The sequence below is a fragment of the Silurus aristotelis genome, assembly GCF_946808225.1.
Source record: "Silurus aristotelis genome assembly, chromosome: 1".
NCBI classification, from domain to species: domain Eukaryota; kingdom Metazoa; phylum Chordata; class Actinopteri; order Siluriformes; family Siluridae; genus Silurus; species Silurus aristotelis.
Genome location: NC_139574.1, coordinates 40,940,467 through 41,012,555, shown reverse-complemented (window position 1 = coordinate 41,012,555; position 72,089 = coordinate 40,940,467). Strand labels below are relative to the sequence as shown.

Genomic DNA, 72,089 nt, shown 5'->3' with positions numbered 1-72,089 from the left:
ACAAGTAGAATCAGACTCAAGTGCATGGTTCTACTGGGGATCAAACCCAGGACCTTCTGTGTGTAAAGCAGATGTGTTGACCACTACCCTATGAATCCACACAAGCACCTGCACAGCATAAATAAGCCGAAATAACGATTCAGGTAATATGTTTCCAGATTGCAACTCTTCAGCTTTGGGAAACTTGTTTCCAATGTACCCTCAGCTTTTTGTTCTGTTTGTTTCTTTAAGGAGAGGAATGTGGAAGGGCAGATGGTGGTAGATTTTTGCTAAAAGTATGGAAATGGCTGTGGTGAACACATTTTAAAAAGGAGGAGGATCATAGGGTGACGTATAAGAGTGGACTGTCAGGTGTTGGCAGGGGACAGTGTGGCTAGACAGCATTGGATGGTGGCCTGTAGGATGGTTTTGGAGGTGAAGAATAAGAGGAGGAGAGTGAGGAATGAAAGAAGAATAAGATGGTGGAAAGTAAAGGTAGAAGACTGTAGTATGAGATTCAGTGGTGAAGAGGTGCTGGATGATTGGGCCACTACTACAGAGGTGATAAGGGAGACTTGGTACTTGGTGTAACATCTGGAAAGAGAAACAAAGAAAAGAAATGTGGTGGTGGAATGAGGAAGTGCAGAAAAGCATACGGAGAAAGAGGTTGAAGAAACAGGATTTGGATGGACAAAAAGATGAGCAAAGTAGGCAGGAGTACAAGAAGATAAAGCAGCAGGTGAAGAGGGATGTGGCAAAAGCCAAGGAAAAGGCATATGAGGAGCTGTAGGAGAAGTTGGACACTAAGGAAGGAGAAAAGGATTTGTAGCGATTTGCCAGGCAGAGGGACCGAGCTGGGAAGGATGTGCTGCAAGTTAGAGCAGTAAAGGATGGAGATGGAAATGTGTTGACTAGTGAGGAAAGTGTGTTGAGAAGATGGGGGGAGTGTTTTGAGCAGCTGATGAACGAGGAAAATGAGAGAGAGAGAGAAGGTTGGATGGTGTGGAGATGGTGAAGCAGAAGGTGGATAGGATTAGTAAGGAGGAAGTGAGAGCAGCGATTAAGAGGATGAAGAGTGGAAAGTCGGTAGGACCAGATGACATGGAGATGTTTAGAAGAGATTTCAGTGGAGTTTTTAACAAGATTGTTTAACAGGATTTTGGAAGGTGAGAAGATGCCTGAGGAATGGAGAAGGAGTGTGCTGGTACTGATCTTTAAGAATAAGGGAGATGTGCAGACCTGCAGTAACTACAGGGGAATTAAGTTGATCAGTCACATCATGAGGTTATTGGAAAGAGTGGAAGCCAGGCTGAGAGAAGAGGTGACCATCTGTGAGCAAAAGAATAGTTTCATGCTGAGGAAGAGCACCACAGATGCAATATTTGCTTTGAGAATGTTGATGGAGAAGTATAGAGAAGGTCAGAAGCAGTTGCATTGTGAGTTTGTGGATTGTAGAGGACAGAGTAGTATGGAGACGAATGATCCCCTAATGGGAGCAGCCAAAAAAAGAAGAAGAAGTAGTAGTCATGTGTAGAAATATTAGTTGTATTGTTATTACTGACACATTCAGGGGTGTAGCCATCATTTCAAAATTGAGAGGAACAGAAGAGTCAAATGTAATAATAATAATATTCATTCATTCATTCATTTTCTCCCGCTTATCCGTAATTCGGGTTGCGAGGGCAGCAGTCTAAGCAGGCCCCCGCCTTCGACTGCTGCCCAATCCTCACAGCACCGTCCCTTACGGTCCCTCCTGCAGGTGGTGAGCCCACGGGAAGGCGGCCCCACGTCACTCCGACGTCACAGACCTTGATATTTCCCTCGTAAGGGACCCCCGGAGCATAGAGGGTTAAGGGCCTTGCTCAAGGGCCCAGGAGTGGCAGCTTGGCGATACTGGGGCTTAAACCCCAGACCTTCTGATAATAATAATAATAATAATAATAATAATAATAATAATTATAATAATAATAATAATAATAATAATAATAAAATGGTATAATTGACAGGGTTTATTTTCTCTTACTCCTTTTAGACTGGGCCTTAAAAACGTGAACACAGGAATTTACACTGTTAAATGTAAATGTCCCCCAAATCCCCCAGGTGTTCTACACCAGATCAAATGACCCCTGACCCACACAATAATGCAGTGCTGCACACTAAGTTACCCTTCATCTGATAAAACTTAAATTAGACATGGATTATAATGAAGTTAGCTCACCCTGTTTAGCAAGTCTAATTTCACAATCTCTTTTTTCCAGTTTATACACACACACATATATACTTAGTAAACGATAACACAAGTGAACACGACATGCAGTTTTTAAATGAAGGTTTTTATTATTGAGGGGAAACAAAATCCAAAACTACATGGCTTTGTGTGAAAAAGTGATTGCCCCCTAAACCTTATAATTGGTTGGGCCGCCCTTAGCAGCAACAACTGCAATCAGGCGTTTGTGATAACTTGCGATGAGTCTGTTACAGCGCTGAGGAGGAATTTTGCTCCACTCATCTATGCAGAATTGTTGTAATTCAGACACATCGGAGGGTTTTTGAGCACGAACCGCCTTTTTAAGGTCATGTCACAGCATCTCAATAGAATTCAGGTCAGGACTTTGACTAGGCCACTCCAAAGTCTTCATTTTGTTCATTTGTGTTTTTCTTTAGCTATTCAGAGGTGGACTTGCTGGTGTGTTTTGGATCGTTGTCCTGCTGCAGAACCCAAGTTCACTTCAGCTTGAGATCACAAACAGATTTTCCTTCAGGATTTTTAAGTAAACAGCAGAATTCATGGTTCCATTTATCACAGCAAGTCTTCCAGGTCCTGAAGCAGCAAAACAGCTCCAGACCATCACACTACCACAACCATATTTCACTGTTGGTATGATGTTCTTTTTCTCCACTGTTCCATGTTTTTGCCATGTGTGAATAATTTCTCTTTCTGTGGTTCACTGGAGTCCCAAAGCTTTAGAAATGGCTTTATAACCTTTTCCAGACTGATAGATCTCAATAACTTACTTTCTCATTTGTTTCTGAACTTTGGATCTCAGCATGATGTCTAGCTTTTGAGGATCTTTTGGTCGACTTCACTTTGTCAGGCAGGTCCTATTTAAGAGATTTTTTGATTGTGAACAGGTGTGGCAGTAATCAGGCCTGTGTGTGGTGAGAGAAATTGAACTCAGGTGTGATAAAGTTTGCACAGTTTTAACAGAGGGGCAAAGACTTTGTCACACAGAGCCATGTAGATTTAGATTTTGTTTCCATTCAATAATAAAAACCTTCATTTAAAATCTGCATGTCGTGTTCACTTGTGTTATCTTTTACTAATATTTAAATTAATTTGACGATCTAAAACATTAAAGTGTGACAAACATGCAAATAAATATACACAGTGGTGTGAAAAAGTGTTTGCCCCCTTCCTGATTTCATACTACTACAAAAGTATTTACTTTCTTTGTCTTCCCCATTTAGTTGAATCTTCTGAGGAGAAGTGGGTTCCACACACCAGCCATCAACCAGAAAAGAGGTACAAGCAGTCTCCAAACTCAGCACCTGTTTCAGCTCTACCAGTAAGAGTGAGAGACAGAAAATCCCAGTCCTCACTGGTTGTATCCCCCAACACACCTGAAGAGAGGTGGAATCAGGATTTTACACCCCAGCCAGTCTGTAGACCATCTGTCATGGCACTTGTTGATGAGAAGATGTTGGAAATGGGCTACAAACTGTACGTTGACGACTTCTACACAAGTCCAGCACTGTTTAGAGATCTCCTAAAAAATAACATCTGAGCATGTGGGAAAATCCAGTCCACAAACCATCACCAACAAGCTTCTGAAAAAAGCTCCTCGAGGCCTCATCACTGGCTGAGAGAAGAGGATGTGCTGTTTGTAGAATGGAAGGATAAAAGGAAGGTCCAGATGTGCTTCATCATTCACAGAGGCACTGAAGGAAGCATTGTGCTACTTTTATTTTCATTACTTTTTTCTTCTACTGTTTTTCTAATATTCAAATACCAGTCTTATGCTTATTGTGTGAATGTTATTATTCCCAGTACATTTGGTTATCAGGCTGCTTTTCCTCAAACAGACGGAGGGAGAAAAGGACTACACACAGTCTCAGAATAATGTTTATAGGAATATCGTTTTTATTGTATTTTCTTCAAAGTTGAAATATAAACTCATTACACATGTGACTTTTAACCCGTCACTATTCTGGATACAAGCTTCAGGACCGAATTCATGTATTTATATATTTTTAAAAAAATATATGTTTTATGACGTACACATTTTTTTCTAATGAACTTCAGCATCTTTGGATGATGTAAAGCCCAAAGTGTGTTCTTTTAAAAGAGATGTAAATTGTGTATGTAGCACACTGTTGTCAGGAACTTTTACCATTGAAAGTCAGGAAGGTCAATTTCAGCTGTGAGGCCCAAAAGTGGGGCTGAAACCGAACAGGGTTCAAGAAACTGGGTTTATTTTCATATAAGTAACAGTATTTAGTTCAGTAAACTTAAGTTGATTTAAAGGAGAATTCAGTGCTGTTTAGTTCAGTAAAGTCTTCATTTATTCCAAAACTATTCGATTCATTAAGTTCAATTATACTCAAATTAATATTTTTACATTCAATAAAAACAAATCATCCAGTTTTCATTAATGTTTATTTAGTGAATAATGCATTTTAAAAAGAAGTGGTTTCAACCTTATAGTTGAGGGGAAAAAGAAGATAAAAATGCACCAGTCGTTTAAAACAAAACCAATATAAAAACATTTCTTCCAGCTCATAAATCCTATAAAACATGCAGCATTAAACATGAACTTCCAGCAGATAAACATCTCATAATACTGTCTGGAAGTGAGAAATGTACAGGTTGTTTTTACTCCATACACATGAACTTACTTTGATCAGAAACACAATCATACTCCAAATCAATTCATCAATAAAGTCAATAAAAGAATCCCAAACTGCTGTGTGTCTTGTCCTCGCTATTAATGACGTCATTAGAGCTCCACTACTTCTAATTACCTGCTGTGACAGTGAGCTCTAATACACATCACACTGCCACCTACTGGTCATTTATGATTCTGCAACATTCATAGAGTCACTCCGGTCAACTTCCGGTTCTCAACTCGGATTCACTCGCTTTATACACAGTTTACAGCCGTTTTTATCTTATTAATGACTGTAATATTGCTCTTCTCTCAGGAACAACAGAAAAGATGTAAAGACATGATATTTTATCCGCTCTTTACCTCTGTAATGTGCGCATGCGCATAGTCCGGTTAAGAGAGACCGGGTTACGTCACAGACGGAGGGTGGGGGCATCTCCCTGTGACGTCACAGTAAGGTAACGTCTATAATTGGGAACGCGTCTCTGTTTCTCTCATTTCCGAGGTTTTTGCTTGTGAGTAAAGAGGCATAAACATGGAGCTCTTCAGAAGGTTGAGACAGTTTTTTCAAAGCAGAAGAACAAAGAAAACTAAGCAGATTGCTGAAATGAAGGAGAAGCTGGAACACATGGAGAAAGTAGAGAAAGACTTGGATGCATTTTCTCTTCTAATGATAGAGAAGTTAACAAAAGAGAAAGAAGAGAAAGACGTTCTGCTACAGACGGTGCAAAAGCTGGAGGCTACTTTGGCTTCTGAGCGAAAGCAGCAGGAACAGGATATAACTGAGAGAAGCCAGAGCTGGGTGAGAGAACAAAAACAACTGGAGGAACGTGTTGCACAGCTTGAGTTTATTTTGGATCAGACCACCATGGAGCTCCACTCTTCCCTGGAAATCAATGAGGAACTGGAGAAAACTGTAGAATGTGTGAGAGAGAGCTGGACGAGAAAGAAAAAGATAGTGGAGGAACATGTTGCTCAGCTTGTGGTCACTTTGGAACAGACCACTATGGAGCTCCAGGATACTCAAAATCACTGTGAGAAAGAAAAAAATAGTGCAGAGCAGGAGAGAGATCATTTGATCAGAGACAAAGAGCGACTGGAGGAACGTGTTGCTCAGTTTGAGCCCATGTTTGATTTTAAAGAAAAACAAGAGGATGAAAGAGAGAAAACTAAACTTGACATAGAGGAGAGGAACAATTTACAGCTTCAGACCAACAGGGGGCTCCAGGATACCCAGAATCTCTGTGAGGAAGAAAAGAAGACTTCAGAGAATAAAACAGAACATTATATGAGGGTCCGAGAGCGATGGGAGGAAATTGTTGCTCAGCTGAGACAAGAAAATCTTCAAAAGAAAACAAGAAATAGAAAAAAAAGAAGACGACAAGAGAAACAGAGCGTCTGAACACTTTTACTACAGCGAGACACAATAAACACTATTAAATAAATAAAGATTTTGAATTTCAATCATGTCTAATGTCTCTTCATCACAGAGAGCATTCAATGATGGTATTTTTTTTTCTTGAAATCCACTTTAGTAAAGTCAGTGATGTTTGATGTCCTTAAAGAAAAGGAATTTGACAGAAACTGAAGTTGAGGTATTTTCTTGCAGCTTTAGTGCTTTGTTCATTTTGAGCTCTGAAAGCAATATAGCTGACAGTTAATGTGGGGCAGAACCTGATTCACTTAAACATCTGTACTTTATAATTAATCACATGGATTGGCACAAGAAAGTGGATGATCTTTCAGCAGTTATTCTGACAGGGTTAACACTGGATTCACCTCACAACACCTGAACACTACTGCTGGATGGAGCAGCGGGTGCGTGCACGAGCGGCGGTTGGTGAATGGAGGGTGGAGCCGGGGGGAAACGAGCGGTGAGAAGCAGATCTGTGGCTGATGGGACTAATCAGTGTGTGTTCCTGTCTGATGAACTGTTCTGTATTGGTCCTGTTTACTTCAATAGTAAGGAATGTAGACCTGAGATCCTGATTATTGGTCTTTTATTACCCATAAGGCAGTGGTTTTTACCCTTTTTTGAGGCGTGACTCATTGTTTACATGAAGAAAACACAGTGCATGTAGGGGTACGGTCTCAGGAGCCCTGCAGTAAGTGTGCTGTGTGCATGTGATTGATGAATGTGCAGGTAGAAATTCAACTGAAACTGCATTCAATCTGGTTGATTATCAAGCAAGTTATTTTTTAACTACATTTAAGTTCCCTGTTATAGGATAACTTGCAATTTTGTAAATTCCAACTTTATTTGTATTAATTCCTGTTAATACCTAAATATTCCTGATAATTCATATGGGAAGTTTCCAGTCTTTAAATTTCCTGCAACCACATTCCTAGGAAATACATGAGCTGTTCCTGAGGGATATTTTGCCTGCGTCTCCTTTTATTTATTTTTATTTACATTGTTCTGATATCAGATGCCCCAAGAATTTTACCTGTTGTACAAATTGCAGTTTAGACACAGAAGCTTTGTGTATGTGAGGATCGTCATACACAAAATGTGTGAGAGATCTTTCCACTGATCTCTCACACATTTAGAAAGTGATCTATGCAGAGCTGAACATCTCACCATAAATAGTGAACAACCTCATGCATGTTGGTGAGTTTTATTTAGAATCTACTTCGACTTCACTTCTGTGTTTATTTCAAGCCCATTTTATGTTGTCAGTCTGATTAGAGAGCAAACAGAGTGCAAGTGATTCTTCACTGCAAGGAAGAAAAAAAGTTTGGGTTAGAGCTGTTAGATCTGAATACAAACATGGTGCATCAGTGTACAGCGGTGGTGACGTCTGCGGTGAGTCTCCAAGTGCCGGAGCGGTTGCTTGAGCTGTCTGTTGACCTCGCTGTGCCTGATGTGCTGGGGGTCTCTCCTCGTTGGGCAACCATCCATGTCTGGATTTGTTTTAACACACTAGAAATAGTGAGTTCTGTCCTGTCCCAACCTGTGTTTTTCTGACTTCTGCTTCAAATTCCTACATGTTCTATGAAAACCAATTTACAGTAATTTTCTTTTTCCCCATTTTCTCCCTTTTTCTGTCTTCTATTTGTTTTAGTTTTTCTTTGAGCATACAACATACAATACAATACAATACAATACAATACAATACAATACAATACAATACAATACAGATATGAACCTACCTGTCTTGATGAGTGTATTGGAGAGTTTATTTGTCAATTATCCACTAGGTGGCAGTAATGACACACTGGTAAGCTGTAGAAGAGATTAGAAAAAATAGAATAAAATCTTCAAATTCAGTGTGTTTTGGGAGATTTGGAAATAACTTCTCCATGAGCACTCTAGTTATCTTAGGGGGATCCAAAATCTGGTCCCAGTAACAAATGCAGCCTGTAAACAGATGTTATTGGTCCTTGGATTTCCTATAAGAATGTATGATGTATGGAAGAGATGAGCAGCAGCATAATTCAGAGCAAGAAAATAAAACAAGTCAAAGAGGATAAAATACATACCTACGTGTTTATTACTTTGGATTTTGGTGAGTACACAGTTTGTAATGTGTAAAAATGGTTGTATATGGAATTAGATGTGTACTGATGTCATTGTGTGAGAGAAAATGCAAACTCAGATCTTGAACAATGGGATTCTGTTGAGTTTTGTGGTATTCATTCATTCAGTCATTTTCTCCCGCTTATCCGTAATTTGGGTCGCGAGGGCAGCAGTCTAAGCAGGCCCCCGTCTTCGACTGCTGCCCAATCCTCACAGCACCGTCCGTTACGGTCCTTCCTGCAGGTGGTGAGCCCACGGGAAGGCGGCCCCACGTCACTCCGACGTCACGGACCTTGATATTTCCCTCGTAAGGGACCCCCGGAGCATAGAGGGTTAAGGGCCTTGCTCAAGGGCCCAATAGTGGCAGCCTGGCGATACCGGGGCTTGAACCCCAGACATTCCGATCAGCAACCCAGCGCCTTAACCTGGAGCCACCACTCCCCCAAGAGTTTTGTGGTATTAAAAGGTAAAGATGTGTGTTGGTTGATCAGTAACGTGTATATGAGTCTGAACTGTTCATATTGTGTGATATTGACGATGAGGAACTGTTTAATTAGCGTCATGTGACTGAGTGTCGTATGTCGAAATCGTGAAAACCAGTGAACCGACTCTTCTGGACTTTATTATTTAACTCTTTTGAACTGAGTTACTTGAACTGATTCAAAGGAGTCAAAATTACTGAACCAAATCTTTCTGAATGGCGTTATTGAAATAAATAAATAGAATTTTATTTTAGTTTTACTTTTTAACCTTTATTTTAATATCATTTACTTTTGTCACATTCCCAACATTTTATCATGTGGATTTTATTTCTTAGTTAAATTTGAATGAAGTCCAACAGTTTAATAATAAAACCAAAACACACACAATATTTAAACATGTACTTTTGATTAAATATTACAATAAACATAGATTTTATTTTTCTTGTACTTTATTATATGTATAACATGTGCTCATATGCTGAATCTAAACCTGCCAAGAGATTAGAAGATTTTCTGCTCTCCACTGCTGCCATTTCCTGTTCTTAATGAATTATTGAAGAAGTTGTGTATAAAGTGATTAATCTGTCGTTTGACCTTTAGTTTATCCTTTTATTTCTTTTTCATCAAATGATCTCTCTCATCCTTTGCAGTCTTCTTCTCTTCCTCACAGTGAATCAGGGAATTCTGGAGATCCCTGGTGGTTTGGAGCTGTGAGGTGATCATCTCCTCCATGCCTAGTTTGGCCTTCATTATTTTCTTTCTCAAATTTATTTTGCTTTAATTACAAAGTTTCCTCCAGCTGAGCAACACGTTCCTCCAGTCGTTCTCTGTCTCTCATTAAATAATTTTTCTCTTCCTCACAATGATTCAGGGAATCCTGCAGCTCTCTGATGGTTTGAAAGTGTTCGTTGGTCATCTCCTCCATATCTAGTTTGATCATCTCTTTTTCCTTTTCAAATTTATTTTGTTCAAAATTTAAAGTGGTCACCAGCAGAGCAAGACGTTGTTCTCTGGCCAAGCTTTTTCTCTCACGTTCTACAATTTTCTCTTGTTCCTCATGGAGGTTCAGTGAAGACAGAAGCTTAGTGATGTTCTGGAGGTATGTGGGGTTTTGCTTAAGGATTTTCAGGAAAGACTGGAGCTCCATGGAGGTCTGTTCCAAAGTGACCTTGAGCTGAGCAACACGTTCCTTCAGTTGTTTTTGTTCTCTCGCCCAGCTCTGGCTTCTCTCAGTTATATCCTGTTCCCGCTGCTTTCGCTCAATAGCCAAAATAGTCTTCAGCTTTTGCACCGTCTGTAGCAGAAAGACTTTCTCTTTTTTCTCTTTTGTTATCTTCTCTATCATCGGATCCAAATCTTTTACTACTTTCTCCATGTGTTCCAGCTTCTTCTTCATTTCAGCAATCTGCTCAGATTTCTTCTTTCTTCTAGTTTGAAAAATTTCTCTAAACCTTCTGAAGAGCCCCATGTTTATGCCTCTTTACTCACACGCACAAACCTTAGGAAATGAGAGAAAAACGCGTTCATACATACAAGTGGCCCTACTGTGACGTCACACAGAGATGCTCCGCCCTCCGGTCTTTCCTTCTCTCAGTTCCAGCAAGATGGCAGGCTGAACACATGTGCTCTTACTAAGCGGCTTAGTTATCTCCCGTTTTCTAATATGAAAGTAATTTAATTCTCAATTACACCTACCCAGAGTGATATTTAAGTTTTGTGTTAGTGTTACGGGCCTCCAAAATCCGAACAACTGAATAACTTGTACATTAAAAAAGCTAAAGGTGCATACATTCGCTCAAAAGCCAAGTGGATAGAAGAGGGAGAGAAGAGCACGTCCTATTTTTGTAGGTTAGAAAAAAAGACGGCAATCAAAAAACAGTATTGTTTCCCTAATGGTAAATGATGTTGAAAATACTGATCCTAAAATAATAAGCAAAGAAATAAATAATTTCTACAATGACTTGTATTTGTCTAATTCTTTTCCAAAGGAGTGTGATGACTTTTTTTTAAAAATTAGACATTTTATTCCTAAGATTGACAATGAATTAAGAGATCTTTGTGATGCACAATTATGTATGGAAGAACTCGATTTAGCTGTACAGAAACTCAAATCAAACCAATCGCCTGGTCCTGACGGCCTTACAGGAAATGTTTATACATTTTTTTGGAATGATTTGAAAATGTTACTGTTTAATGCCCTTATTGAATCTATTGAAGATGGTTCATTGGGCCCCACAATGAGTCAAGGCTTGATTACATTAATCCCCAAACCAGATAAAGATCATAGATTTTTAGATAATTTCCGCACAATCACTTTACTTAACAGTGACTATAAAATTTTCACACACGTCTTTGTCAATCGATTAAAAAAAGGACTTAATGGAGTAGTTAATGAGGTTCAATCAGGATTTCTTAAAGAAAGATCCATTCACAATAATGTAAGGCTAGTAATGGATATGGTAGAATACAATCACTTGATAGAGGATGATGGATATATTCTTTTCTTAGACTTTAAGAAAGCCTTTGACGCAGGTTTTTATTTAAAGCTTTAGAAAGCTTTGGTTTTGGTGAGCACTTTGTCAATATTATAAAAATGATCTATAAAGGTATGAACAGTTTTATTTCTCTTCCCTATGGTACATCACAAAGATTTCCTGTTAGTCGTGGAATAAGGCAGGGATGCCCTCTGTCCCCTCTTTTATTCATTTTGGCTGCGGATATGTTGTCTACTTTAGTTATTCATGATCAAACAGTACAAAAATTAAAAGTATTTGGTAAACGTTTAGCAATTAGTCAATTGGCAGACGATACTACACTGTTCTTAAAAGACAAAGACCAAATTCCTCTGGCTATCGCATTAGTTAATGTTTTTTCTAAGGCATCAGGACTCCAGTTGAATCTAAGAATCTAGGCATTATAGTTACCAAAGACCAGAAATTAAGACCAGAATTATTTATTGACATCATTTAATTAATTGTGATACTGCCCCTAATATTTATCTTTATTTAATTTTATTTATTTAATTTAATTTTATTTTTATTTTCTTTTACTCACTATTTAAGTTAATGTAAATTATAATTTCAGATTTCTATCTATTTATTTTCTTTTTTTTTCTAAACAATTTATTAGTTATACTGTGTTGAGCCTGTAATATTTATCTACATTGTAAGTGTATATTTGCTTTTGTTGTTTATATACTTTTGTATTCAATAAAAAAAAATTTACATAAAAAAAAAATTTATATTTTATTTATTTTTTAAAAAATTCAACGTTTTGTTTATATAGTGAGCATACACAAATGAAAGCAGACCCTTTACAGATTTAAATGATGTATTACTTTGACATTTTTGATAAAATAGGACCGAGCAGTTTAAGCTCTTTTTGCTGGCATCTGAAAAAAAGCACGATTGGGCGCCGGCGGCAATTCAGACTCTAGAGGGTTAAGGAACATCAAACATCACTGAATTTACTAAAGTGGACTTCAGGAAGGAAATGAAGTCATTGAATGCGCTCTGTGATGAAGAGACATTAGACATGATTGGAATTAAAAATCTTTATTTAAATAAAACTTTAAATTGAAATTCAATATAAAATAAAGATGGTGAAACAACATGCACGCTAAAGTACATGAAATGTTCGTATTTCACCATCTTCCTCTATTCCTGAATTATTTTCTATTTCTTCAAGTTGCTTCAACAGATCCTCGAAGCTGTCGACATCAAAGGCTGGTACAGAATCCAGGATCTCTGTGCTGTTGTGGGGGTCTTCAGTATGATTCTGTGCTCCAGACTGGTTAAAAAATCCATATTCCTCATTTAACATGGAGAAGATGTCGTTGTTGATCAAAGTGATTTCCTCCTCGTCCTCGAGCTGAACCTCACTGCTTGTACACTCAGACCCATAGCAGGTGCTGTAAACAGAAGTGCACAATTTTAGCTGCATATTAAAGTAAATGAGTGGCGATTATTCTTCTGAAACTGTTCCAATGCAGTTTACTAACTCACTTGGTCTGGCAGAAAGTCGACTCAGAAACAGAAGGGAAAAGAGGAGGATCAAAGCAGAAGTCTTTAGGAGACAGCAGTTCTTGGTGGCTAAGGCCGGGGAACTGATCACTAACTTCAGGCACGAGGTCATGAACTGGTACTTCTTCTGGCATGTTCATGACTATGTGGTGGTTTGGTTGATGATCAGGTCTCCTCTGTGAGTCACTACTCTGCACACTGCCTTTTCTCCTTCCCTTCTTTGGAAGCGGTTTATAAACCCAATCTACATGATAGAAAAGAAGAATTTAAAGAGTAAGAAGCGACATAAAAACAATAAAAGTGTCAAAATTGATGCGTTTGTTTTGTTATTTTGCCATTTGTCTATAAAGAAAGTTCACCTACCAGGAAACAACTGTTCGTGTTCCTGTTTAAGCCTCCATGATTCAGTGTAGTAGGGTTTCTTCTGTTCTTCACTCAGTTTGTTCCACTGGATCCCAAGCTGCATGCTGATCTCTGCAGAGCTGCTATTTGGATTGGCCTTGGAAAAGATGGGCCTCTGTTTCCTCGCCCAAACCATGTAGGCATTCATTGGCCTTCTGATGTTGCCTTTTTTATCTCTGCACTTGGCAACGTTAAATTTATCTACAAAATAAAAGCTGTTACCCGTCTTATTATCTGTCATTATTTCTCCTTCTTTCTTCTGAAAGTCGCTCTTTCTGGCTGAAAAATCTTTTTTTGTGTCTTGGAGAGCGGATTGTTCAAAACATTGACGCTTATCACTAAAAACAATTAAAAACATTTCAGCTGTTTGTTTGCGCTTCATTGCTGTGATCAGTAAATGTTTGTGTTGAACTGCAGCACAACAAAGTTGTCATGACAATAAAAGCGAGTCCAGGGCGCTATCAGAGATACTGACGTCACAAAAGAGGCGGGGCTTCAATGATTCAAATGCAGACGCGAAAGCTGAAAACGGGTGGTGTTAAGACAAGCGAAGTGGTGTGTGATTGTAAACCCTACACGAGTTCTTATAGCGCTCCTCTGTTTAGACACAGTAGGGAATAAAAATATTAAGAATTTTATTATTTAATAGAAAACACGTGTTTGCAGTTTGGAATGTGATTTTGATAAAAATTGTGGGGTTTAATTTGGGGTGTAATTAGTTTGTATTGCATGTGGTGACCTGTTGTTGTTATACTTAAAGTGACCATTAGGGGGAGTAGAAGTGCATTGAAAATAGAGAATGAGAGAACACGTGATTAGCGTGTGTCAGATGTGTGTTATGAGCTATTAGAAAATAAATCATTTATTCATGCTACCTGGCCTCGCTTCCTTCTGTTTCCTGACAACACTGCACTTTTAACAGACTTTATTTTATTTTCCTTAGATTATTCATTATACTTACCTTCTCTGAACACAAACAGATTTTTTACTTAAACACATGGTAGTATTTATAGTCTCTGTTTATCTTTCAATCATATCATCTACTTATTAAGACGTTTCTACGCAAGAAATTATCATGAGAATAAAATAATCTGGTGCCAATCCATGCGATTAATTATAAAGTACAGATGTTTAAGTGAATCAGGTTCTGCCCCACATTAACTGTCAGCTATATTGCTTTCAGAGCTCAAAATGAACAAAGCACTAAAGCTGCAAGAAAATACCTCAACTTCAGTTTCTGTCAAATTCCTTTTCTTCAGGGACATCAAACATCACTGACTTTACTAAAGTAAAAATGCCATCATTGAATGCTCTCTGTGATGAAGAGACATTAGACACGATTAAAATTCAAAATCTTTATTTATTTAATAGTGTTTATTGTGTCTCGCTGTAGTAAAATTGTTCAGACGCTCTGTTTCTCTTGTCGTCTTCTTTTTTTTCTATTTCTCCTTTTCTTTTGAAGGTTTTTTTGTCTTAGCTGAGCAACAATTTCCTCCCATCGCTCTCGGACCCTCATATAATGTTCTGTTTTATTCTCTGAAGTCTTCTTTTCTTCCTCACAGAGATTCTGGGTATCCTGGAGCCCCCTGTTGGTCTGAAGCTGTAAGTTGTTCCTCTCCTCTATGTCAAGTTTAGATTTTCTCTCTTTCGTCCTCTTGTTTTTCCTCAAAATCCAACGTGGGCTCAAACTGAGCAACACGTTCCTCCAGTCGCTCTTTGTCTCTGATCAAATGATCTCTCTCCTGCTCTCCACTATTTTTTTCTTTCTCACAGTGATTCTGAGTATCCTGGAGCTCCATGGTGGTCTGTTCCAAATTTACCTCAAGCTGAGCAACATGTTCCTCTATATTATTTTGTTCTCTCGTCCAGCTCTCTTTCTCACATTCTAAGGTTTTCTCCAGTTCCTCATGGATTTTCAGGGAAGACTGGAGCTTCGTGGTGGTCTGTTCCAACGTGACCTCAAGCTGAGCAACATGTTCCTTCAGTTGTTTTTGTTCTCTCATCCAGCTCTCTTTCTCACAGTCTACAGTTTTCTCCAGTTCCTCATGGATTTCCAGGGAAGACTGGAGCTCCATGGTGGTCTGTTCCAAAACAAACTCAAGCTGAGCAACACGTTCCTCCAGTTGTTTTTGTTCTCTCGTCCAGCTCTGGCTTCTCTCAGTTATGTCCTGTTCCTGCTGCTTTCGCTCAGAAGCCAAAGTAGCCTCCAGCTTTTGCACCGTCTGTAGCAGAACGTCTTTCTCTTCTTTCTCTTCTGTTATCTTCTCTATCATTAGATTAGAAAATGCATCCAAGTCTTTCTCTACTTTCTCCATGTGTTCCAGCTTCTCCTTCATTTCAGCAATCTGCTTAGTTTTCTTTGTTCTTCTGCTTTGAAAAAACTTTCTCAACCTTCTGAAGAGCTCCATGTTTATGCCTCTTTACTCACACGCAAAACTTTGGAAATGAGAGAAACAGAGACGCGTTCCCAATTATAGACGTTGCCTTACTGTGACGTCACAGGGAGATGCCCCGCCCTCTGTCTGTGACGTAACCCGGTCTCTATTAACCGGACTATGCGCATGCGCACATTACAGAGGTAAAGAGCGGATAAAATATCATGTCTTTACAGCTTTTCTGTTGTTCCTGAGAGAAGAGCGATATTACAGTCATAAATAAGATAAAAACGGCTGTAAACTGTGTATAAAGCGAGTGAATCCGAGTTGAGAACCGGAAGTTGACTGGAGTGACTCAATGAATGTTGCAGAATCATAAATGACCAGTAGGTGGCAGTGTGATGTGTATTAGAGCTCACTGTCACAGCAAGTTTTTTTTTATTTATTTTATTTATTTATTTATTTATTTATTTATTTATTTATTTATTTTATATAATGAACAGTTTACAATAAAAAATATAGTAAAATGTTACAAACATGGTATTCACATTTCCTAGAAAAAAAAAACAACAAAAAAAAGACAGAAAAAAGAAACAATGAGGGTATATACCAATAATCACAATAAAAAAGAGGAGTTTAGTTCTTTGAATATGTTCATAGTTCTGGTTGCTTTCCTATTTGAAAGACCTTGAAGAGTTTCAAAATAAATCCTCAGATCAACTTTGAATTGGGAGATATTGGGCTTCCTTTCTGACCATTTACATTTGTGTGTATAAAACTTACCTAATAATATTAAAAGATTTAGTATAAAGATGTGACTTTTATCTATATCTTTATTTTCAAAATAAAATATGACATCTCTTTTTCTTATGTTAATTTTAGATCCGCTCAACCTAGTAAATAAATATTCAACATCAGTCCAGAAAAATTTAACATACATACATTAAAAAAAAAGATGCAAAACAGTCTCTATATCCATTCCACAAAAAACACAACATTCAGAAAGATCGGCTTTGTATCTCTTGAGAAAATGGTTAGTTGGATAAATTATATGTAAAATTTTAAAGTAAACTTCATTAACTTTATTCGTGACACCGAATTTGTTGTTATAAGTCCAAATCAATTTCCAGTTGATATTTTGAAAGTGATTATTCCAGAAGTTTTTACTTCAAAATGTTGCAGGGCAATGAATTAAACATCTAAAAAATGTATTATTACATTTTCTATCTTTGATATCAATACCGTTTAATAAGATTTCTTTTTTAAATGTTGAAGGTTTAGATTTACTGAGGCCCTTTAACAGCCTTAGAAATCCTGCTGGAATTGCATCAATCACAATACAATATTCACGCGGAGGTATTGGAATATCAAATTTCTCAAGAAATTCAGTATATGTAAGTAAATAACCTTCATTATTTATTAACTGTGAGACCATTAAAATATCATTTTTAACCCAATTAGTATAGAAAATTGATTTGTTCTTATATTTTATGTATTTATTATTCCAAATGATCTGCCTATGAGGAGAAAAGTTATGTTTGTATATAAGAATCCAATATAAGAGAGTTTGTCTATGAAAATTTGATAACTTAATAGGGAGTTTGTTGACCTCAAAATCACATTTCAAAAGAAACTCTATGCCACCAACTTTTTCAAAGATAAGATTTGGAATTATATACCACATCTCATCTTTATGTTTAATATCATTTTTAATCCAGTTCAACTTGAAAATTGCATTAGATGTAGCAAAATCAATCACATTCAGACCTCCTTGATTATATGAATTACATAAATTTAAATAGTGAGGCTTGTTTCTCCATATGAAATTAAATAGAGTTGAATCAGTTTTTTTTTAAGAAAAGATTTTGGTACATCTAATACTTTAGCAGGATAGACTAAACGAGACAACCCCTCGGTTTTAGACAAAAGAATCCTGCCTTTGAGTGATAAATCCCTCATGAGCCACATATCAAATTTATTTTTCATTTTTAGCATAAGGGGTTAGAAAATTAGATTGTACTCTGTTTAACTGATCTTTGCAAATATTGATACCAAGATAAGTTACTTCCTCTCTAATCGGAATACCTTTAAATTGGGTAAAAGGAATGCCATCATCTTTAAGTGGAAAAAGAGTAAATTTTTTATGTTTAAAAATAAACCTGACACTTCAGAAAAAAGATTAAGGCATTCTATACTTTTCTTAGCCTGTGATATATCTTTCAAAAAAATAGCTGTATCATCAGCAAGCTGACAACATTTCATTTCTCTGTCCCTAATACTGATGCCTTGATAGGAATAATTATGCAAATGTAACGCCATCGTTTGCATAACTAACAGAAATAAAAAGGGTGCCGCTGGGTCGCCTTGTTTTATGCCCCGAGAAATACTAAATCGATGAGTCGTTCCCCACGGGAGTTTAACTGAACTATTACAGTCATTGTATAAAGTTTGTATCGCCCTTTTAAAGTATTGACCAAAACCAAAAAAATCTAATAGATCAAATAAAAAATTATGTTTTACAGTATCAAAGGCTTTATATATATCTATAAATAAAATGTAGCTGTCATCATTTATATAATCCTTATAATCAATTAAATCTAAGATTAATCTAATATTATTGCTAATATGTCGGCCTTGCATAAAGCCTGATTGACTATCATCTATGATTGTATCTAAACATAATTTAAATCTTTGAGCAAAAATATGGGCAAACAATTTTGCATCATTATTAATTAATGTTATAGGTCTCCAATTGTCAAGAAGCAAACAATCCTTATTCGGTTTAGGTAACAATGTAATTAGGCTTTGACACATAGATGGGCGGAGCTTACGGGCTTCTATAGCTTCCTTAAAAACCAATAACAAAAATTCAGAGATATAATCTTGGAATATTTTATAAAATTCACCTGTTAAGCCATCATTCCCGAGGGATTTATTGTGTTTTAACTTACTAAAATTCTTTTTTAATTCTTCTAAGGATATATCTTGATCACAAACTTCTTTCGTCAATACCTTGGAAATATGGCTACTTGGTTCAGAATATAAATTTTTTTAGAAATCTTCCACAAAATCAGAAATTGTTTTAGGATCTTCGGATATCTGCTCATTAATTTTAAGTTTATATATATTATTAACACTAATATTTATTTTTTCTAAATTATGAAAATATTTGGTATTCCTTTCACCATGTTCTATCCATTTCCGTCTAGAACGAATGAAGGCCCCCCGTGCCAGATTTTGATAGATATCATCCAATTCAGATTGTAATTCAATTAACATATTAATATCAGCTTGTGTTTGCTCATCCTTTTCATAAATAAGAATAATTCCCTTAAGTATTCTGTCTTGTCTCATTCTTTTTTCCTTAGATAATTCTTTTCCTCTTTTAATTGCCATATTTCGAATCTGAAATTTTGTATAGTCCCAATGTTTGCCATATATCTGATCTTTTTTAGCTTTTGACAAATTTTCATTTATAATTTTTATGGCTTTTTCTTTGAACAATTCATCACTCAAAAGTGTATTATTTAATTTCCAGTAATTTGCTTTAAATTTAATTGATCTATTCCTTATGCATATTGCTAAAGTGATCATATTATGATAAGAAAAAAACGAGGGTTCTATTTTCGTTTCCTCCACACTATCTAATAATTCATTTGAAATAAGCCAAAAATTAATCCTAGATCTCTTAGATAAATCTTTGTTGTTCCAAGTGAACTGGATTTGATGTGGATTTTTTAGTCTCCACACATCACAACAGTTTAAGTGCAAACAGAGATTAATAAATTCTCCATAAGTGCCTCTTAAGGATCTTTGAGGATGACAGTCTTTAATGGGATCATTTATGCAGTTCCAGTCGCCCCCAAATATTAGTTTAGCATTAACAAAAGAATTTAACAAGGCATTTATTTTTTCTTCAAATTCAGCAAAAAGAAGTGTGTTTCTTTGGCTAATATTATGGCCATATATATTACCTAAAATAAAAATATCCTCCATAAATTCAACAACTAAAATTATCCATCTTCCTGAGTCATGAACTACATTTTTTAGGATTTTTCCCTGAAAGGAGCCCTTTAATATAGCAACACCCGCTGATTTACTGTTTCCATAAGACATCCATATATTGTCTCCCCACTGATTTTTCCAGAAATTAAAATCTGAGACTAAAGCATGCGTTTCTTGTAAAAAATAAAAATCTGCCTTAAAAGATTTACAAAACAAAAAAACAGCTTTCCTCTTAATCTGTTCTCGTATTCCCCTCACATTAAGTGAATACAATGAAAAAGACAAAGTGAACAGGTAGAACAAATAGTTAACACAAAAAACGTAGGTTTTAAGTAGAACAAAGAAACAAAATGATTTTCTAGACCTTTTGAGTGCAAAGTATTTAACAAGCAAACAATGGATTATAACTCTCTGGCCTTTGGAATTTCAGAGTTTATGTATATTGTATGAGCTTGCATTTTACTAACTGCAATTTGGAATGAGATAAAATTTCTTAACGAAAGGCAGACAAATTACCCATCATTCTTCTTCTTAACGACATATCAGGGCTTTTTCACCATTACAATCTTACTTCTTTACCATCAATGATGGCTCTGGCACCAACGAAAAAAGCTCTTTTCCCTTGCTTTCGTGCCTCTTCAATTTGTGGCCACAGTTTAATGCGTGTCTCTTTGTCTTTTTGTGATCAGGTCTTCGCCGAACTTTAACTTCTTTGTTTTGAGGAATTCCGAGTTCTTTGCGCATTTCCATACTCTTTCTTTGGTTGACCTGGACGTAAATCTCGTTATCACCGGTCGAGTTTTGCCATCTTCTCTCCTTCCGATCCTGTGGCTCACATCAACTTGGGAGCGTAGATCCTCTCCGGAGTCTTGAATGAGTGTCTTGCAGATGTCGACCACACGCTGTTTAACATCTTCTCCCTCTTGCTCTGGCAGACCATACAGCCTCAGGTTCCATCTTCTGTGATAGCGTTCCATATCGTTCAACCGGTCCTCCAGACCAGTTATTCTCTTCTGATGATCATCACTTGCCTTCTTAATCGTTGTTATTTCTGTTTTCATATCTTAAACTTCGTTGAAGAGAAACTCTGATGATTCCTTTAAGGCCTCGATGGTGTCTGCATTTTTTTTTTTATCAAGCTTGCAAGATTATCCGCATTCTCTTTTATTTTTTCAGCCACAAGTCTCACGATGTTGTCTTGCAATTCGGAGAGTGTTGGTTCAGAAGAGGGATAAATCCTCCATCGTAATTAGTGTAGGAATGCATATCACCTGCTTTAACAACTTCCATAATATCCTCCGTCAAATCTCTGTTTTCTGTTGTAAATGAAAGCATCTTTTTACCTTGGTCTCTTAGTCTTTTTTCTGTCATCTTTTTGGTTTTTGCAATTATAGTCTGATAAACTTTGGGCAACAGATCAAGTCAACAAAGAGTCCGAAATCTTTATCTCAGTGAAAACCAACAACGAAAAAGAGATATTTCCACGTGTTTGCACTAATTAATTGTAACGTTAAGGCTGTGTGTCTTGTCCTCGCTATTAATGACGTCTTTAGAGCTCCACTACTTCTAATGACCTGCTGTGACAGTGAGCTCTAATACACATCACACTGCCACCTACTGGTCATTTATGATTCTGCAACATTCACAGAGTCACTCCGGTCAACTTCTGGTTCTCAACCCAGTTTACTGTCAAATACCGCGTACTAACTGCTCTCTCTATGGAGATCTATTAACTGTATGTGAATAAATGACAGTTTGGACTTTAAAAACCTCTATGTATTATGTAACAGACATATCTACTGAAGTTAGCATGCTAAGCTAACCCGGTCCGTCCTCAGAGAGCATGGAGTCCCACTGACCTTCACTCGCTTTATACACAGTTTACAGCCGTTTTTATCTTATTTATGACTGTAATATCGCTCTTCTCTCAGGAACAACAAAAAAGTTGTGAAGACGCCATGATAATTTATCCGCACTTTCCCTCTGTAATGTGCGCATGCCACAGTAAGTGTGGCGTGTGTGTGTGTGTGTGTGTGTGTGTGTGGGAAAGAGAAAGAGAGAGAGAGAGAGAGAGAGAGAGAGAGAGAGAGAGAGAGAGAGAGGGGGGTGACGTCACAGAAAGAGGGCGGAGCATCTCGCTGTGACGTCACAGCAGGGCAACCTGTATGTAAGTCAGAATGCGTCTCTGTTTCTCATTTCCGAGGTTTGTGCGTTTGAGTAAAGACACGTAAACATGGGGCTCTTTAGAAGGTTTAGAGAAATTTTTCAAACCAGAAGAAAGAAGAAAACTAAGCAGATTTCTGAAATGAAGAAGAAGCTGGAACACATGGAGAAAGTAGAGAAAGATTTGGATGCATTTTCTAATCCAAGGATAGAGAAGATAACAGAAGAGAAAGCCATTCTGCTACAGATGGTGCAAAAGCTGGAGGCTACTTTGGCTTCTGAGCGAAAGCAGCAGGAACAGGATATAACTGAGAGAAGCCAGAGCTGGGCGAGAGAACAAAAACAACTGGAGGAACGTGTTGCTCAGCTTGAGGTCACTTTGGAACGGATGACCAAGAAGCTCCAGTCTTCCCTGGAAATCCATGAGGAACTGGAGAAAACTGTAGAATGTGAGAGAGAGAGCTGGACGAGAGAACAAAAACAACTGGAGAAACATGTTGCTCAGCTTGAGGTCACTTTGGAACGGACGACCAAGAAGCTCCAGTCTTCCCTGGAAATCCATGAGGAACTGGAGAAAACTGTAGAATGTGAGAGAGAGAGCTGGACGAGAGAACAAAAGAAAGTGGAGAAACGTGTTGCTCAGCTCGAGGTCACTTTGGAACAGACGACCATGGAGCTCCAGTCTTTCCTGAAAATCAATGAGGAACTGAAGAAAACTGTAGAATGTGAGAGAGAGAGCTGGACGAGAGAACAAAAGAATATGGGGCAACATGTTGCTCAGCTTGAGGTCACTTTGGAACAGACCACCATGGAGCTCCAGGATACTCAGAATCACTGTGAGAAAGTAAAAAATAGTGCAGAGCAGGAGAGTGATCATTTGATCAGCGACAAGAGCAACTGGAAGAACGTGTTGCTAGTTGGATGCCACTGTGCTCTGTGCCGAAGAAAAGAAGACTTCAGAGAATAAAACAGATCATTATATGAGGGTCCATGAGCGATGGGAGAAAATTGTTGCTCAGCTGAGACAAGAAAACATTCAAAAGAAAACGAGAAATAGAAAAAAAAAAGAAGACAAGAGAAACAGAGAGTCTGAACATTCCTTTTTCCTCTTTCTGTTTCTTTAATGGGTATTTATGATAGTTTTACACTTATAGTCAATAGTATAAAGCTGAGTGTAAAGCTATTGTATCTTGTAGATCATCTCGTCTTTTGATCATTTTTTATTTCTGTCTTGTCAAAAATACTGATTTGAATCTTTTACTACAGCGAGTCACAATAAACACTATTAACAACCATTATTTTTGTCTTCCTTACAAACGCCGTATGACCTCCTCATGGATTCTTCCACTTAGTTTATATCCCTCTTGTGGGGCAGGGGGCTGTGGCTCGGGGTCATAATGCTGAGGGGGAGGGAGGTCAGGAGGGAGAGGGAAACTGGTCCTCAGTGCCACATTGTGCAAAACACCACACACCCTGATAATCTTACACACTTTTTCCGGGTGGTATAGAAATCTTCCAGCTGAGACATCCAGAGCTCCACATCTGCATTTCAGGAGGTGAGGAGCATCTGAGGGGTGAAGCCTCTGTCACCTGTCATATTATAAACTACATCAGGACAATGTTTACAATTTCTGCATGTTGTTAAACTCAACAAGAAGCCAGTCATCACGTCCTGCAGCTGCCTGTAGTCTGTTCCCTACACTGCTATGTGTCAGGATAAAGGAATCATGTGCTGAAGAAGGTCAGTGTGCCGCAGTGAAGGGAAACCTGATGTATCGACTACCCACCTTAATAATAACATCCAAAATGACAGGCATTATGGCACTCAGGTGCAGATACCAGACCTATAGCATGAGATTTATTAGAATGATATTATATTTAAATAAGGTCTTTGTGAAAAAAGTTAATTATATATAATATTTATATAAAGTATTTCCCTGTCTGCTATTTCCCACTAGAAACAACCTGTTGTCATTAACCCCAGAGTGGTGAGAACCTGTATTTGGACGGGGATGGCATGGTTCTGGTGTGTTTCCCTCTGTAGTACTGGACCCAATTCAGCACATAGATCCAGGAGCACAGCTGTAGGAATCTAAATCAGCTTATTAGCCAGTCCTCATCCAGGCCAAGAAATCATCATGGTCCCTGGAGACTCTTTCTCTCCTTAATCTTCCATTGGCACCGCAGCATTTATGATTTATTCCATCTCATTATGGAAAGATAAAATAAACTGATATTTGGTCCTGTGCCATGAACATATAAGCAATAATAGCTACAGAAAAGCTCCTGCTTCCCTCTGTAGCGGGTATTTAAATCCTATTTAAAATGCTTTCAGTGATTCTACATTCTGTTTCTATGAAGTGTTTCAACAGTTTGCATGTTAATTGGCTGTATGGTGCATTTAAGTGCATGTGAATTATGTGAATTTATGAACCACATCTAGCTGGAAAAGACAAGTGTCCAAATACTTTTGACCACACAGTGTGTATCAGCTGAAAAGCAGCAGCTTCAGATCAGTCGCGTTTCCACTGGGATTCAACTCTGAAAGATCACTTTTGATTTTTATTATATGAAATATTTTATATTATAAATTTGATATTATTCAAATTATTATTATACAGTCTCCTTCAAGCAGCTCCTCCTCTGTGAGGACTCGGTCTCCTCCAAGCAGCTCGTCCCCTGTGAGGACTCAGTCTCTTCCAAGCAGCTCGTCCCCTGTGAGGACTCAGTCTCCTCCAAGCAGCTCGTCTCCTACCAGTCATGAGCCTCACATAGAGATAAATACAGAGCACATAGTGTTTGGACAGCTTTATGTTATAGGTAACAGAGGGATTTCTGTCCAACACTAGGGGATCAGGAGAAGAAGGAAAAAGATGAAGAGATCAAGAGGAAGAAGATGAAGGGAAGATGTTATGGACTCGTCTCTGAGCAACAGTTTAAAGTCTCATCTCACTCGTTCCTGTTCAGTATCTCACCTCAGGACTGGGGATATCAAAGATTCCTGTAGATGATGTGTTGTGTATACAGTAGAACATCAGCTGTAGGAGAACCAGGGAATAATTGACTAAACAAGGATTTGAATATTAAGATTTAGCAGAAAGGAGGAAGTTGTTTTTGCTGTGAACTGATCAAATCTCACACTAGGGCACTTTGTATTTGTGGAAGTGGTGTTACGAATCTCACGTGTAAACATTTAAATTGTTTTTATGCCTCGTTAGTCTTAAAACTAACATTTATAGAACTGACTAATAGAAAGTGTTTTTTTTATTTTCATGGATCACCTCAAATCAATGTTACATTCATTGTGTGTGTATAATGATGGCATGTCAGTTATAAGGGTGATGGAGGAAAAGTCAAATCTAAATGAAGTTTGTCACTTTTTTATTTCTTGTCATTATTTGTTGTCCTCCCCATGTGCTGCTGTACACAGGTGAACAGAGACGTCCATTCCACACCAAGGTTTTTACAGAAATCACCAAATCTTGATTTTAATACTGCTGAGATGATTTTATAGGAGTTTAGTTTCTTATTTTAATACAGATATTAAAATCCCATACATATTATGGTGTAGTCGTGGACCAGTTGAGAAAACACTAAGTGCTTGTAAAAAGACTGGCAGCAGATCAAAATCAATCACATCTTTCATTAATGTTTTTTCTTTTTTAAATACAGTTTTGGACCTGATTGTATTCAATAAAAAAATATGTATTGCAGTTAATTTACCTTGTGAATAATTTACCAGATTATTTTATTCTTATGATAATTTCTTGCTTAGAAACGTCTTAATAAGTAGATGATTATAATTGAAAGATAAACAGAGACTATAAATACTACCATGTGTTTAAGTAAAAAATCTGTTTGTGTTCAGAGAAGGTAAGTATAATGAATAATCTAAGGGAAATTAAATAAAGTCTTGTTAAAAGTGCAGTGTTGTCAGGAAACAGAAGGAAGTGAGGCCAGGTAGCATGAATGAATAATTTATTTTCTAATAGCTCACAACACACATCTGACACGCGATAATCACGTGTTCTCTTATTCTCTATTTTCAATGCACTTCTACTCCCCCTAATGGTCACTTTAAATATAACACAACAACAGGTCACCACATGCAGTACAAACTAATTACACCTCAAATTAAACCCCATAATTTTTTATCAAAATCACATTCCAAACTGCAAACACGTGTTTTCTATTAAATAATATAATTCTAAATATTTTAATACCCTACTGTGTCTAAACAGAGGAGCGCTGTAGGAACTCGTGTTGGGTTTACAATCACACACCACTTTGCTTGTCTTAACACCATCGTTTTCAGCTTCCGCGTCTGCATTTGAATCATTGAAGCCCCGCCTCTTTTGTGACGTCAGTATCTCTGATAGCGCCCTGGACGCGCTTTTATTGTCATGACAACTTTGTTGTGCTGCTGTTCAACACAAACATTTACTGATCACAGCAATGAAGCGCAAACAAACAGCTGAAATGTTTTTAATTGTTTTTAGTGATAAGCGTCAATGTGTTGAACAATCCGCTCTCCAAGACACCAAAAAAGATTTTTCAGCCAGAAAGAGCGACTTTCAGAAGAAAGAAGGAGAAATAATGACAGATAATAAGACGGGTAACAGCTTTTATTTTGTAGATACATTTAACGTTGCCAAGTGCAGAGATAAAAAAGGCAACATCAGAAGGCCAATGAATGCCTACATGGTTTGGGCGAGGAAACAGAGGCCCAACTTTTCCAAGGCCAATCCAAATAGCAGCTCTGCAGAGATCAGCATGCAGCTTGGGATCCAGTGGAACAAACTGAGTGAAGAACAGAAGAAACCCTACTACACTGAATCATGGAGGCTTAAACAGGAACACGAACAGTTATTTCCTGGTAGGTGAACTTTCTTTATAGACAAATGGCAAAATAACAAAACAAACGCATCAATTCTGACACTTTTATTGTTTTTATGTTGCTTCTTACTCTTTAAATTCTTCTTTTCTATCATGTAGATTGGGTTTATAAACCGCTTTCAAAGAAGGGAAGGAGAAAAGGCAGTTTGCAGAGTAGTGACTCACAGAGGAGACCTGATCATCAACCAAACCACCACATAGTCATGAACATGCCAGAAGAAGTACCAGTCCATGACCTCGTGCCTGAAGTTAGTGATCAGTTCCCCGGCCTTAGCCACCAAGAACTGCTGTCTCCTAAAAACTTCTGCTTTGATCCTCCTCTTTTCCCTTCTGTTTCTGAGTCGACTTTCTGCCAGACCAAGTGAGTTAGTAAACTGCATTGGAACAGTTTCAGAAGAATGACATGCAAATGAAGTTTTACTCTGCATCTTAAATAATCGCCATAATCGCCACTCATTTACTTTAATATGCAGCTAAAATTGTGCACTTCTGTTTACAGCACCTGCTATGGGTCTGAGTGTACAAGCAGTGAGGTTCAGCTCGAGGACGAGGAGGAAATCACTTTGCTCAACAACGACATCTTTTCCATGTTAAATGAGGATTGTGACTTTTTTAACCAGTCTGGAGCCCAGAATCATACTGAAGACCCCCACAACAGCACAGAGATCCTGGATTCTGTACCAGCCTTTGATGTCGACAGCTTCGAGGATCTGTTGAAGAAACTTGAAGAAATGGAAAATGATTCAGGAATAGAGGAAGATGGTGAAATACGAACATTTCATGTACTTTAGCGTGCATGTTGTTTCACCATCTTCATTTTATATTGAATTTCAATTTAAAGTTTTATTTAAATAAAGATTTTGAATTTCAATCATGTCTAATGTCTCTTCATCACAGAGAGCATTCAATGACTTCATTTTCTTTCCTCAAGTCCACTTTAGTAAATTCAGTGATGTTTGATGTTCATTAACCCTCTGCAGTCTGAATTGCCTCCGGCGCCCAATCGTGCTTTTTTTCAGATGCCAGCAAAAAGAGCTTAAACTGTTTGGCCATATTTTATCAAACATGTCAAAGTAATACATCATTTAAATCTGTAAAGGGTCTGCTTTCATTTGTGTATGCTTACTATATAAACAAAACGTATTTTTTTTAAATGAATAAAATAGTCAGGGTGCGCCATCTGTCGCCTTTGTTGTTGTTTTTTTTATTGAATACAAAAGTATATAAGCAACAAAGATAAATATACATTTACAGTGTAGATAAGTATTACAGGCTCAACACAGTATAACTAATAAATTGTTAAGAAAAGATAAAGAAAATAAATAGATAGAAATCTGAAATTATAATTTACATGAACTTAAATAGTGAGTAAAAGACAAAAAATAATAAAAAAAAAGATAAATATTAGGGTCAGTATCACAATTAATTAAATGATGTCAATAAATAAAGCAGCTTCACAGCACTCTGCACTTTCATCTTATTGAGGGCCTTGGAAAAACATTTGAAGTCATTTTTTAATATAATAAGTAGTGTGTGGGGGGGGGGAATTAGAGAATCTACATTTATGAATGAAATATTTTGCTAATATTACAATGTTATTAGGCAAAAAGAATGAACACAACAGTCTTCAGGTACTCCAAATAAAATATGATGTAAAGAAAAAACAAAACTATCAACAACCACCTCTTTTTCTATCAACCAGTCCTGAATTGACATCCAGAAGAGTTTGTAGAAATTGCAGAAGAGAAAGATCTGATCCGTGTCTTCAGAATGGCTTTCACAAAAGGAACAGGGGACAATTTCTATATTAAATTTCTGATTTAGGAATTTGTAAGAAGGATAAATCTCATTAAAAATTCTGAAGTGTATTTCTTTAGCTTTAGGAGGAACAGGAGGAACATCTCATCAGCATCTTTATGCCAGAAGGTATTGCATTAACAACAGTGAAAAACTCTTCCGGGTGACAGGCAAAGCCATGTTTCAAAGTAAAAGCATTATAGTCTAAAATGTGACCCTGTTCATCCATTAGATCTCTTACTGACCATATACTTCTGTTTAACCAATTCTTATAGCATAAAGATCTGTTCCTGTGCAATATATATTTGTTGTTCCAAACTGAAGCATTATGAGGTGTAAAATTGTGTGTATGTGGCAATTTCCAAAATAAGAGTACTAAGAGGGCTTAGTTTCACTTGGAGTTTAGATAAATCAAAATCACATTTGAGAAAAAATGTAATTCCACCAAGTTCTTGAAACAAAGCTGATGAAACTGTAAACCAAAAACTCTCTTCTTTACATAGAAACATTTTTAACCATTTAAGTTTTAACAAAATATTCATGTTTTCAAATTTAATTACATTCAAACCACCTTGTTCATAGGATTTTGTAGTGTCTGCTTTTTTATATATATTGGGCTTTGTGCTTCCAAATAAAATTAGAAATTTTTTGGGAGCATATTTTAATGAAATTTGAGGGAGGAGCCAAAGAAAGAGCGGGATAAATCAGTCTTGATAAATATTCAACCTTCGTTAGCAAGATTCGGCCAAAAATGGAAATGTCTCTTTGTAACCAGCAATTTAATATTCGGTTTGCTTTTTGCAAGTTATTATCAAAATATTCTTTCGTACTTAATTTCTGGTCTTTGGTAACTATAATGCCTAGATTCTTAGATTCAACTGGAGTCCTGATGCCTTAGAAAAAACATTAACTAATGAAATAGCCAGAGGAATTTGGTCTTTGTCTTTTAAGAACAGTGTAGTATCGTCTGCCAATTGACTAATTGCTAAACTTTTACCAAATACTTTGAATTTTTGTACCGTTTGATCATGAATAACTAAAGTAGACAACATATCCGCAGCCAAAATGAATAAAAGAGGGGACAGAGGGCATCCCTGCCTTATTCCACGACTAACAGGAAATCTTTGTGATGTACCATAGGGAAGAGAAATAAAACTGTTCATACCTTTATAGATCATTTTTATAATATTGACAAAGTGCTCACCAAAACCAAAGCTTTCTAAAGCTTTAAATAAAAACCTGCGTCAAAGGCTTTCTTAAAGTCTAAGAAAAGAATATATCCATCATCCTCTATCAAGTGATTGTATTCTACCATATCCATTACTAGCCTTACATTATTGTGAATGGATCTTTCTTTAAGAAATCCCGATTGAACCTCATTAACTACTCCATTAAGTCCTTTTTTCAATCGATTGACAAAGACGTGTGTGAAAATTTTTAGTCACTGTTAAGTAAAGTGATTGTGCGGAAATTATCTAAAAATCTATGATCTTTATCTGGTTTGGGGATTAATGTAATCAAGCCTTGACTCATTGTGGGGCCCAATGAACCATCTTCAATAGATTCAATAAGGGCATTAAACAGTAACATTTTCAAATCATTCAAAAAAAATGTATAAACATTTCCTGTAAGGCCGTCAGGACCAGGCGATTTGTTTGATTTGAGTTTCTGTACAGCTAAATCGAGTTCTTCCATACATAATTGTGCATCACAAAGCTCTCTTAATTCATTGTCAATCTTAGGAATAAAATGTCTAATTTTTTTTAAAAAGTCATCACACTCCTTTGGAAAAGAATTAGACAAATACAAGTCACTGTAGAAATTATGTATTTCTTTGCTTATTATTTTAGGATCAGTATTTTCAACATCATTTACCATTAGGGAAACAATACTGTTTTTTGATTGCCGTCTTTTTTTCTAACCTACAAAAATAGGACGTGCTCTTCTCTCCCTCTTCTATCCACTTGGCTTTTGAGCGAATGTATGCACCTTTAGCTTTTTTAATGTACAAGTTATTCAGTTGTTCAGATTTTGGAGGCCCGTAACACTAACACAAAACTTAAATATCCCTCTGGGTAGGTGTAATTGAGAATTAAATTACTTTCATATTAGAAAACGGGAGATAACTAAGCCGCTTAGTGAGAGCACATGTGTTCAGCCTGCCATCTTGCCGGAACTGAGAGATAGAAAGACCGGAGGGCGGAGCATCTCTGTGTGACGTCACAGTAGGGCCACTTGTATGTATGAACGCGTTTTTCTCTCATTTCCTAAGGTTTGTGCGTGTGAGTAAAGAGGCATAAACATGGGGCTCTTCAGAAGGTTTAGAGAAATTTTTCAAACTAGAAGAAAGAAGAAATCTGAGCAGATTGCTGAAATGAAGGAGAAGCTGGAACACATGGAGAAAGTAGTAAAAGATTTGGATCCGATGATAGAGAAGATAACAAAAGAGAAAAAGAGAAAGTCTTTCTGCTACAGACGGTGCAAAAGCTGAAGACTATTTTGGCTATTGAGCAAAAGCAGCGGGAACAGGATATAACTGAGAGAAGCCAGAGCTGGGCGAGAGAACAAAAACAACTGAAGGAACATGTTGCTCAGCTCGAGGTCACTTTGGAACAGACCTCCATGGAGCTCCAGTCTTTCCTGGAAAAACCTTAAGCAAAACCCCACATACCTCCAGAACATCACTAAGCTTCTGTCTTCACTGAACCTCCATGAGGAACAAGAGAAAATTGTAGAACGTGAGAGAAAAAGCTGGGCCAGAGAACAACGTCTTGCTCTGCTGGTGACCACTTTAAATTTTGAACAAAATAAATTTGAAAAGGAAAAAGAGATGATCAAACTAGATATGGAGGAGATGACCAACGAACACTTTCAAACCATCAGAGAGCTGCAGGATTCCCTGAATCATTGTGAGGAAGAGAAAAATTATTTAATGAGAGACAGAGAACGACTGGAGGAACGTGTTGCTCAGCTGGAGGAAACTTTGTAATTAAAGCAAAATAAATTTGAGAAAGAAAATAATGAAGGCCAAACTAGACATGGAGGAGATGATCACCTCACAGCTCCAAACCACCAGGGATCTCCAGAATTCCCTGATTCACTGTGAGGAAGAGAAGAAGACTGCAAAGGATGAGAGAGATCATTTGATGAAAAATAAATAAAAGGATAAACTAAAGGTCAAACGACAGATTAATCACTTTATACACAACTTCTTCAATAATTCATTAAGAACAGGAAATGGCAGCAGTGGAGAGCAGAAAATCTTCTAATCTCTGGGCAGGTTTAGATTCAGCATATGAGCACATGTTATACATATAATAAAGTACAAGAAAAATAAAATCTATGTTTATTGTAATATTTAATCAAAAGTACATGTTTAAATATTGTGTGTGTTTTGGTTTTATTATTAAACTGTTGGACTTCATTCAAATTTAACTAAGAAATAAAATCCACATGATAAAATGTTGGGGAATGTGACAAAAGTAAATGATATTAAAATAAAGGTTAAAAAGTAAAACTAAAATAAAATTCTATTTATTTATTTCAATAACGCCATTCAGAAAGATTTGGTTCAGTAATTTTGACTCCTTTGAATCAGTTCAAGTAACTCAGTTCAAAAGAGTTAAATAATAAAGTCCAGAAGAGTCGGTTCACTGGTTTTCACAATTTCGACATACGACACTCAGACACATGACGCTAATTAAACAGTTCCTCATCGTCATTATCACACAATATGAACAGTTCAGACTCATATACACGTTACTGATCAACCAACACACATCTTTACCTTTTAATACCACAAAACTCTTGGGGGAGTGGTGGCTCCAGGTTAAGGTGCTGGGTTGCTGATCGGAATGTCTGGGGTTCAAGCCCCGGTATCGCCAGGCTGCCACTATTGGGCCCTTGAGCAAGGCCCTTAACCCTCTATGCTCCGGGGGTCCCTTACGAGGGAAATATCAAGGTCCGTGACGTCGGAGTGACGTGGGGCCGCCTTCCCGTGGGCTCACCACCTGCAGGAGGGACCGTAAGGGATGGTGCTGTGAGGATTGGGCAGCAGTCGAAGGCGGGGGCCTGCTTAGACTGCTGCCCCCGCGACCCGAATTACGGATAAGCGGGAGAAAATGACTGAATGAATGAATACCACAAAACTCACCAGAATCCCATTGTTCAAGATCTGAGTTTGCATTTTCTCTCACACAATGACATCAGTACACATCTAATTCCATATACAACCATTTTTACACATTACAAACTGTGTACTCACCAAAATCCAAAGTAATAAACACGTAGGTATGTATTTTATCCTCTTTGACTTGTTTTATTTTCTTGCTCTGAATTATGCTGCTGCTCATCTCTTCCATACATCATACATTCTTATAGGAAATCCAAGGACCAATTAACATCTGTTTACAGGCTGCATTTGTTACTGGGACCAGATTTTGGATCCCCCTAAGATAACTAGAGTGCTCATGGAGAAGTTATTTCCAAATCTCCCAAAACACACTGAATTTGAAGATTTTATTCTATTTTTTCTAATCTCTTCTACAGCTTACCAGTGTGTCATTACTGCCACCTAGTGGATAATTGACAAATAAACTCTCCAATACACTCATCAAGACAGGTAGGTTCATATCTGTATTGTATTGTATTGTATTGTATTGTATTGTATTGTATTGTATTGTATTGTATTGTATTGTATTGTATTGTATTGTATTGTATTGTATTGTATGTTGTATGCTCAAAGAAAAACTAAAACAAATAGAAGACAGAAAAAGGGAGAAAATGGGGAAAAAGAAAATTACTGTAAATTGGTTTTCATAGAACAAGTAGGAATTTGAAGCAGAAGTCAGAAAAACACAGGTTGGGACAGGACAGAACTCACTATTTCTAGTGTGTTAAAACAAATCCAGACATGGATGGTTGCCCAACGAGGAGAGACCCCCAGCACATCAGGCACAGCGAGGTCAACAGACAGCCCAAGCAACCGCTCCGGCACTTGGAGACTCACCGCAGACGTCACCACCGCTGTACGCTGATGCACCATGTTTGTATTCAGATCTAACAGCTCTAACCCAAACTTTTTTTCTTCCTTGCAGTGAAGAATCACTTGCACTCTGTTTGCTCTCTAATCAGACTGACAACATAAAATGGGCTTGAAATAAACACAGAAGTGAAGTCGAAGTAGATCCTAAATAAAACTCACCAACATGCATGAGGTTGTTCACTATTTATGGTGAGATGTTCAGCTCTGCATAGATCACTTTCTAAATGTGTGAGAGATCAGTGGAAAGATCTCTCACACATTTTGTGTATGACGATCCTCACATACACAAAGCTTCTGTGTCTAAACTGCAATTTGTACAACAGGTAAAATTCTTGGGGCATCTGATATCAGAACAATGTAAATAAAAATAAATAAAAGGAGACGCAGGCAAAATATCCCTCAGGAACAGCTCATGTATTTCCTAGGAATGTGGTTGCAGGAAATTTAAAGACTTAACTTCCCATATGAATTATCAGGAATATTTAGGTATTAACAGGAATTAATAAAAATAAAGTTGGAATTTACAAAATTGCAAGTTATCCTATAACAGGGAACTTAAATGTAGTTAAAAAATAACTTGCTTGATAATCAACCAGATTGAATGCAGTTTCAGTTGAATTTCTACCTGCACATTCATCAATCACATGCACACAGCACACTTACTGCAGGGCTCCTGAGACCGTACCCCTACATGCACTGTGTTTTCTTCATGTAAACAATGAGTCACGCCTCAACAAAGGGTAAAAACCACTGCCTTATGGGTAATAAAAGACCAATAATCAGGATCTCAGGTCTACATTCCTTACTATTGAAGTAAACAGGACCAATACAGAACAGTTCATCAGACAGGAACACACACTGATTAGTCCCATCAGCCACAGATCTGCTTCTCACCGCTCGTTTCCCCCCGGCTCCACCCTCCATTCACCAACCACCGCTCGTGCACGCACCCGCTGCTCCATCCAGCAGTAGTGTTCAGGTGTTGTGAGGTGAATCCAGTGTTAACCCTGTCAGAATAACTGCTGAAAGATCATCCACTTTCTTGTGCAAATCCATGTGATTAATTATAAAGTAGAGATGTTTAAGTGAATCAGGTTCTGCCCCACATTAACTGTCAGCTATATTGCTTTCAGAGCTCAAAATGAACAAAGCACTAAAGCTGCAAGAAAATACCTCAACTTCAGTTTCTGTCAAATTCCTTTTCTTTAAGGACATCAAACATCACTGACTTTACTAAAGTGGATTTCAAGATAAAAAATACCATCATTGAATGCTCTCTGTGATAAAGAGACATTAGACATGATTGAAATTCAAAATCTTTATTTATTTAATAGTGTTTATTGTGTCTCGCTGTAGTAAAAGTGTTCAGACTCTCTGTTTCTCTTGTCGTCTTCTTCTTTTTCTATTTCTCCTTTTCTTTTGAATGTTTTTTTGTCTCAGCTGAGCAACAATTTCCTCCCATCGCTCTCGGACCCTCATATAATGTTCTGTTTTATTCTCTGAAGTCTTCTTTTCTTCCTCACAGAGATTCTGGGTATCCTGGAGCCCCCTGTTGGTCTGAAGCTGTAAGTTGTTCCTCTCCTCTATGTCAAGTTTAGTTTTCTCTCTTTCATCCTCTTGTTTTTCTTTAAAATCCAACATGGGCTCAAACTGAGCAACACGTTCCTCCAGTCGCTCTTTCTCTCTGATCAAATGATCGCTCTCCTGCTCTGCACTATTTTTTACTTTCTCACAGTGATTCTGAGTATCCTGGAGCTCCATGGAGGTCTGTTCCAAAGTGACCTCAAGCTGAGCAACATCGTCCTCCACTTTCGTTTGTTCTCTCGTCCAGCTCTCTCTCTCACATTCTACTGTTTTCTCCAGTTCCTCATGGATTTTCAGGGAAGACTGGAGCTCCATGGTGGTCTGATCCAAAATAAATTCAAGCTGAGCAACACGTTCCTCCAGTTGTTTTTGTTCTCTCGTCCAGCTCTGGCTTCTCTCAGTTATGTCCTGTTCCTGCTGCTTTCGCTCAGAAGCCAAAGTAGCCTCCAGCTTTTGCACAGTCTGAAGCAGAATGGCTTTCTCTTCTTTCTCTTCTGTTAACTTCTCTATCATTAGAAGAGAAAATGCATCCAAGTCTTTCTCTACTTTCTCCATGTGTTTCAGCTTCTCCTTCATTTCAGCAATCTGCTTAGTTTTCTTTGTTCTTCTGGTTTGAAAAAACTTTCTCAACCTTCTGAAGAGCTCCATGTTTATGCCTCTTTACTCACACGCAAAAACCTTGGAAATGAGAGAAACAGAGACGCGTTCCCAATTATAGACGTTGCCTTACTGTGACGTCACAGGGAGATGCCCCCACCCTCCGTCTGTGACGTAACCCGGTCTCTCTTAACCGGACTATGCGCATGCGCACATTACAGAGGTAAAGAGCGGATAAAATATCATGTCTTTACATCTTTTCTGTTGTTCCTGAGAGAAGAGCGATATTACAGTCATTAATAAGATAAAAACGGCTGTAAACTGTGTATAAAGCGAGTGAATCCGAGTTGAAAACCGGAAGTTGACCGGAGTGACTCTATGAATGTCGCAGAATCATAAATGACCTGTAGGTGGCAGTGTGATGTGTATTAGAGCTCACTGTCACAGCAGGTAATTAGAAGTAGTGGAGCTCTAATGACGTCATTAATAGCGAGGACAAGACACACAGCAGTTTGGGATTCTTTTATTGACTTTATTGATTAATTGATTTGGAGTATGATTGTGTTTCTGATCAAAGTAAGTTCATGTGTATGGAGTAAAAACAACCTGTACATTTCTCACTTCCAGACAGTATTATGAGATGTTCATCTGCTGGAAGTTCATGTTTAATGCTGCATGTTTTATAGGATTTATGAGCTGGAAGAAATGTTTCAATATTGGTTTTGTTTTAAACGACTGGTGCATTTTTATCTTCTTTTTCCCCTCAACTATAAGGTTGAAACCAATTGTTTATTAAATGCATTATTCACTAAATAAACATCAATGAAAACTGGATGATTTGTTTTTATTGAATGTAAAAATATTAATTTGAGGATAATTGAACTTAATGAATCGAATAGTTTTGGATTAAATGAAGACTTTACTGAACTAAACAGCACTGAATTCTCCTTTAAATGAACTTAAGTTTACTGAACTAAATACTGTTACTTATATGAAAATAAACCCGGTTTCTTGAACCCTGTTCGGTTTCAGCCCCACTTTTGGGCCTCACAGCTGAAAATGACCTTCCTGACTTTCAATGGTAAAAGTTCCTGACAACAGTGTGCTACATACACAATTTACATCTCTTTTGAAAGAACACACTTTGGGCTTTACATCATCCAAAGATGCTGAAGTTCCTTAGAAAATGTGTACGTCATAAAACATTATTTTTTAAATATATAAATACATGAATTCGGTCCTGAAACAATCCAGAATAGTGACGGGTTAAAAGTCACATGTGTAATGAGTTTATATTTCAACTTTGAAGAAAATACAATAAAAACGAGATTCCTATAAACATTATTCTGAGACTGTGTGTAGTCCTTTTCTCCCTCCGTCTGTTTGAGGAAAAGCAGCCTGATAACCAAATGTACTGGGAATAATAACATTCACACAATAAGCATAAGACTGGTATTTGAACATTAGAAAAACAGTAGAAGAAGAAAGTAATGAAAATAAAAGTAGCACAATGCTTCCTTCAGTGCCTCTGTGAATGATGGAGCACATCTGGACCTTCCTTTTATCCTTCCATTCTACAAACAGCACATCCTCCTCTCTCAGCCAGTGATGAGGCCTCGAGGAGCTTTTTTCAGAAGCTTGTTGGTGATGGTTTGTGGACTGAATTTTCCCACATGCTCAGATGTTATTTTTTAGGAGATCTCTAAACAGTGCTGGACTTGGGTAGAAGTCGTCAACAAACAGTTTGTAGCCCGTTTCCAACATCCTCTCATCAACAAGTGCCATGACAGATGGTCTACAGACTGGCTGGGGTGTAATTTCCTGATTCCACCTCTCTTCAGGTGTGTTGGTGGATACAACCAGTGAAGACTGGGATTTTCTGTCTCTCACTCTTACTGGTAGAGCTGAAACAGGTGTTGAGTTTGGAGACTGCTTGAACCTCTTTTCTGGTTGATGGCTGGTGTGTGGAACCCACTTCTCCTCAGAAGATTCAACTAAATGGGGAAGACAAAGAAAGAAATAAATAGCATTGTATATCAAATACATACTTTTGTAGTAGTATGAAATCAGGAAGGGGGCAAACACTTTTTCACACCACTGTGTATATTTATTTGCATGTTTGTCACACTTTAATGTTTCAGATCATCAAATTAATTTAAATATTAGTAAAAGATAACACAAGTGAACACAACATGCAGATTTTAAATGAAGGTTTTTATTACTGAATAGAAACAAAATCCAAATCTACATGGCCCTGTGTGAAAAAGTGTTTGCCCCCCTGTTAAAACTGTGCTAACTTTATCACACCTGAGTTCAATTTCTCCCACCACACACAGGCCTGATTACTGCCACACCTGTTCACAATCAAGAAATCTCTTAAATAGGACCTGCCTGACAAAGTGAAGTCGACCAAAAGATCCTCAAAAGCTAGACATCATGCTGAGATCCAAAGTTCAGAAACAAATGAGAAAGAAAGTAATGGAGATCTATCAGTCTGGAAAAGATTATAAAGCCATTTCTAAAGCTTTGGGACTCCAGTGAACCACAGAAAGAGAAATTATTCACACATGGCAAAAACATGGAACAGTGGAGAAAAAGAGCATCATACCAACAGTGAAATATGGTGGTGGTAGTGTGATGGTCTGGAGCTGTTTTGCTGCTTCAGGACCTGGAAGACTTGCTGTGATAAATGGAACCATGAATTCTGCTGTTTACTTAAAAATCCTGAAGGAAAATCTGTTTGTAATCTCAAGCTAAAGTGAACTTGGGTTCTGCAGCAGGACAATGATCCAAAACACACCAGCAAGTCCACCTCTGAATAGCTAAAGAAAAACAAAATGAAGACTTTGGAGTGGCCTAGTCAAAGTCCTGACCTGAATCCTATTGAGATGCTGTGACATGACCTTAAAAAGGCGGTTCGTGCTCAAAAACCGTCCAATGTGGCTGAATTACAACAATTCTGCATAGATGAGTGGAGCAAAATTCCTCCTCAGCGCTGCAACAGACTCATCGCAAGTTATCACAAACGCCTGGTTGCAGTTGTTGCTGCTAAGGGCAGCCCAACCAATTATAAGGTTTAGGGGGCAATCACTTTTTCACACAGAGCCATGTAGTTTTGGATTTTGTTTCCCCTCAATAATAACAACTTTCATTTAAAAACTGCATGTTGTGTTCACTTGTGTTATCGTTTACTAAGTATATATGTGTGTGTATAAACTGGAAAAAAGAGATTGTGAAATTAGACTTGCTAAACAGGGTGAGCTAACTTCATTATAATCCATGTCTAGTTTAAGTTTTATCAGATGAAGGGTAACTAAGTGTGCAGCACTGCATTATTGTGTGGGTCAGGGGTCATTTGATCTGGTGTAGAATACCTGGGGGATTTGGGGGACATTTACATTTAACAATGTAAATTCCTGTGTTCACGTTTTCAAGGCCCAGTCTAAAAGGAGTGAGAGAAAATAAACCCTGTCAATTATACCCATTTTATTATTATTATTACATTTGACTCTTCAGTTCCTCTCAATTTTGAAATGATGGCTGGACCCCTGAATGTGTCAGTAATAACAATATAACTAACATTACTACACATAACTACGTCTTCTTCTTCTTCTTTTTTTGGCTGCTCCCATTAGGGGATCATTCGTCTCCATACTACTCTGTCCTCTACAATCCACAAACTCACAATGCAACTGCTTCTCACCTTCTCTATACTTCTCCATCAACATTCTCAAAGCAAATAAGGCATCTGTGGTGCTCTTCCTCAGCATTAAACTATTCTGTTGCTCACAGATGGTCACCTCTTCTCTAAGCCTGGCTTCCACTCTTTCCCATAACTTCATGATGTGACTGATCAACTTTATTCCCCTGTAGTTACTGCAGGTCTGCACATCTCCCTTATTCTTAAAGATCTGTACCAGCACACTCCTTCTCCATTCCTCAGGCATCCTCTCACCTTCCAAAATCCTGTTAAACAATCTTGTTAAAAACTCCACTGATATCTCTCCTAAACATCTCCATGTCATCTGGTACTACCGACTTCCCACTCTTCATCCTCTTAATCGCTGCTCTCACTTCCTCCTTACTAATCCTATCCACCTTCTGCTTCACCATCTCCACACCATCCACCCTTCTCTCTCTCTCATTTTCCTCGTTCATCAGCTGCTCAAAATACTCCCCCCATCTTCTCAACACACTCTCCTCACTAGTCAACACATTTCCATCTCCATCTTTTATTGCTCTAACTTGCAGCACATCCTTCCCAACTCGGCCCCTTTGCCTTAGTGTCCAACTTCTCCTATAGCTCCTCATATGCCTTATATCTTCACCACTGAGCACCTGTCTGACCTCTTCCCAGAATCTCATACTACAGTCTTCTTTCTTTAGTTTCCAACATCTTTTTCTTTTTTCTTTCCTCACTCTCCTTCTCTTATTCTTCACCTCCAAATCCATCATAAAGAACACCATCGGATGCTGTCTAGCTACACTGTCTCCTGCCAACACCTTACAGTCTCTAATCTCCTTCAGGTTGCATCTCCTGCATAGAACATGGTCCACTTGTGTGCACCTTCCTCCACTCTTATACGTCACTCTATGATCCTCCTTTATCTTAAAATAAGTGTTCACCACTGCCATTTCCATCCTTTTAGCAAAATCTACCACCATCTGCCCTTCCACATTCCTCTCCTTCAGGTCATACCTACCATCACCTCATCACCTCTGTTCCCTTCACCTACATGCCCATTAAAGTCTGCCCCAATCACCAATCTTTCATCCCTAGGTTCACCTTCTACCACTCTATATAACTAATTTCAGAATTTTTCCTTCTCCTCCATCTCTCAGCCAACTTGTGGAGCATAGGCACTGATGACATTTATCATCTCCCCTTCAACTTCCACCTTCACCTTCATCACCCTATCAGAAACTCTCTTCACCTCCACTACACTCTTACTGTACTCTTCCTTCAGAATAACCACTACACCATTTCTCTTTTCATCCACACCATGATAGAACAGTTTAAACACCTCCAATGTTCCTGGTCTTACTCCCTTTCCACTTAATCTCCTGAACACACAACATATCTACCTTTCTCCTCTCCATCATATCAGCTATCTCTCTCTCTTTACCAGTTATAGTACCAACATTTAAAGAACCCACCCAAACCTCCACTTTTCTCCACTTCTCCTTTCTCTGATTTCTCTGTAGACGTCATCCTCCTCTCCTTCTCCTCCTCCAGCCAACAGTAGCCCAATTTCCACCGGTACCCTGTGGGCTAACAGTAACAATACCTGCAGATTCTGTCAAACGAGTCACCTGTCCAAATCCAACTACACCTGATTTATAGAACCCAAAGGCACTGTTAAGAGCCACTCTCTCTCTCTCTCTCTCTCTCTCTCTCTCTCTCTCTCTCTCTCTCTCTCTCTCTCTCTTCTCTTTCTCTTTCTCTATCTCTCTCTTTATAATTTTCTCTGTCTTTTTCTCGCAAACTCTGTTAATCTATCTCACTAATTATATTTCTATCCATCTTTCAAATTTTGTTGTAAACAGAAAAAACAATCCAAAACATTTCTTTCCAAAAATCCTGTGCATAATCACATTCCAAAAAAAATAAATGTGATATTAATTATTATAATTACATAAAAAGTAAAGAATTGGATTTTATAGTTAAAAGTTATTTCATCTTGATACATTTGCATTCATTAATCCACAACTGATCCCACAAAAAAAAACTTTTTCCTCACACTCAAAACAAAAACAGTTCAAACTGATGGTCATAACTTCATATAGTTGACACATAAAGCACAATTTGGTGTTTGTGTTAAGAAAAGATGACGATATCATTAAAAGAGAATCTGTGGCGTGTCCGCAATGAGTTTCAGCTGGTGTCTTCACCATAGCAACGGTCGATAGGGCTCATGGTAGCTACTGTAAGATTTACTGCTAGATTTCACACCAAACCGATGGAAAAATTTTATTTCTCCGAATAGAAACGGCAAAATTAAGAAGCGATGCCGTAAAACAAATCTGCAGACATGTTAATTTACCGGGAGAATATATTTACTATATTTTGATTCGAAGCAACCACTGATGATGCTTTATAATTTCGAGTAGTTTACAGAATAAAAATCAATAAAAACAAGAATAAAATCTCCTAATTAAATGTTGAGTAATAGTGCTTAAAGAATATCTAAAATACGAATAACAAATGAGGACAAAAAACACATCTGCTTTACACACATAAGGTTTAACTCCCAGTGGGACCATGCAGGTTGTAAACATGAGTGAGGTTTATATATTACTCACAAATTGTTACTTAATCCTGGAAATAAATAAAACCTTTAGCATGTTTCTGCATTGTGCTTGTAACAGAAATGGAGAAAAAGCATTCCAAAATGAGAAGAAAAGGGCCAAGGGCATGGCTCCACTGGGGCTCAAACCCAGGACCTTCTGCGTGTAAAGCAGACGTGATGACCACTACACTATGGAACCTGCTGCTGAGAAGGTTGATGTCCAATGTGCATAAATAAAAACATCTCTCTCAAAATCTCAGTGGAAAATATTAGAAAACTCACTGACTCAAATGTTCCCAGGATTTGCCTAATAATAGTTTTAGCCATGCAAATGAGTTTATTACTGCTGCTGACATTACTGAGTAAAATGCTGCTTCCTCAGAAGACCACACACAGTAGGCTCATGACCACCGAGTGAAAGATCTCCAGCATCTTAATGCACTTAATGAGAAAGTGTTTAGAGAAAGTATATGACAGGGTGGAGAGAGGAGTTGTGGTATTGTATGAGAAAGTCTGGTGTGTCAGAGAAGTATGTGAGGGTGGTGCAGTGTGACAGCAGTGAAGTGTGCAGTAGAAACAACAGACTAGTTTAAGGTGAAGGTTAGACTGCATCTAGGATTGGCTCTAAGCCCTTTCGTGTTTGCAGTGGTGATGGACTGGTTGAAGGACGAGGTCATACAGGAGTCTCCGTGGACTATAATGTTTGCGGATGATATTTGTGATTTGTGGTGAGAGTAGTGAGCCTGGAGAGGTGGAGGTATACGCTGGAGAGAAGAGGAATGAAAGTCAGTAGGAGTAAAACATAGTACATGTATTTAAATGAGAGGGATGGCAGTGAAGTGGTGCGGTTGCAGGGAGAAGAGGTGGAGGAGGTGGAGGAGTTCAGGTACCTGGGGTCAACAGTGCAAAGTAATGGAGAGTGTGTTAGTGAAGTGAAGGAAAGAGTGCAGGCAGGGTGAAGTGGGTGGAGAAGAGTGACAGGAGTGATTTGTGAGAGAAGAGTATCTGTGAGAGTGTAAGGGAAAGTTTATAGGACTGTGGTGAGACCTGAGATGATGTATGGTTTAGAGACAATAGCATTTACTGAAAGACAGGAGGTGGAGCTGGAGGTAGCAGAGCTGAAGATGTTGAGATTTTCATTGGGATTGACGATGTTGAACAGGATCAGAAATGAGTTTATTAGAGGGACAGCACATGTAGACGTTTTGAAGACAAGGTGAGGGAGGCGAGATTGAGATGGTTTGGACATGTGCAGAGGAGGAACTTGGGGTATATCCGTAGAAGAATGCTGAGGATGGAGCCGCCAGGAAGGAGGAAAAGAAGAAGACCAAAGAGGAGGTTTATGGATGTGGTGGGGGAAGACATTCAGGTGGTTGGGGTGAAAGAGGCAGATGTAGAGGACAGGTGGTATGGAGACTTATGGGAGAAGCTGAAAGAGGAAGAAGAAGAAGAATACAGCAAAAGCACATTATTACTGCATGATGCAATAAAATCACATAAACATGTAATGGGATTATTGTGATCTTGTGATTTATTATCAATAGCAACAAATCCAATAACAAAGTTAAAATACCAAGTAAAGAAAGAAACTAAGTTCAGAATCCAGGTGGTGTTAAAGTATAAGACTTTATGCAGTAAAAATAAATCCAGGCAGTTACACAGACATGTGTAACGCCCACATTTCTCATTATTCTCTAAAAAGCAGCATGCAATTCTCTTATGGGCGCTTCATGACCCTCTGTCCCGTCCACAACTTCAACTCTTGGCTGTCTGTTCTTCTGACACATTTATTACTCTTGACAAGTCAGCCTTCAAGAATAAGAGATGTTGTGCTTCATTACTGCTTCATTACTGCTGATTCTAATTACACATTCAGCACTTCCTTATATACCAACCATAATCACGGTGTTAATGATCAGTGTAATTACTGTAAACATATAAATGCTGTGGTGACCCCCGTGTGTAATGCTGCATGATTACACTGCTGGATTTGTAAGATTTGATTGGTGAATACGGATGCGGTCGTTGAAATACTTGATTGTGTGGGTTTTGGAAGAATAAAATCATTTGCGGAACTCGTGCAAAATGGTCACAAACACACTAAATGTACCCTTAAAGTTTCAAATCTGTAGATATAAAAATGATCAAAAGATGAGATGATCTACAAGCTACAGAAAATCACTCTGCTTCATACTATTGACTATAAGTCTCATCAAATTATCAATCTCATGATCTGCTTTCTTCTTCTCTTCTATACAGAGATTCAGGGAATCCTGGAGCTTTTTGGTAGATTGGAGTTGTAAGGTGTTCATCTTCTCCATGTCTCTTTTGGCCTTCTCTCTTTCGTCCTCCCATTTCTTTGTCTCATTTAACAAAGTGGCCTCCAGCTGAGCAACATGCTCCTCCAGCCGCTCTCTGTCTCTCATCAAATGATCTCTCTCTCTTGCTCTGCACTATTCTTCTCTTCCTCACAATGATTCAGAGTATCCTGGAGCGCTCTGATGGTTTGGAGCTGTAAGATGTTCTTTTCCTCCATGTCTAGTTTGGCCTTCACTCTTTTAACCTCCCTTTTTTCTTTCTTAATTTCCAAAGTGGCCTTCAGCTGAGGAACATGTTCCTCCAGTCGTTCTCTGTCTCTCATCAAATGATCTCTCTCATGCTCTGCACTATTCTTCACTTTCTCAAAGTGATGCTGGAAAGGCTGGAGCTTCATGGTGGTCTGTTCCAAAATGGCCTCAACCTTAGCAACATGTTCCTCTAGTTGTTTTTGTTTTCTCACCCAGCTCTGGAGGTGCGTGGAGTTTCTCTCTTTTATGTCCAGTTTCCGGTGCCTTTGCTCAGAAGCCAAAGTAGCCTCCAGCTCCTGCATCATCTGTACCAGAATGTTGTTCTGTTCTTTCTCTATTGCGCTTTTCTTCATCATCAGATTGATAAATGCATCAAACTCTGTTACTACTTTCTCCATGTGTTCCAGCTTCTCCTTCTTTTCAGCAATCTGCTTAGATTTTGTCTCTGAGAAATGAGAAACAAAGACACGTTCTGACTTATAAAGACGTGTCCTACTGTGATGTCACACAAACACGCCCTGAGCTCCTCCTGTGACGTCACCCCCCCTTCTTTCTCTCTTTCTCTCAAAATAGACACAAATAGAGCATTTCTCACACAGGTAATGTGGTGATAAAAAGGAAAAAAGATAAAGATCCTTTATGTGTAGGTTTGTCTCTGATGAACAAGCCGGTGGAGACTGCGGCGAGAAAAAACTCCCAGAGACGGCATAAGTAAGAAACCTTGAGAGGAACCAGACTCAAGAGGGAACCTGTCCTCATCTGGGTTTCACTGAATGTCCATTTATTACAGCTAAATGATGTTGAGGTGAAGTGATGATCAGATACAAACTGAGTCAGTGCAGCAGACTGTTAACATAAACAACAGTCCAAATCCCCACCCTCAAAGCTCCTGTTCTTACTCTGTTTTGTTTCTGCGTGGACTATTTCAGCCTGGTGGTCATAAGTGTTTGGACACTTTGTTTTTTGTGTTTTTTCCTGCGAGGACATTGTATTTTCCTGATAGTAGTAGTGCACGTTTGATCTAAAATAATGAAAGTGATGAGAATGAATTCTTTGTACAAATAATCACACACACACACACACACACACACACACACACACACACACACACACACACACACACACACAGTGTATATGAATATATAGGTGTTCCTAATAGAGTGTTTGTAATACGTGAACACAATTAATATCATTGTACATACAGTAACATGGTCATTTTTTTAAACATATGCACAGAGTCGTTAAAGACTCCTAATATAAATAATACAAAATTACAGTAACATATAAATATCAAAAAATGGCCCTGAATCCTGTATGTACTGTAGATGTTTTGTTTGAAGTATTGTGATCATGAAGATAAAATCCTGCAGGTTATTTGGGTTTGTACTGAGTGATAGTTGTTTCATAAACACCTTCTTATAAAATCCAACTCAAATGTTAAATAAAAATTCACTCTAAATATGTAATCAGCGGCGTCTCACCATCACATTTCACTACGGGAGTGCAGGAGGAGGAGATGCCCAACTGCATGGAATACAGGATAACATCAAATCCCCTACCATTAGATAACTGCAGAACATTTAAATAAAACAAAACAAATGTTTATTTACTTTTTTTTTTATTATTATATTCAAAAAGTGAACAAGTGAAACAAAAAGCAGAGTAGCAGGAAGAAGCAGTTTTTGTGAGAAGCTGGAGAAAATAACATATTTTGAGGGAGTGGGACTGAAAAATACGTCCTGTGCAGGTCTCTAGGTTCAACTACATCTTTTAATAGTTGTGTAATTTCTTGCATCACTTCTCTCATCTGCTGAAGCTCATCTGAAATGATGTTAATAGCGTTTATTGTGTCTCGCTGTAGCTGCAGGGGGCGTCAGTGAGCACTCTAGCATTTCTAGACGTCTCTGATCAAATGATCTCTCTCATGCTCTGCACTATTCTTCACTTTCTCACAGTGTTTCTGAGTATCCTGGAGCTCCATGGTGGTCTGTTCCAAAGTGACCGTAAGCTGAGCAACATGTTCCTCCACTTTCTTTCGTTCTTTTTCCCAACTCTCTCTCTCAAATGCTACAGTTTTCTGCAGATCATCGTGGATTTTCAGGGAAGACTGAAGCTTCATGGTGGTCAGTTCCAAAGTGGCCTCAAGCTGAGCAACACGTTCCTCCAGTTGTTTTTGTTTTCTCGCCCAGTTCTGAAGGTGTGTGCCGTTTCTCTCAGTTATGTCTTGGTACCGCTGCTTTCGCTCAGAAGCCAAAGCACTATCTGTACCAGAAAGTTGTTCTCTTCTTGTCCTTCTATGCTCTTCTCTATCATCAAATTAATAAAAGCTTTCAAATCTGTTGCTTTTTTCTGCATGTGTTTTAGCTTCTCCTCCTTTTTAGCAAACTGTCTCCTGTGTTGAAAAAATTCTCTAAATCTTCTATTGAGCTCCATTTCTGTGTCTCCTTACTTACAATGAGTAAATTCACAAATGATAAACAAAAGCATGACCTGACTTATATACATGTGTCCTACTGTGACGTCACACCCAGACGCCCACACACACGGAGTGAAGAGAGAAAAAGCGATGTTCCTCATTTTGTGTTCACTCCTGATCATTAGCATAAAGATCACAGACTTGCAGGAACAAGTGAATAAATTTGACTAAAATAAATAAAGAATGATAATAAAGAGAGATAATATTTCCATAAATGTTGCAGTGAGCAGAAATTGACCTTTCGGCTAATGGTGTAGGAGACATCATCATTAGCCTCATGCTAGCCGGGTTTGCTAGCGCTGCTTTTGTGTTTATTTTATTAGAAACGTCTACTTTTTGACTAAAAGATAAATAAAACTATATTTAATAAAATAACATAAGTTACATTAGTACATAAGTTTACTTATAGTTCACTAAAAATCTGTGTAGTGTAAGACTGAGTTGTTCCTCTGTGTGCTTCAGTAACTGCTGTTAAACTGAGAGGAAAGAAAAATGGGTTCAGTTCAGCAGAAATGAACTGATAAACAGTGTTAGGAAAAGCAGCTCGTCCCCTGTGAGGACTCGGTCTCCTCCAAGCAGCTCGTCCCCTGTGAGGACTCAGTATACTCCAAGCAGCTCGTCCCCTGTGAGGACTCAGTCTCCTCCAAGCAGCTCGTCTCCTACCAGTCATGAGCCTCACATAGAGATAAATACAGAGCACATAGTGTTTGAACAGCTTTATTTTATAGGTTGCAGAGGGATTTCTGTCCAACACCAGGGGATCAGGAGGAGATGGAAAAAGATGAAGAGATTAAGAGGAAGAAGATGAAGAGAAGATGTTATGGACTCGTCTCTGAGCAACAGTTTAAAGTCTCATCTCACTCGTTCCTGTTCAATATGTCACCTCAGGACTGGGGATATTAAAGATTCCTGTAGATGATGTGTTGTGTATACAGTAGAACATCAGCTGTAGGAGAACCAGGGAATAATTGACCAAACAAGGATTTGAATATTAAGATTTAGCAGAAAGGAGGAAGTTGTTTTTGCTGATAACTGATCAAATGTTACACTAGGGCACTTTTTATTTGTGGAAGTGGTGTTACGAATCTCACGTGTAAACATTTGAATTGTTTTTATGCCTCGTTAGTCTTAAAACTAACATTTATAGAACTGACTAATAGAAAGTGTTTGTTTTTTTCATGGATCACCTCAAATCAGTGTTACATTCATTGTGTGTGTATAATGATGGCATGTCAGCTATAAGGGTGATGGAGGAAAAGTCAAATCTAAATGAAGTTTGTCACTTTTTTATTTCTTGTCATTATTTGTTGTCCTCCCCATGTGCTGCTGTACACAGGTGAACAGAGACGTCCATTCCACACCAAACTTTTTACAGAAATCACCAAATCTTGATTTTAATACTGCTGAGATGATTTTATAGGAGTTTAGTTTCTTATTTTAATACCGATATAAAAATCCCATACATATTATGGTGTAGTCGTGGACCAGTTGAGAAAACACTAAGTGCTTGTAAAAAGACTGGCAGCAGATCAAAATCAATCACATCTTTCATTAATGTTTTTTTCTTTTTTAAATACATTTTTGGACTTGATTGTATTCAATAAAAAAATATGTATTACAGTTAATTTACCTTGTGATTAATTTACCAGATTATTTTATCCTTATGATAATTTTTAGCTTTGAAACGTCTAATAAGTAGATGATTATAATTGAAAGATAAACAGAGACTATAAATACTACCATGTGTTTAAGTAAAACATCTGTTTGTGTTCGGAGAAGGTAAGTATAATGAATAATCTAAGGGAAATTTAATAAAGTATTTGTTAAAAGTGCAGTGTTGTCAGGAAACAGAAGGAAGCGAGGCCAGGTAGCATGAATGAATGATTTATTTTCTAATAGCTCATAACACACATCTGACACGCGCTAATCACGTGTTCTCTCATTCTCTATTTTCAATGCACTTCTACTCCCCCTAATGGTCACTTTAAATATAACACAACAACAGGTCACCACATGCAGTACAAACTAATTACCCATCAAATTAAACCCCACATTTTTTTTATCAAAATCACATTCCAAACTGCAAACACGTGTTTTCTATTAAATAATATAATTCTAAATATTTTAATACCCTACTGTGTCTAAACAGAGGAGCGCTATAGAAACTCGTGTAGGGTTTACAATCACACACTACTTTGCTTGTCTTAACACCACCCGTTTTCAGCTTCCGCGTCTGCATTTAAATCATTGAAGCCCCGCCTCTTTTGTGACGTCAGTATCTCTGATAGCGCCCTCAACTCGCTTTTATTGTCATGACAACTTTGTTGTGCTGCTGTTCAACACAAACATTTACTGACCACAGCAATGAAGCGCAAACAAACAGCTGAAATGTTTTTAATTGTTTTTAGTGATAAGCGTCAATGTTTTGAACAATCCGCTCTCCAAGACACCAAAAAAGATTTTTCAGCCAGAAAGAGCGACTTTCAGAAGAAAGAAGGAGAAATAATGACAGATAATAAGACGGGTAACAGCTTTTATTTTGTAGATAAATTTAACATTGCCAAGTGCAGAGATAAAAAAGGCAACATCAGAAAGCCAATGAATGCCTACATGGTTTGGGCGAGGAAACAGAGGCCCATCTTTTCCAAGGCCAATCCAAATAGCAGCTCTGCAGAGATCAGCATGCAGCTTGGGATCCAGTGGAACAAACTGAGTGAAGAACAGAAGAAACCCTACTACACTGAATCATGGAGGCTTAAACAGGAACACGAACAGTTGTTTCCTGGTAGGTGAACTTTCTTTATAGACAAATGGCAAAATAACAAAACAAACGCATCAATTCTGACACTTTTATTGTTTTTATGTTGCTTCTTACTCTTTAAATTCTTCTTTTCTATCATGTAGATTGGGTTTATAAACCGCTTCCAAAGAAGGGTAGGAGAAAAGGCAGTGTGCAGAGTAGTGACTCACAGAGGAGACCTGATCATCAACCAAACCACCACATAGTCATGAACATGCCAGAAGAAGTACCAGTCCATGACCTCGTGCCTGAAGTTAGTGATCAGTTCCCCGGCCTTAGCCACCAAGAACTGCTGTCTCCTAAAGACTTCTGCTTTGATCCTCCTCTTTTCCCTTCTGTTTCTGAGTCGACTTTCTGCCAGACCAAGTGAGTTAGTAAACTGCATTGGAACAGTTTCAGAAGAATGACATGCAAATGAAGTTTTACTCTGCATCTTAAATAATCGCCATAATCGCCACTCATTTACTTTAATATGCAGCTAAAATTGTGCACTTCTGTTTACAGCACCTGCTATGGGTCTGAGTGTACAAGCAGTGAGGTTCAGCTCGAGGACGAGGAGGAAATCACTTTGCTCAACAACGACATCTTCTCCATTTTAAATGAGGATTGTGACTTTTTTAACCAGTCTGGAGACCAGAATCATACTGAAGACCCCCACAACAGCACAGAGATCCTGGATTCTGTACCAGCCTTTGATGTCGACAGCTTCGAGGATCTGTTGAAGCAACTTGAAGAAATAGAAAATGATTCAGGAATAGAGGAAGATGGTGAAATACGAACATTTCATGTACTTTAGTGTGCATGTTGTTTCACCATCTTAATTTTTTTAATTTATTTAAACAAATAAAGATTTTGAATTTCAATCATGTCTAATGTCTCTTCATCACAGAGAGCATTCAATGATGCCATTTTTTTTTCTTGAAATCCACTTTAGTAAGACACGAGCAGAGCTGAGCGTGTGTGTGTGTGTGTGTGTGTGTGTGTGTGTGTGTGTGTGTGTGTGTGTGTGGGTAACAGTAGTCCACTGAAAAGCACAGTTTAATACTGTGTGCTCATGTGTGTATCAGTGTTCTGATTTAATCAACTAAAACGTTGGTGTAGGTCACAAGAGTGTGTGTGTGTGTGTGTGTGTGTGTGTGTGTGTGTGTGTGTGTGTGTGTGTGTGTGTGTGTGTGTGTGTGTGTGTGTGTGTGTGTGTGATGTAAAGTGTTTAAGTAAATGTACTTTGTTACTGTACTTGAGTAACTATAAGTGACTTCCTGTCTGATGAACTGTTCTGTATTGGTCCTGTTTACTTCAATAGTAAGGAATGTAGACCTTAGATCCTGATTATTGGTCTTTTATTACCCATAAGGCAGTGGTTTTTACCCTTTTTTGAGGCGTGACTCATTGTTTACATGAAGAAAACACAGTGCATGTAGGGGTACAGCCTCAGGAGCCCTGCAGTAAGTGTGCTGTGTGCATGTGATTGATGAATGTGCAGGTAGAAATTCAACTGAAACTGCATTCAATCTGGTTGATTATCAAGCAAGTTATTTTTTAACTACATTTAAGTTCCCTGTTATAGGATAACTTGCAATTTTGTAAATTCCAACTGTATTTCCATTAATTCCTGTTAATACCGAAATATTCCTGATAATTCATATGGGAAGTTTCCAGTCTTGAAAATTCCTGCAACCACATTCCTAGGAAATACATGAGCTGTTCCTTAGGCACAGGGATATTTTGCCTGCGTCTCCTTTTATTTTTTTTTTTACATTGTTCTGATATCAGATGCCCCAAGAATTTTACCTGTTGTACAAATTGCAGTTTAGACACAGAAGCTTTGTGTATGTGAGGATCACCATACACAAAATGTGTGAGAGATCTTTCCACTGATCTCTCACACATTTAGAAAGTGATCTATGCAGAGCTGAACATCTCACCATTAATGGTGAACAACCTCATGCATGTTGGTAAATTTTATTTAGGATCTACTTCGACTGCACTTCTGTGTTCATTCCAACCTCATTTATGTCTTCAGTCTGATTAGAGAGCAAACAGAGTGTAAGTGATTCTTCCCTGCAAGAAAGAAAAGAAGTTTGCAAATGCTGTTAGATCTGAATACAAACATGGTGCATCAGCGTACAGCGGCGGTGACGTCTGCGGTGAGTCTCCAAGTGCCGGAGCGGTACAATACAATACAATACAATACAATACAATACAATACAATACAGATTTGAACCTACCTGTCTGGATAAGTGTATTGGAGAGTTTATTTGTCAATTATCCGCTAGGTGGCAGTAATGACACACTGGTAAACTGTAGAAGCGATTAGAAAAAATAGAATTAAATCTTCAAATTCAGTGTGTTTTGGGAGATTTGGAAATAACTTCTCCATGAGCACTCTAGTTATCTCAGGGGGATCCAAAATCTGGTCCCAGTAACAAATGCAGCCTGTAAACAGATGTTAATTGGTCCTTGGTTTTCCTATAAGAATGTATGATGAGCAGCAGCATAATTCAGGGCAAGAAAATAAAGTCAAAGAGGATAAAATACATACCTACGTGTTTATTTCTTTGGATTTTGGTGAGTACACAGTTTGTAATGTGTAAAAATGGTTGTATATGGAATTAGATGTGTACTGATGTCATTGTGTGAGAGAAAATGCAAACTCAGATCTTGAACAATGGGATTCTGGTGAGTTTTGTGGTATTAAAAGGTAAAGATGTGTGTTGGTTGATCAGTAACGTGTATATGAGTCTGAACTGTTCATATTGTGCGATAATGACGATGAGGAACAGTTTAATTAGCGTCATGTGACTGAGTGTCGTATGATAGTGGAAATAGTGGAAACCAGTGAACCGACTCTTCTGGACTTTATTATTTAACTCTTTTGAACTGAGTTACTTGAACTGATTCAAAGGAGTCAAAATTACTGAACCAAATCTTTTTTTTACTGAATTGATCAAACTGAATGGCGTTATTGAAATAAAAAAAAAAAAGAATTTTAATTTAGTTTTACTTTTTAACCTTTATTTTAATATTATTTACTTTTCTCACATTTTCCCAACATTTTATCATGTGGATTTTATTTTTTAGTTAAATTTAAATTAAGTCCAACAGTTTAATAATAAAAACAAAACACACACAATATTTAAACATGTACTTTTGATTAAATATTACAATAAACATAGATTTTTTTTTTTAACTTTATTATATGTATAACGTGCTCATATGCTGAATCTAAACCTGCCCAAAGATTAAAAGATTTTTTGCTCTCCAGTGCTGCCATTTCCTGTTCTTAATGAACTATTGAAGAAGTTGTGTATAAAGTGATTGATCTGTCGTTTGACCTTTAGTTTATCCTTTTATTTATTTTTCATCAAATGATCTCTCTCATCCTTTGCAGTCTTCTTCTCTTCCTCACAGTGAATCAGGGAATTCTGGAGATCCTGGTGGTTTGGAGCTGTGAGATGATCATCTCCTCCATGTCTAGTTTGGCCTTCATTATTTTCTTTCTCAAATTTATTTTGCTTAAATTCCAAAGTGGCCTCCAGCTGAGCAACACGTTCCTCCAGTCGTTCTCTGTCTCTCATTAAATAATTTTTCTCTTCCTCACAATGATTCAGGGAATCCTGCAGCTCTCTAATGGTTTGAAAGTGTACGTTGGTCATCTCCTCCATATCTAGTCTGATCATCTCTATTTCCTTTTCAAATTTATTTTGTTCAAAATTTAAAGTGGTCACCAGCAGAGCAAGACGTTGCTCTTGTCGCTCTCTGTCGCTCCTCAAATGATCGCTCTCATGATCTGCACACTTTTTTTCCTCAGAGTGATTCAGGGAATCCTGCAGCTCTCTGATGGTTTGAAAATGTCTGGTGGTCATCTCCTCCATGTCTAGTTTGATCATCCCTATTTCCTTTTCAAATGTATTTTGTTCAAAATTCAAAGTGGTCACCAGCAGAGCAAGACGTTTCTCCAGTCGCTCTCTGTCGCTCCTCAAATGATCACTCTGATGATCTGCACACTTCTTTTCCTCAGAATGTTTCAGGGAATCCTGGAGGGACCTGGTGGTCTTGAGTTGTAAGTTATTACGCATCTCCATGTCTAGTTTTGCCTTCTTTCCTTTCGTTCTTTTTAATGTGGCCTCAAGCTGAGCGACACGTTCCTGCAGTTGTTTTTGTTCTCTGGCCCAGCTTTTTCTCTAACGTTCTACAATTTTCTCTTGTTCCTTATGGAGGTTCAGTGAAGACAGAAGCTTAGTGATGTTCTGGAGGTATGTGGGGTTTTGCTTAAGGATTTTCAGGAAAGACTGGAGCTCCATGGAGGTCTGTTCCAAAGTGACCTCGAGCTGAGCAACACGTTCCTTCAGTTGTTTTTGTTCTCTCGCCCAGCTCTGGCTTCTCTCAGTTATATCCTGTTCCCGCTGCTTTCGCTCAATAGCCAAAATAGCCTTCAGCTTTTGCACCGTCTGTAGCAGAAAGACTTTCTCTTTTTTCTCTTTTGTTATCTTCTCTATCATCGGATCCAAATCTTTCACTACTTTCTCCATGTGTTCCAGCTTCTCCTTCATTTCAGCAATCTGCTCAGATTTCTTCTTTCTTCTAGTTTGAAAAATTTCTCTAAACCTTCTGAAGAGCCCCATGTTTATGCCTCTTTACTCACACGCACAATCCTTAGGAAATGAGAGAAAAACGCGTTCATACATACAAGTGGCCCTACTGTGACGTCACACAGAGATGCTCCGCCCTCCGGTCTCTCTTTCTCTCAGTTCCGGCAAGATGGCAGGCTGAACACATGTGCTCTCACTAAGCGGCTTAGTTATCTCCCGTTTTCTAATATGAAAGTAATTTAATTCTCAATTACACCTACACTGAGTAATATTTAAGTTTTGTGTTAGTGTTACGGGCCTCCAAAATCCGAACAACTGAATAACTTGTACATTAAAAAAGCTAAAGGTGCATACATTCGCTCAAAAGCCAAGTGGATAGAAGAGGGAGAGAAGAGCACGTCCTATTTTTGTAGGTTAGAAAAAAAGACGGCAATCAAAAAACAGTATTGTTTCCCTAATGGTAAATGATGTTGAAAATACTGATCCTAAAATAATAAGCAAAGAAATACATAATTTCTACAGTGACTTGTATTTGTCTAATTCTTTTCCAAAGGAGTGTGATGACTTTTTTAAAAAAATTAGACATTTTATTCCTAAGATTGACAATGAATTAAGAGAGCTTTGTGATGCACAATTATGTATGGAAGAACTCGATTTAGCTGTACAGAAACTCAAATCAAACCAATCGCCTGGTCCTGACGGCCTTACAGGAAATTTTATACATTTTTTTGGAATGATTTGAAAATGTTACTGTTTAATGCCCTTATTGAATCTATTGAAGATGGTTCATTGGGCCCCACAATGAGTCAAGGCTTGATTACATTAATCCCCAAACCAGATAAAGATCATAGATTTTTAGATAATTTCCGCACAATCACTTTACTTAACAGTGACTATAAAATTTTCACACACGTCTTTGTCAATCGATTGAAAAAAGGACTTAATGGAGTAGTTAATGAGGTTCAATCAGGATTTCTTAAAGAAAGATCCATTCACAATAATGTAAGGCTAGTAATGGATATGGTAGAATACAATCACTTGATAGAGGATGATGGATATATTCTTTTCTTAGACTTTAAGAAAGCCTTTGACGCAGGTTTTTATTTAAAGCTTTAGAAAGCTTTGGCTTTGGTGAGCACTTTGTCAATATTATAAAAATGATCTATAAAGGTATGAACAGTTTTATTTCTCTTCCCTATGGTACATCACAAAGATTTCCTGTTAGTCGTGGAATAAGGCAGGGATGCCCTCTGTCCCCTCTTTTATTCATTTTGGATGCGGATATGTTGTCTACTTTAGTTATTCATGATCAAACGGTACAAAAATTCAAAGTATTTGGTAAAAGTTCAGCAATTAGTCAATTGGCAGACGATACTACACTGTTCTTAAAAGACAAAGACCAAATTCCTCTGGCTATTTCATTAGTTAATGTTTTTTCTAAGGCATCAGGACTCCAGTTGAATCTAAGAATCTAGGCATTATAGTTACCAAAGACCAGAAATTAAGTACGAAAGAATATTTTGATAATAACTTGCAAAAAGCAAACCGAATATTAAATTGCTGGTTACAAAGAGACATTTCCATTTTTGGCCGAATCTTGCTAACGAAGGTTGAATATTTATCAAGACTGATTTATCCCGCTCTTTCTTTGGCTCCTCCCTCAAATTTCATTAAAATATGCTCCCAAAAAATTTCTAATTTTTTTTGGAAGCACAAAGCCCATTATATAAAAAAAGCAGACACTACAAAATCCTATGAACAAGGTGGTTTGAATGTAATTAAATTTGAAAACATGAATATTTTGTTAAAACTTAAATGGTTAAAAATGTTTCTATGTAAAGAAGAGAGTTTTTGGTTTACAGTTTCATCAGCTTTGTTTCAAGAACTTGGTGGAATTACATTTTTTCTCAAATGTGATTTTGATTTATCTAAACTCCCAGTGAAACTAAGCCCTCTTAGTACTCTTATTTTGGAAATTGGCACATACACACAATTTTACACCTCATAATGCTTCAGTTTGGAACAACAAATATATATTGCAGAGGAACAGATCTTTATGGCATAAGAATTGGTTAAACAGACGTATATGGTCAGTAAGAGATCTAATGGATGAACAGGGTCACATTTTAGACTATAATGCTTTTACTTTGAAACATGGCTTTGCCTGTCACCCGGAAGAGTTTTTCACTGTTGTTAATGCAATACCTTCTGGCATAAAGATGCTGATGAGATGTTCCTCCTGTTCCTCCTAAAGCTAAAGAAATACACTTCAGAATTTTTAATGAGATTTATCCTTCTTACAAATTCCTAAATCAGAAATTTAATATAGAAATTGTCCCCTGTTCCTTTTGTGAAAGCCATTCTGAAGACACGGATCAGATCTTTCTCTTCTGCAATTTCTCCAAACTCTTCTGGATATCAATTCAGGACTGGTTGATAGAAAAAGAGGTGGTTGTTGATAGTTTTGTTTTTCCTTTACATCATATTTTATTTGGAGTACCTAAAGACTGTTGTGTTCATTCTTTTTGCCTAATAACATTGTAATATTAGCAAAATATTTCATTCATAAATGTAGATTCTTTAATCCCCCCCCCCCTCACACTACTTATTATATTAAAAAATGACTTCAAATGTTTTTTCAAGGCCCTCAATAAGATGAAAGTGCAGAGTGCTGTGAAGCTGCTTTATTTATTGACATCATTTAATTAATTGTGATACTGCCCCTAATATTTATCTTTATTTAATTTTATTTATTTATTTATTTTTTCTTTTCTTTTACTCACTATTTAAGTTCATGTAAATTATAATTTCAGATTTCTATCTATTTATTTTCTTTTTTTTTTCTAAACAATTTATTAGTTATACTGTGTTGAGCCTGTAATATTTATCTACATTGTAAGTGTATATTTGCTTTTGTTGTTTATATACTTTTGTATTCAATAAAAAAAAAATACAACGTTCTGTTTATATAGTGAGCATACACAAATGAAAGAAGACCCTTTACAGATTTAAATGATGTATTACTTTGACATTTTTGATAAAATAGGACCGAGCAGTTTAAGCTCTTTTTGCTGGCATCTGAAAAAAAGCACGATTGGGCGCCGGCGGCAATTCAGACTCCAGGGGGTTAAGGAACATCAAACATCACTGAATTTACTAAAGTGGACTTCAGGAAAGAAAATGAAGTAATTGAATGTTCTCTGTGATGAAGAGACATTAGACATGATTGGAATTTAAAATCTTTATTTAAATAAAACTTTAAATTAGAATTTAATATAAATTAAAGATGGTGAAACAACATGCACACTAAAGTACATGAAATGTTCGTATTTCACCATCTTCCTCTATTCCTGAATCATTTTCCATTTCTTCAAGTTTCTTCAACAGATCCTCGAAGCTGTTGACATCAAAGGCTGGTACAGAATCCAGGATCTCTGTGCTGTTGTGGGGGTCTTCAGTATGATTCTGGGCTCCAGACTGGTTAAAAAAGCCATATTCCTCATTTAAAATGGAAAAGATGTCGTTGTTGAGCAAAGTGATTTCCTCCTCGTCCTCGAGCTGAACCTCACTGCTTGTACACTCAGACCCATAGCAGGTGCTGTAAACAGAAGTGCACAATTTTAGCTGCATATTAAAGTAAATGAGTGGCGATTATGGCGATTATTTAAGATGCAGAGTAAAACTTCATTTGCATGTCATTCTTCTGAAACTGTTCCAATGCAGTTTACTAACTCACTTGGTCTGGCAGAAAGTCGACTCAGAAACAGAAGGGAAAAGAGGAGGATCAAAGCAGAAGTCTTTAGGAGACAGCAGTTCTTGGTGGCTAAGGCCGGGGAACTGATCACTAACTTCAGGCACGAGGTCATGGACTGGTACTTCTTCTGGCATGTTCATGACTATGTGGTGGTTTGGTTGATGATCAGGTCTCCTCTGTGAGTCACTACTCTGCAAACTGCCTTTTCTCCTTCCCTTCTTTGGAAGCGGTTTATAAACCCAATCTACATGATAGAAAAGAAGAATTTAAAGAGTAAGAAGCAACATAAAAACAATAAAAGTGTCAGAATTGATGCGTTTGTTTTGTTATTTTGTCATTTGTCTATAAAGTTCACCTACCAGGAAACAACTGTTCGTGTTCCTGTTTAAGCCTCCATGATTCAGTGTAGTAGGGTTTCTTCTGTTCTTCACTCAGTTTGTTCCACTGGATCCCAAGCTGCATGCTGATCTCTGCAGAGCTGCTATTTGGATTGGCCTTGGAAAAGATGGGCCTCTGTTTCCTCGCCCAAACCATGTAGGCATTCATTGGCCTTCTGATGTTGCCTTTTTTATCTTTGCACTTGGCAACGTTAAATTTATCTACAAAATAAAAGCTGTTACCCGTCTTATTATCTGTCATTATTTCTCCTTCTTTCTTCTGAAAGTCGCTCTTTCTGGCTGAAAAATCTTTTTTGGTGTCTTGGAGAGCGGATTGTTCAAAACATTGACGCTTATCACTTAAAACAATTAAAAACATTTCAGCTGTTTGTTTGCGCTTTATTGCTGTGGTCAGTAAATGTTTGTGTTGAACAGCAGCGCAACAAAGTTGTCATGACAATAAAAGCAAGGCCAGGGCGCTATCAGAGATACTGACGTCACAAAAGAGGCGGGGCTTCAAAATGCAGACGCGGAAGCTGAAAACGGGTGGTGTTAAGACAAGCGAAGTGGTGTGTGATTGTAAACCCTACACGAGTTCTTATAGCGCTCCTCTGTTTAGACACAGTAGGGAATTAAAATATTAAGAATTTTATTATTTAATAGAAAACACGTGTTTGCAATTTGGAATGTGATTTTGATAAAAAATTGTGGGGTTTAATTTGGGGTGTAATTAGTTTGTATTGAATGTGGTGACCTGTTGTTGTTATACTTAAAGTGACCATTAGGGGGAGTAGAAGTGCATTGAAAATAGAGAATGAGAGAACACGTGATTAGCGCGTGTCAGATGTGTGTTATAAGCTATTAGAAAATAAATCATTTATTCATGCTACCTGGCCTCGCTTCCTTCTGTTTCCTGACAACACTGCACTTTTAACAAGATTTTATTTAATTTCCCTTAGATTATTCATTATACTTACCTTCTCTGAACACAAACAGATGTTTTACTTAAACACATGGTAGTATTTATAGTCTCTGTTTATCTTTCAATCATAATCATCTACTTATTAAGACGTTTCTACGCAAGAAATTATCATGAGAATAAAATAATCTGGTGCCAATCCATGCGATTAATTATAAAGTACAGATGTTTAAGTGAATCAGGTTCTGCCCCACATTAACTGTCAGCTATATTGCTTTCAGAGCTCAAAATTAACAAAGCACTAAAGCTGCAAGAAAATACCTCAACTTCAGTTTCTGTCAAATTCCTTTTCTTCAGGGACATCAAACATCACTGACTTTACTAAAGTAAAAATGCCATCATTGAATGCTCTCTGTAATAAAGAGACATTAGACACGATTGAAATTAAAAATCATTATTTATTAAATAGTGTTTATTGTGTGTTGCTGTAGTAAAATTGTTCAGACTCTCTGTTTCTCTTGTCGTCTTCTTTTTTTTCTATTTCTCCTTTTCTTTTGAAGGTTTTTTTGTCTCAGCTGAGCAACAATTTCCTCCCATCGCTCTCGGACCCTCATATAATGTTCTGTTTTATTCTCTGAAGTCTTCTTTTCTTCCTCACAGAGATTCTGGGTATCCTGGAGCCCCCTGTTGGTCTGAAGCTGTAAGGTGTTCCTCTCCTCTATGTCAAGTTTAGTTTTCTCTCTTTCGTCCTCTTGTTTTTCCTCAAAATCCAACGTGGGCTCAAACTGAGCAACACGTTCCTCCAGTCGCTCTTTGTCTCTGATCAAATGATCTCTCTCCTGCTCTCCACTATTTTTTTCTTTCTCACAGTGATTCTGAGTATCCTGGAGCTCCATGGTGGTCTGTTCCAAATTTACCTCAAGCTGAGCAACATGTTCCTCTATATTATTTTGTTCTCTCGTCCAGCTCTCTTTCTCACATTCTAAGGTTTTCTCCAGTTCCTCATGGATTTTCAGGGAAGACCGGAGCTTCGTGGTGGTCTGTTCCAACGTGACCTCAAGCTGAGCAACATGTTCCTTCAGTTGTTTTTGTTCTCTCATCCAGCTCTCTCTCTCACAGTCTACAGTTTTCTCCAGTTCCTCATGGATTTTCAGGGAAGACTGGAGCTCCATGGTGGTCTGATCCAAAACAAACTCAAGCTGAGCAACACGTTCCTCCAGTTGTTTTTGTTCTCTCATCCAGCTCTGGCTTCTCTCAGTTATATCCTGTTCCTGCTGCTTTCGCTCAGAAGCCAAAGTAGCCTCCAGCTTTTGCACCGTCTGTAGCAGAACGTCTTTCTCTTCTTTCTCTTCTGTTAACTTCTCTATCATTAGAAGAGAAAATGCATCCAAGTCTTTCTCTACTTTCTCCATGTGTTTCAGCTTCTCCTTCATTTCAGCAATCTGCTTAGTTTTCTTCTTTCTTCTGGTTTGAAAAAACTTTCTCAACCTTCTGAAGAGCTCCATGTTTATGCCTCTTTACTCACACGCAAAACTTTGGAAATGAGAGAAACAGAGACGCGTTCCCAATTATAGACGTTGCCTTACTGTGACGTCACAGGGAGATGCCCCGCCCTCTGTCTGTGACGTAACCCGGTCTCTTTCAACCGGACACCATGCGCATGCGCACATTACAGAGGTAAAGAGCGGATAAAATATCATGTCTTTACAGCTTTTCTGTTGTTCCTGAGAGAAGAGTGATATTACAGTCATAAATAAGATAAAAACGGCTGTAAACTGTGTATAAAGCGAGTGAATCCGAGTTGAGAACCGGAAGTTGACCGGAGTGACTCTATGAATGTTGCAGAATCATAAATGACCAGTAGGTGGCAGTGTGATGTGTATTAGAGTTCACTGTCACAGCAAGTTTTTTTATTTATTTATTTATTTATTTATTTATTTATTTATTTATTTTATATAATGAACAGTTTACAATAAAAAATATAGTAAAATATTACAAACATGGTATTCACATTTCCTAGAAAAAAAAACAACAACAAAAAAAAGACAGAAAAAAGAAACAATGAGGGTATATACCAATAATCACAATAAAAAAGAGGAGTTTAGTTCTTTGAATATGTTCATAGTTCTGGTTGCTTTCCTATTTGAAAGACCTTGAAGAGTTTCAAAATAAATCCTCAGATCAACTTTGAATTGTGAGATATTGGGCTTCCTTTCTGACCATTTACATTTGTGTGTATAAAACTTACCTAAATATATTTAAAGATTTAGTCTAAAGATGTGACTTTTATCTATATCTTTATTTTCAAAATAAAATATGACATCTCTTTTTCTTATGTTAATTTTAGATCCGCTCAACCTAGTAAATAAATATTCAACATCAGTCCAGAAAAATTTAACATACATACATTCAAAAAAAAGATGCAAAACAGTCTCTATATCCATTCCACAAAAAACACAACATTCAGAAAGATCGGCTTTGTATCTCTTGAGAAAATGGTTAGTTGGATAAATTATATGTAAAATTTTAAAGTAAACTTCATTAACTTTATTCGTGACACCGAATTTGTTGTTATAAGTCCAAATCAATTTCCAGTTGATATTTTGAAAGTGATTATTCCAGAAGTTTTTACTTCAAAATGTTGCAGGGCAATGAATTAAACATCTAAAAAATGTATTATTACATTTTCTATCTTTGATATCAATACCGTTTAATAAGATCTCTTTTTTAAATGTTGAAGGTTTAGAATCACTGAGGCCCTTTAACAGCCTTAGAAATCCTGCTGGAATTGCATCAATCACAATACAATATTCACGCGGAGGTATTGGAATATCAAATTTCTCAAGAAATTCAGTATATGTAAGTAAATAACCTTCATTATTTATTAACTGTGAGACCATTAAAATATCATTTTTAACCCAATTAGTATAGAAAATTGATTTGTTCTTATATTTTATGTATTTATTATTCCAAATGATCTGCCTATGAGGAGAAAAGTTATGTTTGTATATAAGAATCCAATATAAGAGAGTTTGTCTATGAAAATTAGATAACTTAATAGGGAGTTTGTTGACCTTAAAATCACATTTAAAAAGAAACTCTATGCCACCAACTTTTTCAAAGATAAGATTTGGAATTATATACCACATCTCATCTTTATGTTTAATATCATTTTTAATCCAGTTCAACTTGAAAATTGCATTAGATGTAGCAAAATCAATCACATTCAGACCTCCTTGATTATATGAATTACATAAATTTTAATAGTGAGGCTTGTTTCTCCATATGAAATTAAATAGAGTTGAATCAGTTTTTTTTTAAGAAAAGATTTTGGTACATCTAATACTTTAGCAGGATAGACTAAACGAGACAACCCCTCGGTTTTAGACAAAATAATCCTGCCTTTGAGTGATAAATCCCTCATGAGCCACAAATCAAATTTCTTTTTCATTTTTAGCATAAGGGGTTGGAAATTAGATTGTACTCTGTTTAACTGATCTTTGCAAATATTGATACCAAGATAAGTTACTTCCTCTCTAATCGGAATACCTTCAAATTGGGTAAAAGGAATGCCATCATCTTTAAGTGGAAAAACAGTAAATTTTTTATGTTTAAAAATAAACCTGACACTTCAGAAAAAAGATTAAGGCATTCTATACTTTTCTTAGCCTGTGATATATCTTTCAAAAAAATAGCTGTATCATCAGCAAGCTGACAACATTTCATTTCTCTGTCCCTAATACTGATGCCTTGAAAGGAATCATTATGCAAATGTAACGCCATCGTTTGCATAATCAACAGAAATAAAAAGGGTGCCGCTGGGTCGCCTTGTTTTATGCCCCGAGAAATACTAAATCGATGAGTCGTTCCCCACGGAAGTTTAACTGAACTATTACAGTCATTGTATAAAGTTTGTATCGCCCTTTTAAAGTATTGACCAAAACCAAAAAAATCTAATGGATCAAATAAAAAATTATGTTTTACAGTATCAAAGGCTTTATATATATCTATAAATAAAATGTAGCTGTCATCATTTATATAATCCTTATAATCAATTAAATCTAAGAATAATCTAATATTATTGCTAATATGTCGGCCTTGCATAAAGCCTGATTGACTATCATCTATGATTGTATCTAAACATAATTTTAATCTTTGAGCAAAAATATAGGCAAACAATTTTGCATCATTATTAATTCAGCCACTCTTAGTGCCGGTCCCAAGCCCGGATAAATTGGGGAGGGTTGCGTTAGGAAGGGCATCCAGCGTAAAACATGTGCCAAATCAAACGTGCGGAGGATCCGCTGTGGCGACCCCTAACGGGAGAAGCCGAAAAGAAAGTTTTTTATTAATTAATGTTATAGGTCTCCAATTGTCAAGAAGCAAACAATCCTTATTCGGTTTAGGTAACAATGTAATTAGGCCTTGACACATAGATGGGCGGAGCTTACAGGCTTCTATAGCTTCCTTAAAAACCAATAACAAAAATTCAGAGATATAATCTTGGAATATTTTATAAAATTCACATGTTAAGCCATCATTCCCGAGGGATTTATTGTCTTTTAACTTACTAAAATTCTTTTTTAATTCTTCTAAGGATATATCTTGATCACAAACTTCTTTCTGGGTTTCGTCAATACCTTGTGCAACATTTTTAATATGAGAAAGAAAATTGGAAATATGGCTACTACGTTTAGAATATCAATTTTTATAGAAATCTTCCACAAAATCAGAAATTGTTTTAGGATCTTCGGATATCTGCTCATTAATTTTAAGTTTATATATATTATTAACACTAATATTTATTTTTTCTAAATTATGAAAATATTTGGTATTCCTTTCACCATGTTCCATCCATTTCCGTCTAGAACGAATGAAGGCCCCCCGTGCCAGATTTTGATAGATATCATCCAATTCAGATTGTAATTCAATTAACATATTAATATCAGCTTGTGTTTGCTCATCCTTTTCATAAATAAGAATAATTCCCTTAAGTATTCTGTCTTGTCTCATTCTTTTTTCCTTAGATAATTCTTTTCCTCTTTTAATTGCCATATTTCGAATCTGAAATTTTGTATAGTCCCAATGTTTGCCATATATCTGATCTTTTTTAGCTTTTGACAAATTTTCATTTATAATTTTTATGGCTTTTTCTTTGAACAATTCATCACTCAAAAGTGTATTATTTAATTTCCAGTAATTTGCTTTAAATGTAATTGATCTATTCCTTATGCATATTGCTAAAGTGATCATATTATGATAAGAAAAAAACGAGGGTTCTATTTTCGTTTCCTTCACACTATCTAATAATTCATTTGAAATAAGCCAAAAATCAATCCTAGATCTCTTAGATAAATCTTTGTTGTTCCAAGTGAACTGGATTTGATGTGGATTTTTTAGTCTCCACACATCACAACAGTTTAAGTGCAAACAGAGATTAGTAAATTCTCCATAAGTTCCTCTTAAGGATCTTTGAGGATGACAGTCTTTAATGGGATCATTTATGCAGTTCCAGTCGCACCCAAATATTAGTTTAGCATTAACAAAAGAATTTAACAAGGCATTTATTTTTTCTTCAAATTCAGCAAAAAGAAGTGTGTTTCTTTGGCTAATATTATGGCCATATATATTACCTAAAATAAAAATATCCTCCATAAATTCAACAACTAAAATTATCCATCTTCCTGAGTCATGAACTACATTTTTTAGGATTTTTCCCTGAAAGGAGCCCTTTAATATAGCAACACCCGCTGATTTACTGTTTCCATAAGACATCCATATATTGTCTCCCCACTGATTTTTCCAGAAATTAAAATCTGAGACTAAAGCATGCGTTTCTTGTAAAAAATAAAAATCTGCCTTAAAAGATTTACAAAACAAAAAAACAGCTTTCCTCTTAATCTGTTCTCGTAAACCCCTCGCATTAAGTGAATACAATGAAAAAGACAAAGTGAACAGGTAGAACAAATAGTTAACACAAAAAACGTAGGTTTTAAGTAGAACAAAGAAACAAAATGATTTTCTAGACCTTTTGAGTGCAAAGTATTTAACAAGCAAACAATGGATTATAACTCTCTGGCCTTTGGAATTTCAGAGTTTATGTATATTGTATGAGCTTGCATTTTACTAACTGCAATTTAGAATGAGATAAAATTTCTTAACGAAAGGCAGACAAATTACCCATCATTCTTCTTCTTAACGACATATCAGGGCTTTTTCACCATTACAATCTTACTTCTTTACCATCAATGATGGCTCTGGCACCAACGAAAAAAGCTCTTTTCCCTTGCTTTCGTGCCTCTTCAATTTGTGGCCACAGTTTAATGCGTGTCTCTTTGTCTTTTGTGGTCAGGTCTTCGCCGAACTTTAACTTCTTTGTTTTGAGGAATTCCGAGTTCTTTGCGCATTTCCATACTCTTTCTTTGGTTGACCTGGACGTAAATCTCGTTATCACCGGTCGAGTTTTGCCATCTTCTCTCCTTCCGATCCTGTGGCTCACATCAACTTGGGAGCGTAGATCCTCTCCGGAGTCTTGAATGAGTGTCTTGCAGATGTCGACCACACGCTGTTTAACATCTTCTCCCTCTTGCTCTGGCAGACCATACAGCCTCAGGTTCCATCTTCTGTGATAGCGTTCCATATCGTTCAACCGGTCCTCCAGACCAGTTATTCTCTTCTGATGATCATCACTTGCCTTCTTAATCGTTGTTATTTCTGTTTTCATATCTTGAACTTCGTTGAAGAGAAACTCTGATGATTCCTTTAAGGCCTCGATGGTGTCTGCATTTTTCTTTATCAAGCTTGCAAGATTATTCGCATTCTCTTTTATTTTTTCAGCCACAAGTCTCACGATGTTGTCTTGCAATTCGGAGAGTGTTGGTTCAGCTTTTCCCTTCTTTGCGACCGGAGTGCACGGAGCTGAATCAGGAAGAGGGATAACTCCTCCATCGTAATTAGTGTAGGAATGCATATCACCTGCTTTAACAACTTCCATAATATCCTCCGTCAAATCTCTGTTTTCTGTTGTAAATGAAAGCATCTTTTTACCTTGGTCTCTTAGTCTTTTTTCTGTCATCTTTTTGGTTTTTGCAATTATAGTCTGATAAACTTTGGGCAACAGATCAAGTCAACAAAGAGTCCGAAATCTTTATCTCAGTGAAAACCAACAACGAAAAAGAGATATGTTTGCACTAATTAATTGTAACGTTAAAGGTTAGAAAACCATTTAGCATCTCTTAGCCTCGAATATCGACAACTGTCCCGGCCGCAATCTTGCACGCCCCCCCAGAATCCCAAACTGCTGTGTGTCTTGTCCTCGCTATTAGTGACGTCATTAGAGCTCCACTACTTCTAATTACCTGCTGTGACAGTGAGCTCTAATACACATCACACTGCCACCTACAGGTCATTTATGATTCTGCAACATTCATAGAGTCACTCCGGTCAACTTCCGGTTCTCAACTCAGACCCAGTTTACTGTCAAATACCGCGTACTAACTGCTCTCTCTATGGAGCTCTATGTAATAAGTGTAGTTTAAACACTCATCAATCAAATACAATTATCAACTGTATGTGAATAAAAGACAGTTTGGACTTTAAAAACCTCTATGTATTATGTAACAGACATGTCTACTGAAGTTAGCATGCTAAGCTAGCCCCGGTCCGTCCTCAGAGAGCATGGAGTCCCGCTGACCTTCACTCGCTTTATACACAGTTTACAGCCGTTTTTATCTTATTTATGACTGTAATATCGCTCTTCTCTCAGGAACAACAGAAAAGTTGTGAAGACGCCATGATAATTTATCCGCACTTTCCCTCTGTAATGTGCGCATGCCACAGTAAGTGTGGCGTGTGTGTGTGTGTGTGTGTGTGGGGGGGAGAGAGAAAGAGAGAGAGAGAGAGAGAGAGAGAGAGAGAGAGAGAGAGAGAGAGAGAGAGAGAGAGAGACAGGGGTGACGTCACAGAAAGAGGGCGGAGCATCTCGCTGTGACGTCACAGCAGGGCAACCTGTATGTAAGTCAGAATGCGTCTCTGTTTCTCATTTCCGAGGTTTGTGCGGTTGAGTAAAGACACGTAAACATGGGGCTCTTCAGAAGGTTTAGAGAAATTTTTCAAACCAGAAGAAAGAAGAAAACTAAGCAGATTGCTGAAATGAAGGAGAAGCTGGAACACATGGAGAAAGTAGAAAAAGATTTGGATGCATTTTCTAATCCAAGGATAGAGAAGATAACAGAAGAGAAAGAAGAGAAAGCCATTCTGCTACAGACGGTGCAAAAGCTGGAGGCTACTTTGGCTTCTGAGCGAAAGCAGCAGGAACAGAATATAACTGAGAGAAGCCAGAGCTGGACGAGAGAACAAAAACAACTGGAGGAACGTGTTGCTCAGCTTGAGGTCACTTTGGAACGGACGACCAAGAAGCTCCAGTCTTTTCTGGAAATCCATGAGGCACTGGAGAAAACTGTAGAATGTAAGAGAGAGAGCTGGGCGAGAGAACAAAAACAACTGGAGGAACATGTTGCTCAGCTTGAGGTCACTTTGGAACAGACCACCAAGAAGCTCCAGTCTTCCCTGGAAATCCATGAGGAACTGGAGAAAACTGTAGAATGTGAGAGAGAGAGCTGGACGAGAGAACAAAAGAAAGTGGAGAAACATGTTGCTCAGCTCGAGGTCAATTTGAAACAGACGACCATGGAGCTCCAGTCTTTCCTGAAAATCAATGAGGAACTGAAGAAAACTGTAGAATGTGAGAGAGAGAGCTGGACGAGAGAACAAAAGAATATGGGGCAACATGTTGCTCAGCTTGAGGTCACTTTGGAACAGACCACCATGGAGCTCCAGGATACTCAGAATCACTGTGAGAAAGTAAAAAATAGTGCAGAGCAGGAGAGCGATCATTTGATCAGCGACAAAGAGCAACTGAAAGAACGTGTTGCTAGTTGGATGCCACTGTGCTCTGTGCCGAAGAAAAGAAGACTTCAGAGAATAAAACAGATCATTATATGAGGGTCCATGAGCGATGGGAGAAAATTGTTGCTCAGCTGAGACAAGAAAACATTCAAAAGAAAACGAGAAATAGAAAAAAAAAAGAAGACAAGAGAAACAGAGAGTCTGAACATTCCTTTTTCCTCTTTCTGTTTCTTTAATGGGTATTTATGATAGTTTTACACTTATAGTCAATAGTATAAAGCTGAGTGTAAAGCTATTGTATCTTGTAGATCGTCTCGTCTTTTGATCATTTTTTATTTCTGTCTTGTCAAAAATACTGATTTGAATCTTTTACTACAGCGAGTCACAATAAACACTATTAACAACCATTATTTTTGTCTTCCTTACAAACGCCGTATGACCTCCTCATGGATTCTTCCACTTAGTTTATATCTCTCTTGTGGGGCAGGGGGCTGTGGCTCGGGGTCATAATGCTGAGGGGGAGGGAGGTCAGGAGGAAGAGGGAAACTGGTCCTCAGTGCCACATTGTGCAAAACACCACACACCCTGATAATCTTACACACTTTTTCCGGGTGGTATAGAAATCTTCCAGCTGAGACATCCAGAGCTCCACATCTGCATTTAAGGCGTGAGGAGCATCTGAGGGGTGAAGCCTCGGTCACCTGTCATATTATAAACTACTTCAGGACAATGTTTACAATTTCTACATGTTTTTAAACTCAACAAGAAGCCAGTCATCACGTCCTGCAGCTGCCTGTAGTCTGTTCCCTACACTGCTATGTGTCAGGATAAAGGAATCATGTGCTGAAGCAGGTCAGTGTGCCGCAGTGAAGGGAAACCTGATGTATTGACTACCCACCTTAATAATAACATCCAAAATGACAGGCATTATGACACTCAGGGGCAGATACCAGACCTATAGCATGAGATTTAATAGAATTATATTATATTTAAATATGGTCTTTGTGAAAAAAGTTGATTATATATAATATTTATATAAAGTCTTTCCCTGTCTGCCATTTCCCACTAGAAACAACCTGTTGTCTTTAACCCCAGAGTGGTGAGGACCTGTATTTGGACGGGGATGGCATGGTTCTGGCGTGTTTCCCTCTGTAGTACTGGACCCAATTCAGCACATAGATCCAGGAGCACAGCTGTAGGAATCTAAATCAGCTTATTAGCCAGTCATCATCATGGGCCAAGAAATCATCATGGTCCCTGGAGACTCTTTCTCTCCTTAATTTTCCATTGGCACCACAGCATTTATGTTTTCTTTCCAGCTCATTATGGAAAGATAAAATAAACTGATATTTGGTCCTGTGCCATGAACATAAAAGCAATAAGAGCTACAGAAAAGCTCCTGCTACCCTCTGTAGCGGGTATTAAAATCCCATTTAAAATGCTTTCAGTGAGTCTACATTCTGTTTCTATGAAGTGTTTTCACAGTTTGCATGTTAATTGGCTGTATGGTGCATTAAAGTGCATGTGAAATATGTGAATTTATGAACCACATCTGGCTGGAAAAGACAAGTGTCCAAATACTTTTGACCACACACTGTGTATCAGCTGAAAAGCAGCAGCTTCGGATCAGTTGCGTTTCCACTGGGATTCAACTCTGAAATATCACTTTTGATTTGTATTATATGAAATATTTTATATTATATATTTGATATTATTTGTTTGGACTTTTCTTTCCTCAGCATCACTTGGATTTTCCTCCTGTAGCTCTGAGAGACGGCGTGTACCAGGTGGAGGATGAAGACCCTCTGCCGGGATGAAGCGAACTGTATGACACCTGGAAGAGTGAGTTTCTGAGCTTTATGGATTTTATTCTCTTTAAAACACAGAATTTATCATTTATTATAAATATTATTATTATTAATCATCGGTACCGGAGTGAAGAGGGGAAAAGCTATGTTCCTCATTTTGTGTTTACTCCTGATCATTAGCATAAAGATCACAGACTTGCAGGAAAAAGTGGATACATTTGTCTAAAATAAATAAAGAATGATAATAAAGAGTGATAATATTTCCATAAATGTTGCAGTGAGCAGAAATGGACCTTTCGGCTAATGGTGTAGGAGACATCATCATTAGCCTCATGCTAGCCGGGTTTGCTAGCGCTGCTTTTGTGTTTATTTTATTAGAAACCTCTACTTTTTGACTAAATGATGAATAAAACTATATTTAATAAGATAACATAAGTTACATTAGTACATAATTTTACTTATAGTTCACTAAAAATCTGTGTAGTGTATGACTGAGTTGTTCCTCTGTGTGCTTCAGTAACTGCTGTTAAACTGAGAGGAAAGAAAAATGGCTTCAGTTCAGCAGAAATGAACTGATAAACAGTGTTAGGAAAAGACAAAGTGTTCAAATATTTACTTAAATATAAATTGTGATAACTTGTTAAAATGTTTTTAATGGTTTAATAGAGGATTTATTCAGGTTTAAACACACAAGCTGGTGGTGAAGGTAATATTGATTATAGATTCCTTTTACGAGACGCGTCTCACTGTGTGTTTGTCTCTTCAGACACAAGAAGACGGAGACAGGATACAGCATCAGTCTCGTCCCCTGTGAGGACTCGGTCTCCTCCAAGCAGCTCGTCCCCTGTGAGGACTCGGTCTCCTCCAAGCAGCTCGTCTCCTACCAGTCATGAGCCTCACATAGAGATAAATACAGAGCACATAGTGTTTGAACAGCTTTATGTTATAGGTTACAGAGGGATTTCTGTCCAACACCAGGGGATCAGGAGAAGAAGGAAAAAGATGAAGAGATCAAGAGGAAGAAGATGAAGAGAAGATGTTATGGACTTGTCTCTGAGCAACAGTTTAAAGTCTCATCTCACTCGTTCCTGTTCAGTGTCTCACCTCAGGTCTGGGGATATTAAAGATTCCTGTAGATGATGTGTTGTGTATACAGTAGAACATCAGCTGTAGGAGAACCAGGGAATAATTGACCAAACAAGGATTTAAATATTAAGATTTAGCAGAAAGGAGAAAGTTGTTTTTGCTGTGAACTGATCAAATCTCACACTAGGGCACTTTGTATTTGTGGAAGTGGTGTTACGAATCTCACGTGTAAACATTTGAATTGTTTTTATGCCTCGTTAGTCTTAAAACTAACATTTATAGAACTGACTAATAGAAAGTGGGTTTTTTTTCATGGATCACCTCAAATCAGTGTTACATTCATTGTGTGTGTATAATGATGGCATGTCAGCTATAAGGGTGATGGAGGAAAAGTCAAATCTAAATGAAGTTTGTCACTTTTTTATTTCTTGTCATTATTTGTTGTCCTCCCCATGTGCTGCTGTACACAGGTGAACAGAGACGTCCATTCCACACCAAACTTTTTACAGAAATCACCAAATCTTGATTTTATTACTGCTGAGATGATTTTATAGGAGTTTAGTTTCTTATTTTAATACAGATATTAAAATCCCATACATATTATGGTGTAGTCGTGGACCAGTTGAGAAAACACTAAGTGCTTGTAAAAAGACTGGCAGCAGATCAAAATCAATCACATCTTTTATTAATGTTTTTTCTTTTTTAAATACATTTTTGGACTTGATTTTATTCAATAAAAAATATGTATTACAGTTAATTTA

At 37.5% G+C, this 72,089-nt stretch overlaps 1 long non-coding RNA gene across 1 annotated transcript; it reads left to right on the top strand.

Moving 5' to 3' along the window:
• The first annotated feature begins 63,899 nt into the window (after positions 1 to 63,899).
• Positions 63,900 to 65,784, top strand: LOC310733607. Its single transcript, XR_014535827.1, has 2 exons — positions 63,900 to 65,430; positions 65,699 to 65,784. It is a non-coding gene; the product is annotated as an uncharacterized lncRNA (long non-coding RNA).
• The last annotated feature ends 6,305 nt before the right edge of the window (positions 65,785 to 72,089 follow it).